Raw genomic sequence first — 70,261 nt, 5'->3', positions numbered from 1 at the left:
CCACTAGACCATGCTCACTACATAGAACTGGGGACAGACAGAACCCAGGCATCCTGCCTCCCAAAGCCCTGTGCTCTGACCACTAGCTCCCGCGCCTGAATTCTGAACCTACCTATGTTCACACAACTCTGAATGGGATTTCTAACATCAAACCAGCTCTGTCTTAACGCTCACAGTCCTGCTGCCCCGACCCTGTGGCTGACATGTGCAGATGAGTTAAAGCAGCCTCAAGGCTGCTTTAACTCCCGCCTGCCACCAACAGCCCCAAGAAGCTGAAGCTGCTGCTGGGGATTGATGTGGCATAGATGCATCCCAGCCATGCTACCTTTCCCCTGCTACACCAGCAGTATGGTTGGCGAGTGGCATAAGAGCTTCCTTGTTGGCTGTAGGCCACTGGAGGGTCCCTCTTGCAATAGGGTGAAGCTCCCCAGAGCAGCTGTACCACAGGGGAGGATCTGGCCTGGAGGCTTTGCACTGTGCCATGGAGAACAACAAAGCCAGGAGTGTCGAGAAAAGCCAGCACCAAATGCCCTCAGATCCACAGATCCCTGGGAGGTCAGGCTTGGGGAAAGAACATGAATGGGAACAGACTAACCTGGACCCCTGCCGACAGCTCCTCAGCTAGCGGGGATTGCTGTTGTTGTGCAGTGGGAGAACAGCGCCCCAGACAGCGAGCATGCCCTCTCTACGCAACCCAAGGGAGCTAGCAGCAGTGGTCCAATCAGCCGATGAACTGGCCGCATTTTCCCTCTTCTGCGTTTGCCAGGAGGAAGGTCATGGTCAAAACAAAGATGAGAGTCTGTTGTTCTGGTGCCCGGCTTTCCAAGAAGTGGGTTGACAGCAAAGAGCAGGGCATTTTGTGGATCCCGGCTTTGGGGATTCCCAGGAGCTGAGATGGCAGCTAAGGTCCCAAAAGCATGACCTCTCTGCAGGTGGGATGAGAGGGTTTGCGTTTAGCCTGCCCCGGTGACTCCAGCAGTATGTTCAGCCAATTGACGAGTCACCCAAAAATCACCAGAGCTGCTGGCTTAGCCCCACGTTGTCAGAAAATCAACTGCTTTTTCTCTGCATCCGCCACATGCTCTGGGACGGCAGAGGGGCAGGGTCACAGCGGCTGTCTTTGAGGACGTGAAAGGTGCAAGCAGCCGCAGTTACCAGCTCTAGCGACCCCGGAACTCAGCCTGAGACAGCCACTTTGGGAACGAGGCCCAGGGCCGAACAAAACAGAGCTTTGCTCTTACCTAGCGCAATGCCACCGGGAGCCAGTAAATGAAGCGGGTGAGACGCCTGGAGGACTCACAGGAAGCGGGTTTAGCAAAAAGGGAGGTTATTTGGCCATCTCTCTTCTGATCCGAACACACTGTTGACAGCTGGGTTATTGTTCCTTGGATGTCGGCCCCTCAGGGCACAAGCTCTCAGAGTGTATTTAATGGCTTATTTCTCTCCAATTACACAATTAATTAATATAATCTGCTCAGTGATCTCAGCGGGAAGCTTTTCAATTTGGCGTGCCCCAGCAGTGACGAGAACTCTGCCACGGCTTTGACAGGCGTGGCCTGAAGAGTGAAGGATTTGAACTCACCACGTCCAGTGAGGAATCATTTATGCTGCCAGTTGACAGAGCCTGCGGAAGCAGCATCCACATTGGCCTCTGTGCCAGGCTGCTCCGACTGGGCATCCTACGAAAACACCTCTGAGCAAAGACTCCGGTGCTCCCTTGCACAGGAGCAATTGTCCGACTTCCTTTTCTTTGGCAAAGGTGTGGCCAAACCCATGCAACCCACTAGTTCAGCGTGTGTTAGGTGGCTGGTCCATACAAGAGGATAAGAGCCTACTACTGCTGCCAGCTAATGGATCATGCAGCTACATCCCGGCCATACCGGATATCCGGGGGATCTTATGGTTCTCACCCAGCCCCGCTCTGCCCTCTGCCTTTATTTAGGACCTTTCTCTTGTTGTGTCATGAACCTTTGGATGGGCCATTAGCAAGGAATGAACCTGGAACCTCTGGATCTAAAAGCACAAGCCCCTCCTCCTTGGGCTTAATTTATTAACGGCTGTGGACCAGCCACTAGAGGGGGACAAAGACCCACCACGGCATTGCTGTGCATTACATCTGGAAGCTCTGCTTGTTCCACATGACATGTGCCCTGTGCACTAGAGCTGCATGGAGAGGGACTACCCCCTCCCTGCTCCAAGACACAATGCCTCATGCAGGGCCCTGCAAGCTGCTATCTACACTGCGGCCTGGCCCTCCCTCCTTTCTCTCTGGGCATCTCCGCTTCGCAGAGGCACAGAGATGTGCGGAGAGCATGCCCGGCCCACCGCTCCCCAGCCTGGGGGCAGAGGAGAAGAGAGGCCCTGGCTGCTGGAGGGCGTTAGGCCTAGATCTCTGGGGTTGAAGCATGTAGTTGCCAGGATGAGCTATGAGACGCATCTGACCCAGGCCTGTAATAAGAGCCCGGCCCCGCTGGTAGGGAGTGGCAGAGAACACTAGCTTCAAGGGCCTCTTTTTAGTTTCCTTCAATATTTGGGGCCTGATCCCAAGCCCAATGAGGTCAGGGTAACCTTGCCCCAGGCTTTGGATCAGGCCTTTGAACATTGGCAGCCCCTTTTGAGCTTGCAGCCCCCATGCTATGGCTCCTAGAGCACAATGCCGTGCTGGAGTACAGCCAGCACCCGCACCACACCAAAGCCCTTGGGACGTGGTGAAGACGTGCTTAGGTCTCAGAATGGAACCGGGTTCAGGACATGTGGTAACAGACCTCATAAGAGTGGCCAGACTGGATCTCGCCCAGTATCCTGTCTGCCAACAGTGGCCAATGGCAGGTGCCCCAGAGGGAATGAACAGAACACATAACCATCAAGTGATCCATCTCGTCGCCCATTCCCAGCTTCTGGCAGACAGAGGCGAGGGACACCATCCATGCCCATCCCAGCCAACAGCCATTGATGGATGTAGCTTCCTTGAGGCAAGTTTTGCTATAATGTGGATGGAGTAAATCTGTGGCACCAGACTCCAAATAGCCTTGATACACCTGATCTCCACTCACCCCACAAAGCACAGTCCATCCAAGGAGCCCAGGGTTCTTTATGGACAGTGGTGAAGCCTCATGCTGTGTTATAGATGGGGACACCAAGAGGTTACCGGCCTGCTCCAGTGTCACACAGGGAGTCTGGATAGAACCCAGGAGTCCTGACTCGCAACCTGCTGTTCAACGACTAGACCCCACTCCCTTCCCAGAGCTGGGAAAAGAACCCAGGAGTCCTGGCTCCCAGTTGCCCCTGTTCACACCCACTAGACCCCACTCCCTTCCCAGAGCTAGGAATAGAACCCAGGAGTCCTGACTCTCAGTCTTCCCTGCTCTAACGCACTAGACCCCACTCCCTCCCCAGAGCTGGGAATAGAACCCAGGAGTCCTGGCTCCCTATTGCTCCTGTTCACACCCACTAGATCCCACTCCCTTCCCAGAGCTCCCTTCCCAGGAGTCCTAATTCACAATCTCTTGCTCTACCCACTGGAACCCACTCCCAGCAAATAGCTGGTCCCGGGCTGGTTTGCTCTGTGTTGGCCCATTCCTTTCTCCAGCGTTGTTTGCATTCAGTTCTGAGCTGCCCAGAGCCAGAACCTCTCCAGGTCCTGTTTGAGATCAGCCCACTGACCTCCTTGGTGTTTTCAATGCTGCCCAATTTAGTGCCTCTGCTAATGCAATTAAAGGGACACTCAGGGCTATTTTTCCAGCTCATTAATTAGCCAGATGAAGCTTGGACCCTGATGTGCACTTTCCCCTCAGAACTCTGAGCTGGTTATGATTAAAATAACCAGCCTGCACAGATGGAAAAGCGAACGGCCTTGGCGCGCTGATTGTGTTTTTATTTTTGGTTTTTAACGACAGCGCCGGCTTGCAAAATGGAGCCCAGCTGGCAGGAATATCAAACGCCCAACTGCAGAGGCTCTCATGCTAAACCATCATCAGTGTGAACTGGCTTGAACCTCTCCTGTAATCATCTTGAGTTTTGCCTTTCCAGTCTCAAGTTCTGTCCTCCCTGCTTTGGTTGGAGGACTCATTGGAGGACCAAAGAGCTGGAATGGGAACTGTCTCAGTTCAAACTGAAGGGGTTTGTGTGTGTGTGTGTGTGTTTTGTTGAATTTTTCACAAAGAACATTTTCCTCCGAGTTGTGTATCAGGCATTTAAGTTGTGTGGATACTAACAAACACACAAAGCAACTCAAAGAGGTTTAAACAATAGGACTAAAAATCCCATCCTTTCTCAATCGGTAAGTGCTCATTTCCATGGTACCTGTGATCCCCAAATCTTACTGCAAGTTTTCCATGAAGTCTTCCAGGAGAAGAAGGGGAGACAAGACCTGAATTTCTAATGTTAACAAGAAGCAGAAGAGACAGCTTGGGCCCCAAGCCTGCAAACACTTTATGACCATGAGCAGTGCAACTACAGGTCCCTGAAGTCATGTAGGACTATTCCTATGTGCATAAATAAGTCTGCAAGATTAGGATCCTAAATGAAAACCCAAATATTTTTAGGCCTTTTCTCCGGGAGGCTGGAGCAGTGTCTCCCACTGGAGATCGGCCTGCTGGGGATAAAACCTGGCAGCAAATAAGCTAGCCTGACTCAAAGCACACCAGCTTCATTACGAAACGATCATTCCCTGGAGCCTGCCTTTGATGGCCTCAGCTGATCCGTGAGTCCTGAATGTCCCCCAGTCTGAATCCCAGGCTCTTTGCTTGCTGTCATTTTCCACATCAAGCTCTGCTCCCTCCCTGGAAGTTTAACATCCCCGCCCGATAATTGCTTCCGTGTTTAATTTTCCCCAGAACCGATGCAGGGTGCTTTTCTGACACCTGTACAATTTTAATGTCCAGATCTGGCTTGTGAAAGCTTGGGAAAAAACATTGAGCCGCCCTGTGCGTAGCTCGTGTATCGCCCCAGGATACCTGCCTGGGAAAGAATCTCCAAAAAGCCACTGGCTTGGACATTATTCCCTAATCAAAGTTAGCCATCAGGGAGTCCCAGAGGTTTCAGTACCTTTTGCGTGGTGAGCTGGCACATACCAGAGCTGTCCTTCTCTCCCAGTGACGGTTTTGCTAGCAAACACTGACCCTCGCTCCATGTATCACAGGGTTTAGGAAATATATAAAACAAGAAAGCCCAGGCCAAGAAATCTGGTATCTTTCAAATAAGGAGCCGTGGCAGGTGCCTGAGAACTCATCTGAGCGAAAGTTGTGGGGGATGCAGTGGAAAGTTACATGTGATGGGAGAACCTGTATAGCAAGACTTAATGCTACCGCTTGGCACGTCCACTGCTTTCCATCTGAGGATCTCAAAGCACATCGCGAGCATTAATTAGAGTGCTCGAATCTGAGCTGTACCCTGCACGCACTCAGTCACCTCTGCTGACTATAAGGACTGAAGGAAGGAAGTTTCTACTCCTGGATAGCCCTGCAGAGCCAAGACAGCCCTGGGAGAGTGAGCTGGATTCTATTCTGACTCATACATCATCAACAGAATTAACTCATGTCTGATCGCAGAGTCTTTTGTCAGAGGTGCTGATGCACCAGCCGGAAAGAGCCTGGCTTGACGCTCAGAACCCAGGCTGAGTTTGCAGGTGCTCCGGGTCCTCATCTTCTCACTTGTAAACGGTGCACATTCAGTCTGGATTTGGTGAGACAATGAATATGGATCCTCACAATGCCACCCCGTGATCAAATTTCACACCACACCTGAGGCCTGCTAACATGCCTACAAATAAGGAATTAGACAGATGGGGAACCTGAGGCCTAGAGAGAGATTTGCACAGGGTGCCACAAGGAGTCAGTGGGAACTGGTAGCAGAACCCAGGAGTCCTGACTGCCAGGCCTGTGCGTTAGCCACAAGAGCATCCCCTTGGACGCTCAGTTTAGATGTGTTTGAAATGTTCTACACGCTTTTCCAATTCTCCCTTAGCTTCTTGGGTCTGGATTCCCCAGTGAATGACGGGAATATAGCAAAGCTGCCTCATTAGTAGAGCTGGGTGAATAATGGATTTGTCAGCCCGAAAACCAATCAAAATCAAAACCATTCTGGGTTGAACTGAAAATGGAATTTTTTCAGAATGGCCAACTGAAAAGTTAAAAAAAAGAATCAGGTCCAACAAAGAGTTTTCTTTCTACTGCAGCCATTTTAAAACAGTTTTGATTTAAAAAGAAATTAAAAGTAAAGGGAAAGTTTTTTGGCCCCTGCTCCCCGAGAAATGATCTCCTCTCTCTGCCAAGCAGCAATTCACTCCCATTTGGGGCCTTGCCTGGAGCCCTGACCCTAGCTAGCGTCTGCGTCAGGCTGACCGTGGGCAGCTCTGCATCTCAGTCGTTTCTAGCCTTTTCCCTGTGCTGGGGATGGCAGAGAAGGGAGAAACAGGTGCCTGGTGGAGGGTCAGATTGTGCTGCCTGCTGGGACTCAGCCATGTCTAGCTAGGTATTTCTGTGGACTCAGTTCCATAGCGTCTGAGATGTTCCCCTGCCCCAGGAGGCCTCACAGGGCGGGATCCTGACCACCGAGCCGTCGTGTGATTTCACCAGGGGTCACTCAGTGAGTCGGTGGCAGGGCTGGGAATAAGACCCCCAGGAGTCCTGTCTCCTCGCCATTAGACGCTCTCCACCCACTGTCACGTCAGACGCAAACCAGGCTCCTTTGCTAAGGGAGATGCCCCCCACCCTGCACCTCACTGTGCTCTGCCTCCTAATGCCTCAATCAGCTGTAATTCGCAGTTCCCTTCTGCGGCCGCCTGCCCTCGAGCTGGCACCTGTCTCCTTAGGGTGCAGCTCGCCCAAGCGTCTGAGCGCAGGTGTGTGGCGCACCTCCCCTCCTGTGGGGCTGGATGGCCCCTCGCTGGCTCAGCTCATGGGCGGTGGGGGGAAGATCTGCTCCCCAGTCTGCTCTCTCCCTGAGCAGCCCTTCCCATGCACGTCTCAAACAACGAGCCCACCGGGCTTCGGAAAAGCCTCTGCCCCTCCCAGCCACAGACTGTGGTTGGAGAGGAGAGGAAACGCAGGGCTGTACACCTGCTCTGTGGAGTCGCAAGCCGGCCTCCGCGCTTTGCTCATCGCATTGCGTCCCTCTCACGGTGACTTTCCAGAGAGCTCCTTCTTCCAGCCTGCCAGGCCTTGAAAAGTTTGGCCCCGCGCAGAGGAGACATCTGTGTTCTGTGCACACTGACAGCCCCGAAAAGGCAGGGCCGGCCTTAGGGAAAATGGTGTCCCAAGTGAACGTGTATTTTGGCCCCCCTGGGCACGGCGCCCTCCTCATTTCCTCTGGCTCCTGTGGGTGGCCCCCACTGCCCGTGACCCCTGTGGGCTCCCCAGGCTCCCCACCCTCCCTTTGCCCCTAATCCCTGCACTGTGCCCCCTTCACCCTTAACCCTGCCACTCCCCTCCTGCACCCCAATCCCTGCACTTTCCCCCTTCACCCTAATCTCTGCACCTCTCTGGATCTCTAAGCTCTGCACTGAGCCCCCTTCACCCCTAATCTCTGCACCTCTCTGGATCTCTAACCCCTGCACTGTGCCCCCTTTGCCTCTAATCCCAGCAGAGATCGGGGCCCCTTTGTGCCGGACACTGCACATGGTGAGAAACAAGCCCTGCCCTTGGTATATTACAAATGAAAGAGATAAGACAGAGAGTGGGATGGGAAATTGAGGCACACGGCGATGCGGCGACTTGTCCAAGCTCGCACAGCAGGTCAGTGGCAGAGCCAGGAACAGAGCTCAGGGCTACACCCCACTCCCCAGCTCCAAGCTATTCCCTCCTCTAACGTCCTGCCCCTATCCAGAATGGTTTTCATAGTGACAGTAGCTGCTTGCAAACAGGATCCACAGCCACTTCCCAACTGCGACTTCAAAGAAAGTGGCGAGATTGTGAGGTACAAAGCTGTTCCCAACCCCCCGTGTAGCTGCAGAGGGAGAGCACATGGCGATCCTGCTGCCACGTGCGCAGAGGAGCTGAGCCGAGGATAGCGAGGAAAAGAAGGTGCAGAAGGAGACACCTTGTTGCTTACTATTTTAATATTACCATGATTTGCATTGCAGTAGCATATAGGAGCCCAACTCCTGGGCCAGGCGCCAGTGTGCTAGGAGCTGCACAAACACAGAAAAGGCAGGCCTCTGCCCCAAGGAGCTCACAGTCTAAATATCAGACAAGAGACAGCAGTGGAGACAGAGAGACAGCCTGGGGAGCACAAGGAAACCACGAGTCAGTGCCTAGCAGATGCTGGGCACTGGTCTTGGTAAGCGTGGAGGCCAGAGCAATGAGGAAGACAGACTGCTTCAACCCGGCCTCTGGACGGAGGAGTGAGCCGATGGAGTTGCTCAGGGAGGGGGTGCCGTGGACTGACGAGGGGGCATGATGGGGTGAACATGCCCCACACGAGGGCAGGGGTGAATATCCTGTGAAAGTAGCTTCTGCCCAGGAGAGCCTGCTCAGCCTGCCAGTGAGAGCTGGGCTCAGCAGGCAGGTGTTTCTGCAAGGAGAGAGCAGCAGGGTTCTCTCTGGATAGTGTTGTGATGAAGTGGGAATGGTCTTAATGTTTTCTCTGATTACTGTAAGGGTGCCTCAGTTTCCCCTATGCATTTCTTAAGTATCTAGGTGGTGAGATAAGGGTGTGTGATTGTTGCTTAGCCCTAGAGGGCAAGGGTGTGCAAGGGTCTGTACAGAGAATGGCCGACACCCTGTCTCCTGGCAACTGATAGTCTGGGCCCCTCCCCTGCAAAGGTGCCAAATGAAGGTGTTGGAGAACAAAGAGATCAGGTGACCTCCTGGCCTGGGAAAGAGACAAAGGGAGAGGAGGGGCTGGAGAGTTTCAGTTGGAGCTGGCTGGGAAAATGGAGGGAGCCCAAACAGGCCCTGTCCCCCCTACCCCAAGATGGACCTGAGGGGGTTCTGTTGTCTGTACCTACAAGCCCTGCTTGGGACTGTGTTCCTGTGGTCTAAATAAACCTTTTGTTTTACTGGCTGGCCGAGAGTCATGGTGAATCACAGAAAGCCGGGGGTGCAGGGCCTTGTCTCCCCCAACTCCGTGACATGTATGTTTTGCAAAGGTTTCCAGGAGGCGTCCTTAAGACACTGATTTCAATGGACATTCGTAAATGCTCCAATGAGGAGCTGGCCCTAAATGCTTCTAAAACACTGAGAAGCCTGTGAGTTAGCCACAAGAGTCAGCACCACCTTATTTCAAAGCAAGCCCTGCTACGCATGAAGCGTCTTCGGCAGCCACCTGCAGTGTTCTTAGCTGCTGAGCCCTCACTGTGGATTTATATTGCCACCCCTTTGCCCCAATATCAGGGCCTTAGGGTGACCAGATGAGATGAAGAAAATATCGGGACACATGAGGGAGACAGGGGGGACTGCACACTGCCAGGTCCCGTTTTTGACCAGACTTCAACCCTAAATGGCACCTGGACACAGAAGCCAATAACCGGACTGTTCAGGTAAAACCCAGACGGATGGCAACCCTAGGCCCACGGGCCGTCAGCTGGCCCTCGCTGGGCTGTGAGTCGGGCACCTGCAGCAGTGGTCCCTCGGTAATGCTAGCAGTGACAGTTTTCTATAGAAAGGGGCTTGATTGCGCCTTCTGTTGAGCCTGAAAGGCTTGGCCCAGCCATTAGCTCTAACAAGGCCTGTGATTGCCTTTGGATCAAAGGCTTCCTTAATGGCAGCCATTAGCACCTATCCGCACAACAAAGCCCGGGCCTGGCAGAGGGGTAGATTCAGTGATCTTTGATCTTTCCATCTCTGTCTCCAGAGGACTTTCTAGCGACTAGTGATTTGGGGTGCCTCCCTGCTTAACCATGAGACTTCTTAAAAAAGCCCTGAGTCTCAGAGAGGTGGGCGGGAGGGCTCAGCACTGTCTGAAAATCAAGCCCCTTTAAGGTGTCTCAAGCTTGGCCCCCAAAATCTGAGGGATTGATCGAGGCAGGTTAATGGATGTAGTTGTTGTGTGGGAATCTTACTGAGATCCAGGGGCCAGGAGGGCGGGGACACTGCAATCAGCTATTAGCTCTGGTAGGGCAGGACTTTTTCTCACACAGCTGGCACAAACACCAAGTGTCTGACCACGCTCCCCTGTCCTTTCCCAGTCTGCCCAGAGAGGGGCCCAACACATCACCACAAAATGGTACCAACCGGTACTAACCATCACCACACTCACACCCCTAACAACACAACTGGTATTCATCACCAACAGCAACAACTACTGGTAATAACCACCAACACCATCAACCATACTAAACAACAACAACTAATACTAATCATCACCACACTCACACCTCTAACAACACAACCGGTATTCACCACCACCAACAACAACTACTGGTAATAACCACCAACACCAACAACCATACTAAACAACAACAACAACTAATACTAATCATCACTACACTCACACCCCTAGCAACACAACCGGTATTCACCACCAACAACAACTACTACTGGTAATAACCACCAACACCAACAACCATACTAAACAGCAACAACAACCAATAGTAATCATCACCACACTCATATCCCCAACAACACAACCGGTACTGAGCACCACCACCAACAACAACCAGTACTAAACACCAACACCAACAACCTATACTAATCATCACCACACTCATACCCCCAACAACACAACTGATACTGAGCATCACCACCAACAACAACCAGTACTAAACACCAACACCAACAACCAGTACTAAACAACAACAATAACCTATACTAATCATCACCACACTCACACCTCCAACAAGACAACCGGTATTCACCACCACAACCAACAACAACTACTGGTAGTAACCACCAACACCAACACCCATACTAAACAACAACAACAACTAATACTAATCATCACCACACTCACACCTCCAACAACACAAGCGGTACTAAGCACCAACATCAACAACAACCAGTACTAAACAACAACAACAACTGATACTAACCATCACCACACTCACACCCCCACCAAAAACTGGTACTAACCATCACCACCTACAGCCCCAGCAACAACAACAACCAGTACTAACCAACAACACCAACAACAAAAACAACCACTACTTACTACCACTGCCATCAGCTGGTACTAACCACCACCAACAACAACTGATACTAACCACCACCACCAACAATAATCGGTACTACTGTCCCCCACCTCCACCACTAACTGGAAGTAACCACCACCACACACCCCCACCACCAACTGGTTCTAACTGGCCCCTGTGTTGGCGGGCTCAGCAGAGGCCATGTAACGAGGGTGCTCTGGAAACTTGCCCCCCTTGAGTGGTGAGAGATGTATAGGGTGAGCTTGAACTCCAGAGCTAGGAGCCTCCCAGGCTGGGCAGTTCAGCAACGTGAAGAGGAAGTGAAAGGACAAACATGGTGTGATTCAAACCAAGGGAATCCCAGACTGATCCTTAAGATTATCCCAGGATCTTACCCTGGCTGGCCCAGCACTGACCGCCCGCTAGCTCTACAGTCTCTCCAGGCTGGTGCAAAGAGCCAGCTTCTTGTGATGAGCGGAAATCTGTGGCTGTGGTTAACAGGCCTTCCCGGCGGCTGGAGTCGATCGATAGCCATCCATCTCAGCTGAGCCGTCACTAACAGTGCTCAGCTCACAGCGGTGCTGGCTGGGGGGAGGAAGGGAGTTTGAACGGGTGAGAACAAACTGCAAGGTCCTCCCAAGAAGAGAACAAACTGCAAGGTCCTCCCATTGCCCATGAGATCCATGGGAGAGGCCTGCATGGGGTACTTCACAGGCGCATGGGTCCGACTGCGGGATTGGGGCCCAGGTGGGCACCTCCCTGTTATATGATGGCTCCCCTTCCCCCGCTCTGGGTCCTGCTGGTCATAGGACCCCAGCTAGCTCAACAGTATAATTCAACATAATGTCTAAGCGCAGTAGAAACTTTCCCACTGTCTTTCTTCTCCAGTTCTTGGATTTTACACACAGTTCAGCCAATGCATCGTGGCGCTACTGATGCCCTTCATTTCTGGCCCCAGGCCTCCCTCCCCCTTCTGCTTTCCCCGCCCTGGCCTCCTCACACATAGCTCTGCTGATGCCCCTCACTCCCCTGCTTTTCCAGTCCTGCCTTTCCCTGCCGGCTCCTCAGCCCACACCTCCTCTCTGCAGTAGCCTTGGCCTTCTCCTGGGCACAGACAGCTGAGAGAGAGCTCAGATTGCGTGGCCCTGCTTTCAAAACATCAGGCACCCAGGCATCTGCTGGGGACCAGACGGAGGCCACCGTGTCCTCAAGTATCAGAGGGGTAGCCGTGTTAGTCTGAATCTGTAAAAGCAGCAGAGAGTCCTGTGGCACCTTATAGACTAACAGACATTTTGGATCATGAGCTTTCGTGGGTGAATACACACTTCGTCAGATGAATGTAGTGGAAATTTCCAGGGGCAGGTATATATATGCTAGCAAGCAAGCTAGAGATAACGAGGTTAGTTCAAGCATGGAGGATGAGGCCCTGTTCTAGCAGTTGAGGTGTGAAAACCAAGGGAGGAGAAACTGGTTCTGTAGTTGGCAAGCCATTCACAGTGTCCTCAGTGATTCAGGGCTGTCCAAACCGAACCTCGCTCCATAGCTATTTTCACTAGCTGAGGCTCTGGCCCTCAGTTTCGAATGCAGCTCTGCCCAGAGAACAAGCAATAGCTGCTTTCAGAAATAACAGAAGCAGGGCTTGGCATTGGCTTGGGGTTGGGTTGGTTTTTGTCCATCAGATCAATTCGGATTGTTATTACAAAAGATCTCGGTGCCTTGGTTGTGAAAGAGCCAGGGGCTCACGGTGCTGGGATCCTGTTGCTGAGGAAAAACAAGGATTTATTCCAAAGGAACAAAGCGCAGGGCCGGTGTAACCACGAGGCCAACTAGGCAGCCACCTAGGGTGCCAAGATTTGGGGACACCAAAAAGCGGTGTCTGGCGTGACAGGAGTCAGCTGGGCGGGGCAGGGTGGGGAGCGAGGCCTCCATAACAAACCTGCCCCTGCAGCGAGGGGCACTGCGCAGGACGGTCAGTGGGATCCTGTGGCGAAGCAAGGAGGAGACAGCCGGCCGGGCATGGTGACCAGCGCGGACGAGGGACGGAGACTTTGGGGGAAGCAGGACACGGTCCTGAGCTCAGGTGAGCTTCGCCCTCCAACGCGCCGCACCTGGGGCCGGGAGCAGCCGCCTCCTGGGGTGAGGGAAATTGAAACTAAACCCCGCAGCGCGACAGAGGGGAAAGGGCTGACGCAGGTGCCGCTTCCAAACATTGACCCCCACCCCTGGTGGCACTGTGCCAATGCAGGGAGCCGGCCCTGATCCTCAAGGAGAGCCTCACTTGCTCCCTGGGTTAGCCCGGCTCTGCCCTCCTTGCCCCTGGGTCCCCCTCGGAGGGTGAAGTACTCAGAGCCTGGGAACGTTTAGAGACCCTGCAAGCTGGGAGCATTCCCAGCCTCCTCCTTGCTCATAGGTTCCACCGGGCCAGAAGGGACCATTGTGATCATCTCCTCTGACCCCCTTGTATTAATTCTAATGACCAATGCCACAACATGCAAGTTTCATTTCTGAAAGTTTAGAATAAGCGATGCTCCGGGTGGAGGGGAGAGGGGGGTGCAAGGTGGAAGCTTCACCTAGGGCGCAAATTGTCCTTGCACCGGCCCTGACAAAGCGCAAAACCCACCAGAGCCTTCTTAGGGCGACAGTGCGGCTCCTGTGTGGATGTCGCCCCACAGGACGGCCATGCTGCGACTGAAGGAGAATTGTCCCAGTGTGGGTTCGGGGGACGGCTGCCGGACACAGGCCGTATGCTCAGCCCTTGGTGGGAACGGCGAGATCGCTTTGCAGTCCAGTGAACTGTCCATAGGCAGCCGTGAGCGAGTTCCCTGAAGTCAGAACAGCACCTAGGAATCTGGGGGGGTGGGGGTGGCCTTTATCTTGGATGGTACTGGAGGGGGGACCCCAAGGGCTGCACCTCCATAATAAAGAACAAAAGCAGCCGCAATCTGCGCCTGCTGGGGCAAATTATCTGCTGCCCTCAGCCAGTGCTGATGTCAGCTGGGTAAAGTTTGGGTAGAGGCTGGGGGGGAACAGGAGATCGGTGGGTGTACGGGAGGGGAGGAATCTCAGGGCAGGAAGGGGCAGAGCCAGGGGACCAGTTGTTTTTCCAAAGTATTTTTTCTTTTCCCTGCCAGGTGAGGGAGCTGCTGAGAGTCAAACTGGAGCCTGGCCGCCACCCCTGCTAGGATGCCTACTTATGGGGCGCACCCCATTGATGCAGGCAAGGCGCTGCAGCTCTGCCTCACAGCCAGCTCCTCCTGCCATCTACAAGGGGACCAGGCCTCCCCGTTGGGGCTCCGGAGGGAGCTCCATGCCCTTTCTGAGGTCCCACTTGGCACGTCTTAAAAGGCTCTGAGTATCTCCGAGAGCCCTGGCATTAAACTCCTGCAGCTGCCCGTGTCACGAGCTAGCAGCCAGCATGACCCAGCAGGCTACCTGTGACAGGGGCAAAGAGCTGCAGGGCCAAAGGCTTTCAGGGGTGGTGAGGACACTGGTGTAGGCTGCAGGAGACCTGGGTTCCCGTCCCAGCTCAGCCACAGATTCGTGGACCAAGTTATTTAATTGCCCACTGCCTCAGTTTCCCTTCTGAGATGCACCAGTAGAGCTGAGGGTGTGCATACTGCACTGCAATAGTGGAGGGAACAGTGGGTCTGGACTGAGCTGCTGGATCCCAAGGATTGGGGTGGTTTTTGGCACCATATGGAGGCAGCTTTCCCACGGTCTGCATTGTGCCCGTCTGGCCAGTACAGATCGCTCTCATTCAGGAATGGTACAGGTACCTTCACTTGCAAGCTGAATAGCCCGGATTAAACACCCTTCCAGCAGGCTGGGAGTCAGCGGGGGCAGGCTGGATACTGGACAAAGTCAGAAAGGCAGAGTGGCATTTTGAATTCTCTTTTAATAGATTTCCCAGTCAGGGAGCTTCGTCATCAAATTTTCAGCAGCCTCTTCGTGTTTGACGGAAAGGACCTTTGCATTGCAGGCTGGCACTCCAGAGAGGGATTAGCCTCCCAAGGCTCCTGCATCCAACCAGCGTGCAGAAATGCCAACAAACAGCCAAAACCCGGCTTTCCGCCTCATGGCACCAACTCAGAATTAAGACACAAATGTCATTTAGCAAGGGTGGGCAGAGCTGCGCTGCCTGCAAACGTCTGTCTGAGCCCCAGCTCTTGAACCAGAAAAGAAATGCTCACGTTGGCTCAAATGAGAGAAGCCTGTGGTTCTGAGGGATGGTGCGAGCAGGAGGGATAGAATGCAGAGACAGGAACAGGATTCGGGGGGATGTGGGGCTCAGGGAAGCAGTCACATGGTCTAGGGGTGATGGGTGACAATATAAGGAATTGGTTAGGCAGGATCCAGGGAGTAGGGTCTAGAAACAAGACAGAGCAATTAACTAAGCCTGTCTTTCTTTTTGTCTCTCTATCTCTCTCTTTTTTTAGGGGAATCCTGATAGCTTCCAACTGTGCTCAAGAAAAAAAAATCTGGGTCCGGTTCTCAGTTACTCCATCCTTGTGCCTGGGATGGGAATGAGGAGGGTGGGACTGTGGTGCTCCGGGGCCATCCCAGATCCTGCCCAGCCCTGGCTGTAAGTTAGAGCAGCCCTGAGGCTGCTCTGACTTACACTTTGCTTCCTATGTCCGCAGGGATGCAGTGAACAGCTGCAGTGCAATGCACTTCACCACCCCAGGGCTGACTCTCCCTGTACCCCAGTGCAGGAGGGCTGGCACAGAACCCTTAAGCTAACTCTACCCCAGTTGGGCAAGGATCCTCAGGAGGCTGCGTAGGCTCCTTTTAAATCCCCTATATGCTGCCTGAGCACAGTCATGGGGCATGCTGAGACTTAGGCCTTCTGGCGTTGGTAGGAGCTGGGCCGGTTTGGAGAGATGGAGGTGGGGGGTGGGGCAGACAGAGGGGTTAGCAGCTCAAAAATAAACCCCCCAGTCCATTGATAGCTGTCAATCCACTGGCGACAGCAGCTGAGGTGCCTTCCTGCAGACTCCTGGCAGAGTCAATTAAAAGGCTTTTTTAAAAAAAGAAGTAGCTTCATTTCATGCCCTGAATCAAATCATGAGAACAAATGTGGCCACACAAAGCTACCGCAAGTGATAAACGGGGGTGGGCTAGTTACCCACCCCAGACAAGACGGCTTCTCTCGGGGGCCTGCAAGCCTGTGCTTCTGGATACCCTGCCAAGTTCCAATTCGAGTACATTATAGTCACAGACCTTTCCTGGAGAGAAGGATTAGGACGCTTGGTAGCTTAGTGCAAACGTGACCCTTGCTAATAGCTTGCGGTTAGAAACGTTGGTGTGAACTGAATGGGAAACTGGGGGTGTCTAGTGGCAGACGCAGCAACACTGAGAGCTGCAAAGGGAAGGAGGAAGCTGCAAAGGGAAGGAGGAAGCTCTTGAGAAGCTGGGCGTGGATGAGCAGGGAAAACCCAAATCAGGAAAAACCCCTAACTCAGAGCGATAGCCAGGCTTTGGAAGGGCTCAGAGGACATTCCTGTTCTAGTGCAGGGGAAAGGGACCTCCGTGGTCCTGTGTGGCCATGAAAGAAAGTATCAGCTAGTGGTTAGAGCACTGGGCGAGGACAGGACTCCTCGGATCTCTTCTTGACTGTGTCATTGCCTCACTGTCACCTCATCTTTCAGTGCCTCAGTTTCCCCATCTGTGAAACAGGCATTACTCTTGCCTCCCTCCCAGGGTGTGAGTCTCCGTTACTGACAGAGAACAAAGGGCTTGGAGATCCTCGACTGTGAGGTGCACCGTGCAAGGACTGTTACTCAGTGGAAGCCCACCTACCCCCAGACTGTAACTCACCATCCAGAGTGTGTGCCTCGGTGCTTGGCAACCCAGCCCATCTGTACTCGGGGAATAAATGGTCCCCTTTTGTTTAGAATAGACACAATCCGCCATATTTTAGAGGAATTAATCACAGGCACAGGCATTCTTTTCCCGCTGGTAGCTGCCTAAGTCATAAAGATGTCAAAGTGGCTACCCGCTTATTGAATATATACAGCTAAGTGCCAGGCGAGCAGGCCCTGCTGGGACCCGCTCCCTCGGCTCAGAGCAGCGTGGCATAAAGGACTCTCTCCACTTGATGTAGTGTCATTATGTGGGCGCAAAAGACAAAGCTTTGGCCCAAAGATGTTACAGGGGTGGAATGAGCTGCAGGCTCCATGAGATGGGCTTATAGGTCAGGCAGTGGGTTAGGGGTTAGGTGCCCTAGGTGCACTTCCTGACTCTGCCACAGACGCCCAGGGTAACCTTAGTCAAGTCACTTAGGGACCAATCCCGCAACTTTTTTTTTCCTGCAAGTGGAGTGCTGGGCCCCTCCTGAAGTCAGTGGGGGTTGGGAGTGAAGCTGCAGGATCGGGGCCTCGTCTCCTAGTTGCTGGCCTCAGACTTTACTGGGCCCTGGAGACTGAACCCTCCCCCTTATGCTAAGGACTGGTCTACACTACAAAGCAGAGGGTGAAAATTTCACCCCCTCAGGGATGTAGCTAAGCCCACCTATGCCCCATGCAGACAGCGCTAGGTCGCCTCTCGAAGAGGCGGCTTTTCTCCAGTGACACAAGACCCCCTCCCGTCACTGTAGTAAGTGTCTGCATGAGCGGGGAGGGGTCCTGGGGAGCTGCACAGCTCTGGGGACACAGACACTATCGGACTCCAGGCCCATCACTGCTGATGTCCCTCTCTGGATCCCTTGCTTGGACCCCGTGTCCTGCAGCCCCCCAGAGGGGGAGGGGTAGCTCAGTGGTTTGAGCGTTGGCCTGCTAAACCCAGGGTTGTGAGGGGGGCACTTAGGGAACTGGGGCAAAAATCTGTCTGGGGATTGGTCCTGCTTTGAGCAGGGGGTTGGACTAGAGACCTTCTGAGTGCCCTTGCAACCCTGATAGTCTATGATTCTTTGTCACATGTGTGGCTCATCCCCTGGCAGAAGGGGGCGGGGCCTTTCATTACTCTGCAGGGCTCCATCTACTGGCCCAGTGCTCAGCTAGGCTGATGCCCAGTGGGTCTGAAGGTGAGTGGGGGGGAGTGTTGCCCCATTGTAGGGCAGAGCCACACTGCTAGCAGAGTGCCCCCAGGACAGACTGAGATCCCAATGGTCTATCGGTGGCCCCTCTCTCAGGGAGCCAAAGGGGAGTCACACCAAGCTGGTCTCAGCTGAGAGTCTCCTTACTCCACTCAGGCTGCTAGAAGCCATGCTGAGCCAGTCTCTACCGGGACTGGCCTCCCTCTGGCTGAGCTGAGCCAGCTCCCAGGCTTCCTCCTGCTGCATCAGTAGACATCACCTTGAACTGGTCTCTGCTGGGAGGCCCCGGAGAGAGGAAGGCTGGCCTGACAGTCTGGCTCAACCACCCCTTTGCTCAGTTTCATCCCATTAGGTCTCCTGATACCCTTTGGATCCCCTGCACCTTCCCTCTCCCACCTGGGGGTTTACACCCTCAAGCTAGCCAGAGCTGTAATCCAGCTCCTCCATTCTTTCACTGATTTTTTGCTATTGAGAGAAATGATCCTGTTTAGCACTAACCTTCCTCCAGCTCCTTTCCCACCATGTGCTTCGCAAAGCTCAGCAGTTGGGCCAGCAGGCCATAGAGGTTTTATAGCCAACAGCATTAAGTATTTAATTGCCCAGTTGGGTGAGTAAATCAGGTTGTTTGTTTGCTGTACAATTAAAAATGAGCATTCTGGGCCTGGTATAAATGTGCTCTGGTCTAACTTTCCGCTACAATTCTCTGGTCCAGGATGGGTGTCGATGGCTTGGGGGGGTGTAGGGGAAGGGGTCTGGAAAATACTTTTTCTCTTAGCAAGCAATGTTCTTCCTTCTCTCTCTCAGGGTCCAAATGGCTGAATAACTTGCTTGTCTCTGGTTAATGGGACACAGCTGCGTAGTTTGTCTCAGGGCTCAGGGATTGTTTTACAACATGGATATTAACAGAGAAGTTTTCTTTGTTTGATTGATCGATTTTTTTTTCCATTTCAACGAGAATAATTTTTTTTTGTTCAGACCTTACCATCCCCCTGCGGAGTTTGCAACTCCTCCTGCAAACTGGGGCTTCTGGGGTGAAAACCAGGAAGTGAAACTGACCCAAAATGACTATGGTTGTTTGCAGTGATGTTGTAGCCCTGCTGGTCCCAGGATACGAAAGAGACATGGTAGGTGAGGCTATTTCTTTTACTGGACCGACTTCTTGAGGTCCGGGGAAGGAAAATGAGTTCTGTGGAGCTTGAAAGCTAGTACCTTCCGCCAATGGTTTTGGTTCAATGAAAGATTATCTCACCTACCCTGTCTCTCTAGAAATGACTAATCTGGGTCCTTGACCTGCCCACGCTGAGTGAAATGAAGAAAGCCAGTGAACAGCATCAGTGCTGGGAAAGTACATTCCATTTACAAAGAAATTCTTTCGATTGTAATAATATACGATATTAGCTGGAACACGCAGATACGGCAGAGCTGGGAAGATAGAAAAGAGCCCAGTTACATAGTGAGTGACTGAAAGGCTGGGCTTATATGGGTCAGGCCCTGGACTGGGACTCAGGAGATCTGGCCTCAGTTCCTAGCTTTGCTACTGACTCGCCCTCTGACTTGGGCAAATCACGTAATCTCTGCTCACCTTAATTCCACATTGGTGAAACGGGGAAAACAATTTTTCTCTTCTCCCCGCACAATCTCCCACTGTGTATCTTATCTGTTTAAATTTTAAACTCTTTAGGGGACAGGCTGCCTCATGCTACCTGTCCGTGCAACACCCGGCACAATGGGGCCCTGATCTCCACTGGGGCTTTTTCATGCTACTATATTGCACATAAAGAGATTTTTTTTAAACCTGACTTTATCTCTTTAACCTCACACAGCGACTGCATGGTTCCCTGACGGCATATCCTGCATTGTGCTGGCATGGGAAGATTGTAACACACACACACAGAATAGGACCCGTGCACCACAAAGACAGCCTGGCTTTCACACCATTGTGCAGGCCCAAGGACTGTCCTGGGGTTGTGTAATATTTTGAAGTGGTGCAGTTGTTTTAGAAAAGACTCTCAGTAATTAAAAAAAAAATGAAATCAATTGACTGTAGTACTCTCCACCGACCCTAAAACACTGTCTGCTAATAAGATCAGCAGTGCTGTGAAGCCAGAACCAAAGCAGCCAGCTGGCTGGGCACATGCCAACCCCAACAAATAGCAAGAAGATGCGATTCAGTTTGCAATGACGAGGTCAGTGCCCAGAAAATCTCCCTTCGCCTGCCCTGTCCAGTTTGCAAGGGCAGCCAAGTTAATGTGGTCAATGGGTGCCCTGCGTTCCCATTCCCACCGATGCACCCAAAGCCACTTGGGTTTGCAGCAAGCTGCTGACCCATGACTTAACACCTGACTCTCAGTGAAACATCTCACATAAGCATAGAAATGCAAGATGAAAACCACTATTCTGAATCGCGTCCAGACGCGCCGGCTGTTAGCAGAGCAGTTAGCAAAGCATTAGAACGCGGCAGGTGGCGTGTTTCAAGGGTTTAGTATGTGCCGCAAGCGATCCGTGGCTTCATGATATACAGGTGCTGGGGCCCTGAGCCAACCATGTACGTGTGACCTTGGAGAGGGAGCTTGCAACCATCACCTTTTGCGTCGCTGGTTTCTACCCAGTGAACGATGCTGACATATTGCACCCAGCAGGAGGCAGTGCTGAGACCAAACTTTCCTGTCAGATCATTGTCTGTATTCAGCAAAGTACATAAGCGCTTGCTTAAAGTCCAAGTGGCTTCAATGGGACGGAAGCCTATTCTTAAAGTTAAGCATGTGCTTAAACACTCTTCTGGATCAGAGATGGTCTTCCTCTTATGAAATGGAAATGATCGCACCCAAGCCAGTAAGCATGAGCGATACAAACTCATGAAATTCTCCCAACAAAAGGTGAAGTTACTTGGAATTAGAATCTGTTGGTGTTTTCAGCCTTGCAAATGGGCGATTTGGCATAAACAAAACATGCTCCGTTTTGCAGACATCTTGCTATACATGGGACACTTTCTCGGAGGAGATGAGTTTAAAGGGGCGTTGGAATCCAACACTGTCAGCTTGAATAATAAATCTTGTTTGTAGCAAAGTAACACTGGAGAGTGCCCAGTACTGACCCCACAGCCGTGGGGTCCTGTTTAGCAGAGGGACAACAGTAAGATCAGGCAGCTGCATAGGTTAGTTACATGCACAACTTGATGGTTCCTAGGCCTGGATGGCTCCAGCCAGAGGAATCTTGCTGTATTGCTGCTTGTGCCTGCCGTGTGGGTGCCCAGAGCTGTTGCTCTCATACCTTTTCCCAGCATGCAGTGCACTAAAACAGCAGCCCACAGATATGTGGGCAGATTCTCTCTCATAGGAATTGCAAGCATGGGTCAGATCCAAGGTCCAGACACCCTGTCCTGTGTCCTGTCTTTGATAATGGCCAGTGCCAGATGCTTCATAGTAGCAGATATGGGATAATCTGCCCCCAACATAGGTCTCAGCCTGAAATCTAACAGAGCTTGGCTTAAGCCCTGAAGCACAAGGTTTCCTATTCATTCCAAAATGTAGTTGTCATTAATGTAATATGAAATATTTTTCATATCCATATAAAAGTCCAATCCCATTTTTGAATCCTAAGGAGTTTTTGGCCTAACTGACTTCATGTGGCAGGGAGTTCCACAGGCCAATTACACACTGTGTGAATGAAATATTTCCTTTGGTCAGTTTTGAATTTCCAACCTTTGTGTTTCATTGACTGGCTCCTCTTTCCTGTGTTGGGAGCCAGGGAGAAAAGAAACTCCCAGTCTCTCTTCTCTACCCCAGTCATTATTTCACACACTTTTATCAAGTCTCCTTTTATCCGTCTCCTTTCTAAGGGAACAATCCCAATCTTGTCAATCTCTCTTCTTTCTCTCACCTGCACCAGTTTGACAGCGGTGTAATCACTCTGGCGGTGACAGAGTTACTTCTGCACCCGCATGAGAGGGGAATTGGGCCCAGGCAGTGTAACCAAAGCAAAAGGGGGTAGGAAATGCAATGTGTTTGCTGGCAGATTCTAAATACAGAGCTGCAGAGTTGTGTTCGGCGCGACAGCCCTCTGGAGAGCTTTGCTATGTCAGGGAAGAACCGCAGCCTGCGCCAACAGAGGCTGCAGAGAGCAGGCTAGCAGAAAAGAGCATTGCTAGGAGCCCTAGGGGGAAAGCAGAAAAGTACGGGCTGGTGCTGAAAGAGGAAGCTCATCCACCGTTAAAATAGCGATGACTGGGCACGTTGATTACAGAGAAGTGACTAAAGTGCAGGAATTTAATTCCAAAGGGGAGAGCAGAGCGTGTGATTCGGAGGGTAGGTTAACAACTGCTCTTTTATTGCTATGACATCAGGCAGAAGGAAGGCATATTTGAACTCAAGACTCTGGTAATGCCGGCTAGAGGTGGGCCCAGTCCAGGTGGGTACAACGTGTGCTGCTGCACCAGAACCCCAGCACATTTCAATCCTGACACACAGTATCCCCTGCTATCCCAGCCCCGGGTTCCCCTCCACCCCAGCTCTGTCAGTGCCCCTCAATCCCAACCCACAGCCCCCTGCTATCCCAGCCCCGGGCTCCCCTCCACTTCAGCTCTGCCGATGCCCCCCAATACCGACCCACAGCCCCCTGCTAATCCAGCCTAGGGCTCCCCTCCAGCCCAGCTCTGCCAATGCCCATCAATTCCAACCCACAGCCCCCTGCTATCCCAGCCCCGGGCTCCCCTCCACCCCAGCTCTGCCGATGCCCCCCAATACCGACCCACAGCCCCCTGCTAATCCAGCTAGGGCTTCCCCTCCAAGCCCAAGCTCCTGCCAAGCCCGTCAGTTCCAAACCCACACCCCCTGCGCTATCCCAGCCCCGTGCTTTCACCCTCCCACCCCAGGCTCTGCTGCATGCCACCTCAATCCACACCCACAGCCCCTGCTATCCAGCCCGGCTCCCCTCCACCCAGCTCTGCATGCTCCTCAATCCAACCCATTGCCCCTTGCTATCTCCCGCCCCGGCTCCCTCCACCCCAGCTCTTGCCATGCCCCCTCAATCCCACCCACACCCCCTGCTATCCCAGCCCCGTCTCGCCTCCCACACCCAGCTCTGCCGTGGCCCCTCAATTCCCAACTCACAGCCCCCTGCTAAACGCCAGCACTGGCTCCCTCCAGCCCAGCTTGCCAATGCCCCTCAATCCAACTCACAGCCCCCTGCTATCCCAGCCCAGGATCCCTCATCTCCACCTACCCATAGCCCCAGCTAACTCACTCTGGCGTGCCACCATCTCCACCCTACCCCATAGCCCCAGCTAACCAATACCTGGGACTCCCACAATCTGCAGGAGAAAAATTGTGTTCGTAACCTCTGAGGATAGGACAAGAAGCATGGGCTAAATTGCAGCAAGAGAGGTTTAGGTTGGACATTAGGAAAAACTTCTTAACTGTCCAGGGTGTTCAGCTTCTGGATAAATTGTGCCTACGGGAGGTTGTGGAATTCCATTCTTTGAGATTTTTCAGAGCGGTTGGACAACCCCTGTCAGGGGATGTCCAAGCAAAATACTCTAGCCTTCTGTGAGTGCAGAGGACGCGACTAAACACCTCTCCATGGTCCTTCAAGCCCCTAGAGTCTATGATTCTCTGACTGGCACGGGCAGACCGCTGCAGGCTAATGGTACCTGAGGCTGAGGATTGCAGCATGCCAAGGAAGTGGAGCATAAACTGAGCTTTACAAAAAGATGTTCACAAATTGAGCTCCCGGCGAGTGATCCCTGGGCACAGGAGCCAGCGTGACCTGACGTGGCCTAAGGGACAGAGCCAGACACCAAAGGCCTGTTAGATTTGCCTCAGGGAGTATCGAGAAGCATTTGAAGGGATCTCGTGGGAAAGGAGCGTGCAGCACTCGGTGAAGCACGCCTGAGCTGTCTGAGTGCCATGAGGGGTGCTGGAGTGAGGAGATGGAGGGCAGGAGGCACTCCGAGGGCAGGCATGGCATCAGAAGGGATCTCATACAGAAGCTGGCATCCCCTTCACGCCTCTATGTAGCTGGGAGACGGCACGGAGCAGGGCTAGGAAGCGGGGGAGTTTGGGACGCTAGCAAAGGGCCCTGGCTGTACAGGGAAAGCAGTCGCTGAGTGGTCCACCTGGCACTCTCGGGTGGGATGGGCCACAAGAGCTTTGGGGGAAGTGAAACCTCCCCATGGCCAAATTCCTGCCCTCGCTCAGAGTGATCTGGGGCTGATACAAAGCCTCTGGAAGTCACAGTCAGAGAGTTTCAGGCCAGCAGTTCATCTAGCCCAACCTCCTGGACATCTCAGCTCACCAACCACTCCTCCCCCTCCCACTCGCACCCTAACCCCAACAACCGAAGTGTTGCAGCCCCCAGGAGACTCGCTATTCCCCATGGGCAGAGATAGGAGGGGCCAAGGTGTGCCAGGGCCCCGCACTAGCAGGGAAATGATAACACGAGATATACCCAGCTAATCCCGGCAAGTGACCCGCACCTACACGCTGCAGAGGAAGGCGAAAAACAAACAAACCCCCAGGCCAATGGGAGCCTTTCCACTGCTGTCATGGCCTGCGTCTGATGCACCCATCCCGAGGGTGCGTGAGCACCACTCCTCCGGGCCAGGCCATGCTGCTGCTCGCGGCACGAGATGCCGATCAGAAGTGCGAGGGCACAGGACTCAAAGGGCAGAAGAGCTCCACAGATGGGTGGGTGTCCTCCTCCGCTCAGCACTGGGAAGGCGGTGCCTGTGTTACCCCTATGCTCGTGTTAGCCAGCATCTCTGCACCCCCCCCACCCCACAGACACAGGGCAGACCTGAGAGCCCGTCGTTAGCAGCGAGGGCAGCAGGGCCTGTCATAAACAGATAGTTAAGGGTTAATGTTTCTTTTACCTGTAAAGGGTTAACAAAGGGAACCAAACACCTGACCAGAGGACCAATCAGGAAACCGGATTTTTCAAAGCTCAAGGGAGGGAATTTGTGGGTGTTCTTTGTCTTGGGTCTTTGTCTCTGTTCTGTTGCTCTCTCAGCTATGAGAGGATCTATCTCCAGCCTTTCTAAATCTTCTGTTTCCCAGTTGTAAGTACAAACACTCCTCCGGGCCAGGCCATGCTGCTGCTCGCGCCACGAGATGCCGATCAGAAGTGCGAGGGCACAGGACTCAAAGGCAGAAGAGCTCCACAGATGGTGGGTGCCTCCTCCCGCTCAGCACTGGGAAGCGGTGCCTGTGTTACCCCTATGCTCGTGTTAGCCAGCATCTCTGCACCCCCCACCCCACAGACACAGGGCAGACCTGAAGAGCCCGTCGTTACAGCGAGGGCAGCAGGGCCTGTCATAAACAGATAGTTAAGGGTTAATGTTCTTTACCTGTAAAGGGTAACAAGGGAACCAAACACCTGACCAGAGGACCAATCAGGAAACCGGATTTTTCAAAGCTCAAGGGAGGGAATTTGTGGGTGTTCTTGTCTTGGGTCTTTGTCTCTGTTCTGTTGCTCTCTCAGCTATGAGAGGATCTATCTCCAGCCTTTCTAAATCTTCTGTTTCCCAGTTGTAAGTACAAAGTAGCAAACAATAGGCTTTTATATGTTTTGTGTTTGTATTTACATGTGTGAGTTTGCTGAAATGTTTTAAAATTGGATACTTTTTGAATAAGGCTGTTTATTCATATTTTTCTTTTAAGTTATGACCCTGTATTGTCAACTAATACAGAGAATATTTTATGTTTTTTTCTTTCTTTTTTATATAAAAGCTTCTTTTAAAACCGTTTGAGTTTTTCTCTGGCTAAGGCTAAGGAACGAAGGGAGGGGAAAATCCTTTGCGTTAGCTTGACTAGGCTGAATGCAGGGGGAAGGTAAATTGCCCTCTCTGTTTTGCATTCAAGGAGTTTAAGTACAGTATCGCCCAGGATAACCCAGGGAGGGGGAGCTGGGGATGAGATAAGAGGAGACAGGGGAGGAGGTTGTTTTCCCTTAGTGTGAGACTCAGGCTTCTGAGTCTTGGGTCCCCAGAGAAGTTTGGGAGACCAGAGAGGGAGCCAAGCCCTGGAAATCATGGCTGGTGGCAGCGATATCAGATCTAAACTGGTAATTAAGCTTAGAAGGTTCATGCTAGGCACCTACATTTTGGACGCTAAGGTTCAGAATTGGGAATTATGCTTATGATAGGGCCGATACAATCTGATATGGGGCACTGTGAATGGCTTCCTCTGACAGCTCTTGGCATCCGCTCTTCACCCCTGCCTCCGTCCAGGTGCCAAGCGGAGGGGGACGCAGACATCTGCAGCTCGTTACTTGGAAGCAAGAAGAGCTTCATCATCCTCTCCGCTGCCTTTTGTTCCATGCACCCTTGCTCCTTTGATCTGCTCTTCAGGACGCTCCCTTGTTCAGCCGCGCATGCCTGCAAGGAAGACAGCACCTAACGTAATGATATAGATAGCTCCAAAGCAGTCAATAGAGTTATGCCAATTCACACCAGCTGGGATCAGATCCTGCCCCTGCTGAACTTCAGGGTTTTGCTGTTGAGTTCCGTGGCGATAGGATCAGACCCATGACAGCCACACTAAGGTTAGAAAACATGTCCCAGGCCGTGTCTTCTCTACAGTAGTGACTGTGTGTGTATTCAGCAGGGACACGTGGCTGTGGGCCAACATGGTTTCTTGTTGCCAGTGTGGAGAGAAAACCACATCAGGCAGCGGCACTTGAGGCCTGTCTCTGCCTGACTCGGGAAATTGGTTCCAGCCTGCTTGTTCTCTGGCCTGATGATACCGGGGTTGAGGTCTGTAGCGCTGACGGACCTTCACCGTGTTCCAAAACCGTGGGCAGCCCAGTTACAGTCCCATTAACACAACCAATCAGAATGGGGGTGTCTCTGGATCCGGGCTAGCCACGCTGTGAGTGGGTCGCCTTTCTCTGTTTGACCTCCTTAAATTCCAGCCCAACATAAATGGGCCCTGATTGGGCAGAGAGTTCAGACGCTGTGTCCCATCAGTCCTTGGCCCCTTGCTGCGGTTGCCAGGTTGCTGCCGGCCGACACCAGTTATAACTGGGTATTTTTAGTGCCGGGGTGGACACCTTCTGCAGAGAACAGTGAGACCCAGCAGGCTTGTTCCATGCAGGCACCGCACAACAGCTGTCAGGTGACTGAGAACAACCTGTCAATCACGGGCAACTTGGCCTGGCAGCGGATCCATGGCAGAGGGAACTCACGTGTGTGACATGACAAAAAGCAGTGCTAGGGTCTCACTCCCAGGATCTTCCCACATCAGAGGCTGGGGTCTTTAATGAACCATTGCATGGTGAGTGGAAGTATCTGATTTCCTTGTGCCTCTTTCCTAGCTGCACTGGGCCCAGGGAATTGCCACAGCCTATCCTCCCTGCAGCCCCCCAGGCTGTTTCTTTGCCCAGGAGTTGCCGGTGCATTCATTCGAGGGCTACGGACCTGGGGAAGAGAAGCTTCGGCTCCTTCTGCTTTTCCCATCTGGGCGGTGGAGTGTGACCGTTCTGCCAGATGCTGATCTGCCGCACGTTGCTCAGCGAGCCAGTGGTCAGCTGCAATCCCCATCCTCTGCACGCCAAGTCCTAGGAGCTGCACTTAGGGCCGGTGGTGCTGGCTGTACCCAGCTCCGGAGTCAGGAAGGACTCAGATCCCTTCTCTGCTTATATCAGCTGTGTCCTGCTCAGCATAAACTAGCGCATGAGTCTCCATCTCCTCTGCCTTCCCTTCTCCCTCCCCCACCTTTCCTTTCTCCCACTTGTGCACCTGATCCAATGGCAGCTTTTGAATGACTTCAGATCAGGCCCTATGTCTAGACCGCAAGGAGCATGCACAAGACTCTGCCTTGGGCATGTGAGGGGCCCTGCTGGAGGGGTTTCAGTCAAACAGGGAGGAGTTTCTGGGAGTGGGGATCCTTAGGGGTGGCAGGGAGCCAGAGAGAAGGGCTGCACCGGTAGCTGTATGAGAATCACATCTAAACACTTGTGTTGCTGTTCAGCTCTGGAGCGTCCAACCAACCGGGGCAAAAGGCAGTGGAAAGGGTGAGATTCCCCTTCCCTCTCACATGCTGCCTCCTGCTCCTTGAAACTAGCTAATGAGGCTGTAGTGCCCCAATCAGGATCAGGGCCCCTTTGGGCTGGGTGTTGCACAAAGACAGGGGTAGACGCTGTCCCTGCCCAAAAGGGCTCATACTCTGATGGAGAGTTCCTCTCCCAGCTCTTGTGATGATTATTGTGTTTTATTTATATGACAGTAGCATTTAAAGACCCCCCAGCTGAGAGCTCCATTGTGCGAGGTGTTTCATAAACACACAGCAAGAGACACTCCCTGCCTTAAAGAGCTCACTGCTGAAGCAGGACAGAAGGACCCTGAGACTAGAACCCAGGTCTGCTGAGCCTAGGACAGCCAAAAGTCCCATGGTGCTATTGGGAGGCCATGCAGAGATACAGCCAAGGAACGTTATGTAGAGTAGGCACTGCAGGATGTCCTGCCCAAGAGACTCAGAGTGACTGTACCTTGTGGCCCTCTGATTGGCCAAGCTCCCTATTTAACCCCAGGGGTTGGCATTGTCTGAGCAGCCACACAGATGTGGGCTTGTTGCCGTATCAGACTTCTGGGCTCTGGCTTATGGAACCTGGCTCTTGTGATTCCTCCAGCTCCTGTCCCTGGTGGGTAGACCTCAGCCCAGCTACGACCGCCTCTGCTCTGGTCTCTTGCACATCTGCTGAATGCGTTGTCTTGCTGACATCTCCTGGCAGGTTCATTCCAACCCACGGGAGTTCCCATCACGTCTGCATTCCTCTTCCACTCAGTGGCATGACTCTTCAGTGCCGGTCAGCTGGCCAAAGACAAGAGGGACAAAAGTCCCATGATGTTAGGCCCATGGGATAACAAAGGGTGTTGCAAGGTGCTGGGGATTGGAGACAGGCTGGTCACAGAGGAGACATGAGTGATGTGCGCTGAGTGTGTCTAATTTGTGTGTATTGTTTGCTGAGGGCCCAAATAGAGGCTCTCTGCAGTTGCAGAGGTGGGCACTGGCAGGGTGGATTCGCTGGCAGATGGGAGGATATTGTTTGGGCTCTGATTGGTAGGCGTTGGGCTGACCTGGGTGAAGCTGAGACAGAACTAAGTGAGGTTCTCCCAAATTGGAACTAGGGGCTCCCTGAAATACTTCCCACCACAGCTGGTGAGACACACAAAGTTCCCTGGATAAAATCTGCTCCCCCAAAGGATAAGCCGTAAACTAGGGGCACTGTCTCACGTCCACCTTGAAAAACATCAGTTCCACAAGAGACTCATCAGTTCCATACTGTCCTTCCCTCCACCTCATCAGTTCTGTACTCATCCACTCCCCAGCCACCAAGAGTCCAGTCAATCCCATGCCATTCTGAGCATCCCTTCCTATCTGCCTTCACTTACCCGCCTGGCCCTGTGGGCTCGCTTCCGCCTCTGATTGCGAAGGCTCTCTGAGATGCTGGCTCTTTCTCTCCTGGTGGTCTCTGACTCCTGGGCTCTCTGTGACGCACTAACTGGCTGCTGGGGTGCTGATTGTGGTGTCACGGAGCAGAGGGCTGTGGCTTGAAATGAGGAATAAGCAGCTGCTGCAAGTGGGGAGCTTCCAGGCTGGAAGCAGCTCGTGTCCCCTGGTGTAATTTGCCTGGCCTGTCCTTTCCGACATTCCCTTTGCTGTTACTGCAGCTCTCCTGCCATCATGATCAGAGACACCACTGTGAAAACAACAGAGTGGGCTCCTGCATATTCCCTCCCAGCAGAGCCACATCAAAATTGCCTGGTGGTTCTTGCTCTCGGCACTTCCAGCTCACTGTGGGATCCGGGCTGTTCTTGCCACTTGGCTCTGCAATCAGCACTTAGCCGACAGTTTTGCTGCTGGTGTGTGAGGGGAACAGATTTCTGGCTCTGTAGCCAGGCCAGCAGGAACGGTGCCTCCTGTGGGTCAGGAGGGTGCGGATCTCACCTGAATACACGGGGAGTGAGAAGGTGACGTTGTTGCCACTGCTCCTCTGCACCTTAGTCAGGGCCTTTGCCTACCTGGCTAATGGTCACAGGCCCCCAGGACTCAGTATGGCCCAGATCACCTGTCTGACTGCATTTGGCAGATCAGACAGATGGATTGTGGCCCAAACGCATTCTATGGGGTACCCACAAAATGGGAAGGGGTTATCAGTGGCCATTTATATTGCGGCAAACAGCCATTGTGCATGTGGAGGGTGCATGTGGTCTAAGTAGTTAAAGCAGGGGGCTGGGAGACAGGGCTCCTGGATGTTATTCCTGTCTCTCGGAGAAGAGAGGGGCCTACCAGTTAGAGTGGGGGAGAGGAGCTGACAGTCAGGACTCCTGGGTTCCATTCTCAGCTATGGGAGGAATGTGGGGTTTAGTGGGTTAGAGAGCAGGGGGCTGGGAGCCAGGACTCCTGGATTCTGTCCCCAGCTCTGGTTGGCTGGACACTGTTCATAGGGGAGATAACTGGCTCCAGCCACCTGGCGCCAGGTATTAGGACAGAGCTCAGTGTCTGGGACCACGCACAAGGCAGGGCAAGGAGGTGGGCTAGTCCCCAAGCCATCCCAGCACTGAGTGTGGGTGTCCTCGGCGGGGAATGGTGTCCCAGCCCTCCGCAGGGCTGCCACAGGAGACCTCGCTCGGGGGAGTGCAGGAGGTGGAGTCAACCGGTGCCGAACGTCCCCATCTGTCCGGCAAGAGGCCATCCTGCTCTAAATCCACAGGAGCTAACCAAGTCGCTCTAAGCAGCAGGCTGTTACAACAGCAGGGCCCAGCCCCTGGAGGGAGATATGGGCACACACTCTAACCTAGTGTATCCCATAGGGTGCTGGGAACCAGAGTGAATCAGCAGGGTTTACATGAGGGGTGGGGTTAGCAGGAGAGCAGCCTGTTCTTGGTGTGTACTGTTATCTGCAACTCCCAGCCACTTGCTTTTCCCTCCCCCCGGAGCTGCTGAAGAGTTACTGGGAAGGGAAACAGCCTGGTATATCCTTGTAACGACCGGCTGGGAGTTCTGATTGGAACCAAGTTTTAAAGAACGCGGGGGGAAAGGGTCTTTAATCACAAAAGGGAAGAGGCCAGAAGTAAGGCTGCCAAGTTTGGTTGGATGTGTTCCCGGAGGCTTCATCACATGACATAATCTTTGGAGCCAGGGTTGGCAACCCTCGCCAAAAGTGCTGCTTGACGTTCACTCTGTGGAACAAAAGGGAAGGTGAGAGTTGATGGCAAAGAGAGCTGAGAGTCCCAGCTGGGGTTAGAGACAATTCAGGCCCCTACTTACCTAGGACATGGCTGCACTTGCAGATGTAGAGCACTTGGAGTTAAACCATCCTTCGGAGAGTGCAGCAGGGAAAGCACTGCAGTCTGTCCACACTGGACGCTGCATGTGACTGGCGTGGCCACATCTGCGGCATTTGCAGTGGCATTGGGAGCTGTGCATTATGGGCAGCTATCCCAGCATGCAAGTGACTGCAACGTGCTTTTCAAATGAAGTGGGGTTGGCTGGAGTGTGACAGGGACCATGTTGTGTGTATGTGTGTGGAGAGAGGGTGGGTTTGGAGGGGCAGAGAGCATGTCAGCATGTTGTCTTGTAAGTTCAGACAGCAGCAGACCTCCCCCCGGCCTCTCACACACACAGCATTCTACGTAATGGTTGATTTGTCTCGGAGCAGATAAGCAGCTGGCTGTCTGAAACGGAGCTTTCAAACGGCATATCCGCATTCCTACAGCGATTCAAAGCAATGACGAGTGACCACTTGACTTAAGGGGATTATGGGACGTTTCCAGAGTTGATCAGAGTGCAGTAATGCAACACCTCGTTCACACCGGCACCACAGCACTCCAGTGGGGGCTCAGCAAACTTTATTCCTCTCGCCGAGGTGGAGTACCAGGAGCGCGCTAGCTGTGGAGTCAGAGCGCTCTCCGTGCTTGCCAGTGTGGACGGGGAGTGAGCTAGGGCGCCCGAGGCTCCTTTATTGTGCTGTAACTTTCAAGTGTAGCAAGCTGTCATAGTATATTCCTCGTTTGAACCTTAGAGTTCAAATATGAGGTACTAGCATGAAGTCCTCTAGCTTAATCTCTAGCTTAGATCTGATAGCTGCCACCAGGTCGGGATTTATAGGGCCTGACCCCCCTTTCCTCTCTCTGGTGTCCCCAACCCTTCCCTGGAGGGCCCCCAGATTCCAATCCCTTGGAGTCTAAAAGCAGGAGAGATAACCCCTTCCCCCCTCCTTCCAGGCTTGCCTCTTGGTCTAGCCTGTGAGTACCAAGAACCTGTTTCTCTGCTTCCCAGAGATAAGCGTTCTATTCCCTCAGGACAATTGAGATGCAAAATACACACAGCTTGGCTTTGCCTTACTAGAAAAAGAATCTTCCACAAGTTTTGAAAAAGAAAGCTTTATATAGAAAGAGAGAAATACAGAATATAACTTGCATAAAAATTAATACAGGCTCCTACTTAAGAAAATATGAATAACCCAGTCTGATTAAAATAGCCAATTTAATAGACCAGCAATCACACACAGTAAGTACAAGCAAAGCATATCATAGCCGATTTTACTTTGTTTCCGTTTTGTATCACTGCTTTTAGTAGAATGAGAAGAGATTGGAGTTAGAAGATAGCTTGTCCTCACAGCCGAGGAAGCAACAAAGACCCAGCAATCCACATCTGTAAATACAACACAAAGCTCCTCATAGCCGAATTACTTTGTTTCCCTTTGTACTCACAGACTTTTAGTAGAATATTTGAGATAATGATGGAGTTAGAAGAAAAGCTTGTTTACTCATAGCCAAGGAAACAACAAAGACCCCGAGTATACAAATTCCCGTCCCTGACTTTTAAACAATCCAGTTCTCTGATTGGTCCTCTGGTCAGGTGTTTGGTTACCCTTTCCAGGTAAAAGAAACTTAACCCTTACCTTACCTATCTACTTATGACACAAGCCCCTAGATATCTCTAGCTGTCTGAGAGACAAGGCGGGTGAAGTAATCTCTTTTATTGGACCAACTTCTGTCAGTGGAAGACACAAGCTTTTGAGCTTACACACAGAGCTCTTCTTCAGGTGTGGGAAAGGTACTCAGAGTGTCCCAGCTAAATAGGAGGTGGAACAGATTGTTAAGAATAAGAAGTTAACATATGTTGCAAGAGACTGTTCACAGTCAAGGGGCCAGTTTACATCCCAGCAAGGAGGGTTAGTGGGTTACAAATTGTTGCAATGAGCCATAAATCCAGTTTCTTTACTGAGTCTGTGATTTTTAGCGTCTATCAGAGATAAGAATTTAAGCTCCCAAGCTCTCGTCTTTTGAAAGTGGCTAAGCTCTCCATCCTCACAGGAAACCCGTGCAGCACTGATCCTGGCCCCCTGCATGGTGGCAGCTGCCTAGGAGAAAGGCTCCTTGTGTTATCTCTCTTCCCCACTTGCTCAGGGACCCTCCCTGGGCCCAGTTGCTCCCACGTTCCTTCCCACCATTTGCATGATGAGAGGGAGTTAATGTGTCTGGGATCTGGCTATTGAATCCAATGAAATATCCCTCAAATGCCAGCTTCTAGGCTACTGTTTTTCCCTGAGAGCATCAGAATGGGACGTGGCTCTGGAGAATTTTTCATCCGCTCTTTGAATTTGGTTTGATGGCTGATGCCCCTCATCAGCTGTAAAGGGCAGGAATTAGAGGAAACCATGGTAACCCCAAGGTGGCCAGCAGCAGGTGCACCATCCAGCCCAGGGTGGGTCTATGCTGGGGATGACAGCTTGTCCATCCGTCTTTCACTTCTCCCTACTCAGAGCCTAATGGATGAGGAGGGACACGAGTGGGACCTGAGTACTGAACAACCTGCCTTTCTACTGCCTCGCCAGGAGCAGAATGGGCATTTGGGCTGGGACTCAGGCTCGCCGCAGGGGAGGTAGGGGCTGCTTCTCAGGCTTGGGTCTCTTGGCAGCATGACAGCTGCGGCTGGGATGTGGGGGAATGAATTGATGGGACCAGTCCAGGCAGGTCCCAGGGGCTATGGTTCTCGGGCCCCTTGCAGTGATGTTCAGATTCACTTAGATTGTCCCACCCCCTGGGGCTTGGACAGGGATAAGGGCACTGAGGCTGGGGGCAGGTCTGGGACCGAGAACAGAGCTGGGGCTGAGGCTGAGGGCAAGGCCGGGGTTGGGACTGAGGCTGGAGCAGGGCTGGATGGCGCTCCTGTCCCACCCCCTGTGTGGGCTGGCTCAGACCCAGCTGCACCCCTCTAGAAGGGCGCACCCCACAGTTTTGGGACCTCTGATCTGGTGTAAAGTGCTGGCTCGATAGCCCTGGAAAGTGATGGCCTCTGTCAACGGCACAAATCTGAATGGCAACTTTCCCAGCCCTCAACCAGCCCGCACTCAACTCAACTGCAGCTCCTGCTTCCAGCTGAGACATCGCCTGTCAGGCTGGCCAACCGGAGTTACAGCTCCCCAGGAAAAGGAGGGAAGTCAGACGTGATCAAAAACAAGCCATAACGATTAAACCTCATATAGGGGCAGTAAAGGATGTTCAGGGACCATGGTGATGAGTGTGTGACAGAGAGAGCTGGGCCTGGATGGGGTTGGATGGATGGTCAGAGGGATCTATATGATACGGATATATAGGTCTGACCCCATGCAGCCACTCTTATGTTCTTATCCATGATGGATAAGGAATGGTGTCCCTAGCCTCTGTTTGTCAGAGGATGGAGATGGATGGCAGGAGAGAGATCGCTTGATCATTACCTGTTAGGTTCACTCCCTCTGGGGCACCTGGCATTGGCCACTGTCAGTAGACAGGATACTGGGCTAGATGGACCTTTGGTCTGACCCCGTATGGCTGTTTTTATGTTCTTATGACTGTGTGGGGAAGGATGGTAGAGGGGCTGTGGAGGGATGGACGGAGGGGCTGTGTGGGGATGGATGGATGGCCAGAGGGATCTATATGATAAGGATATATAGGGCTGTGTGGGGAGGGATGGGTAGATAGATGCAAACCATCTTTACTGTGCTTTGCAGTTCACATATAACTAGCATAAGCCCAGTCCTTTAGCATAAGCAGTCCTTTACGTCCCTATGTCCCATCCTAGCATCTGGGGTCAGAGGCATTGGGACCGCTCTCTGTTGCGCAGCATAATCCCATAGGGATAGGAGGTAGGGCCTTCTACACGACGGGTCCATGAGCTCTAACCCTCTGCATGTGCCAGGATGCGGAACCCAGGCAAGGCTGCTGCTGTTTTGGTTTCTGTGTGAGATTTATGTTGCCTGAGCAGGGGTTGTTTTATTTACTTGAGCATCGGGGGCTGGACTTTGGCAGTTTTTCTCTTTCATTTTCCCCACCTGCTCTGCTGTTTGTTTAGTTCTTGGCCCTCTGGTATGTGGTAAGTTTTTAGTTATTGGGTCCCAGTGGCCCTTAGGTGCAGAGTGCCTGTGGCAGTACAACCGCCTGGTGTTTGATTGCTCCCAGGATAGGGCAGCAGAGCCGCTCAGAGGACTCAGGGGGACAAAGCGGGGGAGCTGCGGTGCTTGTACTCACCCGGCGGCGGTCCAGGTCTTCAGTGGCATTTCAGCGGCAGGGGGCCCTTCAGTCACTCCATGTCTTCGGCAGCACGGAAGGGCCCCCACCACCGAAATGCCGCCAAAGACCCGGACCGCCGCCGGGCCAGGGCTCGTGGGGCCCCTGCAGTACCTGGGGCAAATTGCCCCACTTCCTCCCCTCCCCTGCCCTAGGCTGCCCTGTTGGGCATTGTGTTTTTAGGACCCCAGCTGCTTTTTGATCAAAGGCAGAACTTTGTCGCTTCAGTCATCCCTCTGGTTTCAGGGCCTCCCGCGCTCTCAGGGAGGGAGATTTACCAGGGCAGGTGCCCAGCTGCTCAGATACTCTCTTCTCCACGGGTGACCCTGCGGAGTGTATCACAGGGGAGATCTGCCGTGCGGCTCTGAGAGCACAACTTCCCCTCTCAGTCACTGTGGGGTGCCCACTTGGAAAAACCTAAATGCAGCCCTTTGTCGCCATCTACTGGCAAAACCCAGCCACAGACACACACACAGTTTGGGGGGGAGGATTTTTTTCGCCTGTGGGTGGCATTAATTTGTACCCAATGCCAGCCCCTGTCAGTGTGTTGAGGTAGGTACAGAAAGCCCCCAACTGGAGGCGGTTTTGTTCTAAAGAACCATTTTATTTTAGTTCAGTTTTTGGGCATCATGCCCTGGCCTCAACATCCTGACTGGAGATTGCTCAGTATTTGGACTAATGTCTGAGAATGATGCTAGGGGGAAATGTGCTTCCTGGAGGTGCCTATCTTTCAGATCAGATGCCAAACCAAAGTCCTAATCATCTACAGAAGTTATAGATTGCCTGATGCTTAAGAGGTGGAAGGATGGACCAGTGGTTAGGATGCTGACTTGGGAGACCCAAGTTCAGTTTCCTTCTCTGGCAAAGATTTCCTGTGTGATTAGCCATGCTGGGCCTCAGTTCTCATGGGGATAACAGCACCACCCAACCTCGCAGGGGTGGTGAGGAAATAAATACATTACAGATTGAGAAGTTAGATGCTCTAGTGATGGGGGGCCAATCCAAATACGTACCTAAAACAGATTTGCTCCAAGAATCAGACCGCTTGTCCCACTCCTCTAGCCAAGTTCCAACTGAAGTCATTGTCTTGCATCCCTAAAATTACAGTTGCATGCAGTATTCTTCACTTCCCAGCTTAAACTGTGGCAGAGTTTGGGTCTGTATTTATATTGCGGTAGTGTCTAGGAGACCCATTTAAGAGAACAGGGCAATTATTGAGTGATCCCTCTGTCATAAATAGATAGCTAAGGGTTAATGGTTTTTTTACCTGTAAAGTGTTAACAAAGGGAACCAAACACCTGACCAGAGGACCAATCAGAAAACTGGATTTTTCAAAGTCAGGGAAGGGATTTTTTTGGGGTCTGAGTCTTTTGTTTGTCTCTCAGCTATGAGAAGGGTTTTTCTATCTTCTAATCTTCTGTTTCCAACTTGTAAGTACAGGTAGAAAAACAATATAGGCTTTTATGTTGTTTTGGGTGTATTTACATGTGTGTAACTTGCTGGAATGTTTCAAATTGGATATCTTTTTGAATCAGACTGTTTATTCATATTTTCTTATAAGCAATAGCCCTGTATTTGTCACCGTGATGCAGAGTTTAGTAATTCTTAATGCTTTTTCTTTCTTTTATAAAAAGTTTTCTTTTTAAGACTTGTTTGAGTTTCTCTCTGGGGAGGGTAAGCTTGCAGCACCGGGAATGGTGGGAGGGGGAAAGAGAGAGAGAATCAATTTCTGTTTTCCTTGTATTTGGCGGTTTGTCTCTTTGTGAATAGAGGAGACATGCTTCTTTGGTATTGTGATTGTAAAGAGATTACATCAACTATCACGTTAGCCCAGAGAGGAAAGTCTGGGTGGGAGAGGAGGGGGAAGGGAAGTGGGTTATTTCCCTGCGCGGTCCCGACTCAGAGCTTCTGGTCTTGGGTCCCTCAGGGAAAGTTTGGGGACCAGAGCGAGGCAGGGGCACTGTATTCCTGTTTGTGGCAGCGAGATAAGATACCAAGCTGGTAATTAGCTTAAGGTTCATGGCTAGGACACCCACATTTTGGATGCTAAGGTCCAGATGGGGAGCTTCGGGCTTATGATATTGTGGCAGCTGGAAAACTTTACTATAACAAATAGAAAGCAAAAAGCAGCAAGAATAACTATGCATCAGTACATGCAGGCTATTTGCTTATAGAGAAAATATGCATAAAAACAGTCCTTGATTCAAAAGATATCATTTGAAACATTCCAGCAAGTTACAACTGTAAATAACACCAACAACATAAAAGCCTATATTGTTTTTCTACCTGTACTTACAAGTTGGAAACAGAAGATTAGAAGATAGAAAGAACCTTCTCATAGCTGAGAGACAAACAAAAGACTCAGACCCCAAAAAAATCCCCTCCCTGACTTTGAAAAATCCAGTTTTCTGATTGGTCCTCTGGTCAGGTGTTTGGTTCCCTTTGTTAACACTTTACAGGTAAAAAAAAACATTAACCCTTAGCTATCTATTTATGACACCCTCCCGTTGCCCAGTCCCAGTTTCCAGCAGTCAGAGACTTAGGGACATCCACAACATGGAATTGCATCCCTGACCGTAATCACTAATAGCCATTGATGCCCTTTCCTCCATGAATTTATCTAATTCTTTTTTGAACCCAGTTATAGTTTTGGTCTTCACACCATCCCCTGGCAGTGAGTTCCACAGGTTGACCATGCATGATATGAAGAAGTACTTCCCTTTGTTTGTTTTAAATCTGAACCCTGATTCTTGTGTTATGTGAAGGAGTAAATACGTCCTTATTCACTTCTGCCCACCAGTCACAATTTCATAGATTTCTATCATATCTTAGTCATCACTTTTTCCAAGCTGAACACACCCAGTCTTTTTAATCGCTCCTCATATAGTCCTAACTTATAGACCATGTTGCATTAAATGGGTCTCTAGCTCTAGAGAAACAATGTAACATAATGGACTGAGCACTGGATTGGAAGCCAAGAATTCCTGAGACTAACTGCCACTGACTCCCTCTGTGGCCTTTGGTAAGTCACTTTGCTGCTCTGTGCCTCAGTTTCTCCATCTGTAGGTGGGATTTTGTGGACTGACATTTGTGAGGTTATTACTACTATACCCAGGCAGTCATTGCCACTACAGTAGGATTCCAAAGAACACTTTGCTACAGACCATGACACCTCCTGTGGGGAAATAGCGTGTTTTCAAGACTGAACACTCGGCTGTCCCTGAAGTACATGAAACCCATGTCTGGCAGCCCTCCGTGAGCTGAGGCAAGGAGAGAGAGAGACCACATGTGTCAACCTTCTAGTGCCTTGGCCAGACTGTTTAGAAATGAATTTGGACATCAGATGACTTCTTCCTTGAGCATTAACTTCTGGGCAAACTCTTCCTAAATGTAATAGTGGTTGCTGGGCACCTCAGACAAGTCTGGGTTTGTTCTAAGCAGAATCCAGCATGATCCCATGCATGGGAAATTCCTGACTGGCCACAGTTCAGCTGTTTGGCTGACTCAGCGGCTTCCCTTCCCATGGGAGGGATGCAGCGCTCGGGAGGTAATTGAGCACCACGGGTAGCAGTTTGGTGTGGAGCTAAGCCAGTGCAGGTAGGGTGACAGTACAATGGCAGACAGACAGTAACGTGGTGCTATTGCAGTGCCATAGGGATAACATTCAGCAGAGCTAGAGTAGCCATGGGGTGTAATGCAGTGCCCCAGTGGTACTGCAGCACCTCGGGGGGATAGCAGTGCAAGGAATGGAGGGCAGCACTAGGGGTAATTCAGTACCATGTGGGCAGTGCAGTGCAGTACAGTACACCTGGGGCAATGCAGTGTCACAGAGGTGTCGCAGAGCCTTGAGCAGGAGGGCAGTGCAACACAGTTAATGCAGTGGACACTGGGTCGGGGGTCAGTGAAAACATTCTTCCTTCCCATTTGGGTACTGGGCTCTGTCCCCAAGCAGCACTACATCTCATTGCTGCGATTCACAAGCAGGCTGCATGGAGACGGAAGACAATGTCTTGGTACCTGAAAACAGCCTGCTGCCCTCCCCATTCAGAACACTTGATGAATAACTGATCGAGTAAGAAATATACCAATCTGGTCCCTGCCAACCTGAAGCTCTGGCTGGCTGCCAAAGCTATCCCTTTCATTCTTTGCTGCTGCCTCTGGGAGAGCCACATCAAAAGACAGGCTTGGCTACGCTTAAAAGGTTTGTCAGTGTAACTACATCGGTATAGCCATTCCAGCAAACCCTCATTTGGGAAATCCAGTCTATAGTGGTAAAAAAAGTCCTTTCACCAGCATAGCTTATCCCAGTCCCCTGCATGAAATAGGCTGGCAAAATGACATTTTTGCTGCTATCACTGGACTTATGCTAGAACTTTTATTAGCACAGTTGTGTCAGCAAAAAAAATCACACCCCTAACCGACAGCTATGCCGTCAACCCCACTGAGAGCAGCCCAGCCTCTAGTGATGGCAGGAGCACAGGTTGTAAATCCACTAATGTAAAGGCAATTACAAAGTACAGCACAATAAGCCTCACTCCAATGCCATGCGTCTTAAGAACACTGAATGGTACCATGGGACAGCCAGGTCCCTGGCTCCAGCAATCGTAGCACAGTGAAGAGACGCCATGGGGAACTTGAGAAATACTTCAGGGTTTCCAACACCTGCATCAGCAAGAGTGACGTTTTCTCTAAAAAAAGAAAAAGAGTTTCAGTGGCAAAAGTTGGGGAGGATTGAAATGATCCTCTGCAGAGCTGTGAACCTAAACGCCAGTGAGCTACTCAGGAGCCAGAAATGAAAGTGATTAGAAACCCAAAATGAAACCAGGAATGAATGAAAAATTCATTTCATTGCTCTAACTGCGTGAAGTGCAGAAAAGTAAACAAACAGCATGGACTGTGAAAAGTGAATGAGTTATTACAGATGATTTGTGTGTGAACCGTCTCCAGCATTGCCACATACAGAGAAAAGCGCAGGATAACTATTGACAAGACAGGGAAGGGGGGAAATGAATGCACACTTTTGATCGTATTTGCTGTCTGGACTTTTAGAGGTATACAATGCTGGTAAAATGTGATTAAAGTTATCCAGAAGAGGGAGATGGGAGGGGGCAATTTTAGGAGCATAAATACAGCTTGGGAGCTGAGCGGTGACTATAAAGACCAGCAAGAAGGTGTGCTACTGGAACAACAATGGAAGGTTTTAAGCTAGAGAGACACTAGGGTTGCCAGCTCTGACTGAAGCTATTCTGGGAGATTTTTTCCCCCCCCCCAACATGTCATAATGTCATTTTCTTAAAATATCCTATTCAAATCTCCTGGATTGCTTTCAGTAGTCACTTGGAGATGGATGCTGATTCCAGGAAACTCCAAGCCAATCCTGGAGGGCTGGCAACCCTAAGAGACACAGAGAACAGCCCAAACTCCTCCTGGACATCCACTGTGCTAGAGGATCTAGTTACATCTTGGTAGTAGTCGATATGGTTAAAACACTGTCCAGCCTTGCAGTGAGATGGGACCAAACTCTCTTATCAGATGATGATAAAATTTCCAACTTCGCGACCAGCTCCGGCAATGTGTTTTTGTACTGTGGACAGACCTATGCGCATAAGCACAAGCTGTCATAGAATCACAGACTTTAAGGTCAGAAGGGACCATTATGATCATCTCACCAAAAATTCCCTGTGTACCATGGAGCCAAACACCTGGTCGTGTTGCCATATGAAACCCAGCTTGCCCAAGGCTAAAGGGTGAAATCAGTGAGTATGGCCCGGAGAGTGAGCTAATCCAGGGATGTCTTTCTCCACTTCTGCAACTATCTAGCTCAGTGGTATTCAGACTTCAGGAGCTCAGGAGCCAAAGGAGAGATCAACATTACCCAAAAGAGCCACAAACGTGTGAATTTTTTCATTTCCTATTTTATATGTATATAATGTACATATTATTCTCACAGCAAAATGACTGACCAAATATTTTATCAACTACAATTCGTTAATAACATAGTAAAAGCATCCTGATTGGCTAATAACTTAAATTGGCTAATAATTAAATCACACAGAGACACATTAAAGAGCCACTTGAAGTCCATAAGCCTCAGTGTGAATATCAGTGATCTAGTTGATTGATAGTGATTAGTCAGTATAGACAAGGGCAAATTATATTCGGCATTGTGTCAGTTAGTTGTGGGCAGGGGCGGGGAGTTTTATGGGCCTGTGGTGCCCATGCTCCAGCAAATTCAGGGCCCTGGATCCACTAATGTTCAGGGCTGGGTTTCTCCCCCGGCCCCGCATGCTGCCCCCGAGCGTCCCTGCCTCACCTATGCACTGGGCTGCGGGTTGCTGCCCCCTGCAGCTCCGTGCTGCTCTCCCTCACCAGCCGCTGCTGAGTAAGGGAGCAGTGCTGATGGCTGGCTGACTGCTGCGCCTGCGGAGCGAGGAGGGGAGGAGGCGCAGCGGCATGGCAGTCCCCCTGCCCCCTGGCAGGCAACTCCAAGAGGGCTTATCTTGTCTGGACCTCCTGAGCCACAGCCTGGGGCTTGGGTGAGTGTCATGTCAGGGGGGAGGGAGCTCGCTGTTACCAGTGAGGAGAGGGCTGGGGGGAGTCATCCTCTCTGGCCCCAGCCCCGGAACAGCCTGTCTGCTGCACCCCAAAATTTGAACTTCTCAACCCTGGCCCAGCCCCACCCCAGAGCCCACACCCCCAGCCAGAGCCCTGACCCCCCCAACCCTCTGCCCCAGCCCTGACTCCCCTCCTGCCCCATGAACCTCTCATCCTCGGCCCCACTCAGCAGCCCTCACCCCAGAACCTCAACCCTCTGCCCTACCCTGAACCTGCTCCCACACTCCAAACCCCTCAGCCCCATCCCATTAATTTTGTGTAATAATAATCAACAGTGGGTAAATTTTTAATAAAGTTACCCAGAAAAAAGGAACAAAAGGGCAATTCATCAAGTGACGGACTGAGTTCGACCCCCAGCTTGCAAACTGAAGTGCTACAAAAGAAAGATGTGGCAAATCTAACAGATAAGAGAATGAGTTTTCATCAATCTTGGCTATCAAGATTTACGTAGTTGGAGTCCAATAGCGAATTAGAGCTTTTTGCTTTTAAGGGTTATTGATCCAAGAATGCTGGGTTGTTTCCGTATTCAACAGAGTATTACTGAAGTTGATATTCTTAGTTAAATAATTTTTTCTTAGGACAGTGATATTGTTCAATATAGGGAAACTATTACATACTTACTGTTTCCAATCCATTTTTACATTATTTTAAAAAATATATATTAGCTTACAAGGCAGGTGTGGCAGTGGGAGAAGACTTGGACCCATTCTGGGCACCACCAAAAATTATACAAACCTGCCGCCACTAGTTGTGGGTAAAGTCTACTGCATCCGAGTTTACCCACCACTTGCTAACATGATCCTGACCACAACTTGTCCTTGTCTGCACATGAGTCAGACCTGGCCAGCATCATGCCCCCAAACACAATGGTTAAAAAACGTGGTTAAATACAGTTTAGTTTCCTAGTAAAGACAAGCCTACGTTGAATTACAGTTTTGCCCTTTTCCCCCAGCCTGTAACTCCCCAGAAAGAACAAAATAATAGTGGCAAAGAAAAGTTTGAACTACTTTCCCCTTCATCTTAAGGGAATGTTAACTACGATTACATTAACTTGATCTGCAAAGCTTTTCTGCGTTTGTCAGCTCACGTGACTCGTGGTTCATGAAGATCGACTCCTGCTTTATTATTTTTTGGTCAAAAAACCTGTTTTAATGATTTTAAAATTAGAGGCTCTGATGCCCCATCCTGGATAAATCCCAGTGAGAGCGATTTAAACCCCAGCCTCTTGCTGATTTAACTGATTAGCATGGTAAGCAGATGCAAAGAGCCTTCCCTTCTCTATCACACTCCCTGCTTACACATTGGTTTGGTTAAGTTGTTACATTGCAGCCTTCCAGTACAGAGTGGGAGGGGAACTAATGTTACAGACGCTGGTTAGTTAGTGACTAAGATGTCGGAGGGGGTTGTGACATCACTCTTTCACAGAAAATGAAGTTATAGGAGCTACTGACACAGCAGATATTTTAAGGGTATGCCTACACTTCGAGATGGCACAAGCTCTTTGAGGCAGGGATTGCCTCTTACTCTGTCTTTGAACAGTGCCTAACATAGTGGGGTCGGGACCTTGATTGGTCTCTAGACACTATTGTAATAAACATGATTGATAATGGTAGAGTTGTCAGCTACAATGTGCTGGATTTGTACTGGTCGAGATGTGACATTTTGGGTGGTTTGTACAAAATAGAGTCCAAACAAAATAGGGTCTGATGGAATCTGTCATCTGCATATTTTCATGGCTCTTACATTTTGTGCTATTTAAACTCTGCCATTGGAAGCGAGCAGAACTCATGCTCTGGCCTGTGCTCGGCAGGGATGTCTACACTGCAAGTGAAGGTGTGATTGTAGTAAGGGTAGGCATAGATTGTAATGCAGACAGGTATCACCACAGACTCGGGGTGCCAGGGTATGCATTTTGGTTGCTAACCCATGCCACACCAGCTATTGTTACTTGAGCTAGATTAAAACTAGCACCAGTATGCCTGGCTGTGCTACTGCACCTTCACTAGCACTAGCACAGAACAGCAAGTGGAATGAGGTAGAAACAAAGTGCAGAGGGTAAAGATGGAAGGAAAAGAGATCATGATGAAGAGAGACTGGGAAAGAGAGGTGAAAAGCGGGTATTCTTAAACACTCACAAACCAAAAGAAAGGGGAAAAGCCTTATCCAAAGTAAACATTTGACCCTGACAAGGGATCCATGCTTGAGGCACTATGAAGTCTGTGAGGGTCTTTGCTATGGACTTTATGTGTAAGGAACTTAGATGCCATGGTGATGGGCAGCAGGATAAAAGAGATCGTAGATCAGAGAAGAAACTACCCTCAGGAAACCATCCTCTCCAACCCATCACCAGCCCAAGCCCCCCTGGCATAATGCCACCTATCCCAGTCCTATCCCCAGGGCTGGGTGGTCCCATTGCCAGACCCCCGGGGTAGGCTGCCTCCAGCCCCAGGCTGGTCCCGGCTCCCGACCCCCAGCCAAGCCATGGGGTAACGTACCGACCCCTCTGACTCCCTCTCCCCTGAGGACCCAGGTGCACGTGGTTTTCCTGGAGCCACGTGCTGCTGCTCCTTTACCAGCCCCCTTCCCCCCATCCGGGCGCAGCCACCTATTGGTTACATTGCGCCTTCTCCCCAGCGGGCGCGACCTCTCGCTGTAACGCGCGCTCCAATTGGTCAGTGGCAGCCCCGCGCGGATTGGTGCGCAGTCCGCCCTCGGAGACCGGCGATTGGGCGGCATTTGGGAGGGTGGGCGGAGCTAACCGCGACGCGGGCAGGGGTTGGTCCGGAGAGGCGAAGAGGGGCGGGACAAAGCATAAGCTGAGGGAGGTTGGGGGGAGGGGCGGCGCTCTCACTCTTTCGCTTCAGCCCAGGCCACAGTCGAGTCGCTGCTCCCGGCGCTGCCTGTCGCACTCGGACCCAACCGACCCGGACCGCGCGCCGGCCCGTGACGCCCCCACCGCCATCATGGTGAAGATCGCCAAGGTGAGGCCCGCGGAGAGCGCGAGGCCCGGAGGGGAGGGGCGCGCGCTTGCCGTGGCCAGGCCCCGGCCCGGGGAACGGAGGGCCCGAGGCGGACCCTTGCGGGCCCCATCCTTGAGAGGGGCGAGCGGCGGCCAGGCCCCCGTCGGGGGGCGGTTTCCCGGCTCCCTGAGGAGAGGGGGTTTCTAATTCCCTCCTGCCGCAACCCCGAAGCCAGCAGGTTTCAAGCGGCCTCTCCCAGCCCCCGAGGCCGGGTGCCGCATCCCGGCTCCGCGACGGGCCGCAGGGCTCGGGGCAGTTTCTAGGCCTCTTTCCGGCCTTTGGGGGGAGGGGGAAGGAGGGTTTCTAGGCTCCCCTCGGGGCTCGCGACGGAAGTTAGGGGTCGGGGCGCGCGCGCGGGAGAGGAGGCGGGGCCGGGGGCTCGCGCTGCCGGATGGGAAGGCCTCAGGCTGCGTGCGCCGCGTGGGGGGGGGGGCGGCCACGTGGTGTTCCCAGCGCACAGGCGCGCGGCTCGGGCCTGCCTGTCCCACATGGTGCAAGGCCCTTTGTCGAGCCCTCCCGGGGCTCGGGCGGGCAGGGGAAGCGCTTGGACTCTCCGCGGCCTGGGCTCGGCGCTGACGGCTCCTCCACGAGGCGTGTGGGCGGCAGGAGAGTCGGGTTTTAGCCGTGACTTCACATAGGAGAGGGATGCCCGCCCCCACTTCTCCATCGCTCGGCTTTATGCGTGGTCTGCGCGTGTGTTAACCTTACAAACTGAGCAGGTTCAGGGAGAGCTCCGCGTGGCTCCAAACCTTGTTCCTCCCACGGGCAGACATTGGTCCAATAAAAGGATAATGCCTCACTCACCTTGTGTCTCAGGTTCATGCGCAGGCATTTTAGAGGATCTGAAAATGATGCATGGTACAGGGTGACGAAGGCCAGCAGATTTCAGAATTTGATATGAAAGTAATGGTGCCATGCAGTTGTAACAATTGTGTGTGCAAGCACAATTTGGAAACAGTTTTGCTAAAATGGGATTTGGCTTAAATGTTTTACGGCTTTGGTGTATTTTACACCATAGACATTTATATTTGTAAATTGGAAGATTTACAAATTTATAGATATTTTTGTAAATTGGAAGATTAAATGTGTGAACTTTAATGTATGTTCATATTTTACATTTTGTCTTTAAGACTCCGAAGAATCAAGCTAAACAGAAAAAAGTGGCTCCTCCTCCCCCAAAGGATGTTGAAGATAGTGAGGAGGAGGACTCCTTAGAGGAAGAGGACAGCAGCGAGGAAGAGGTGATCATTTTACATTTGGACTTTATTTTGCTCCATGTTACTTTGGGAATAAACTATTCCTTTGGGAAACACAACCCAGAAGGCTTCGGTGAATGAAATAGGGGAATAAATACAATAAGTGATGAGACGATACCATCAGTGATGAGACAAGGAACTAGCATTAGCAAATGGATATTTTGAGTGTAGTTAAATAAATTTTCAAATCTGGCACTGTAAAGGTTTGAGTCTGTTGCGGAAAGACTGGCTTCTTGAGCGCTAAACTAATTGTATTCTCTTTTCTATTCCTCTCCCATAAAGATAAGGAAGAAAACACAAATCAGCTAACTGGGCATTTCATCAGAAGCTAAGCAGTTCTGTCAAAAAGGGCACCTATTAATACTCAGCTCTTACCAAGGGTTCTTAATATTGGTTTCTTTTTATACTTGGTAAACCCACTCCCTTCATATGTCCTAGATGTGAAGGCAGAGAGGGGCCAGAAATAGGCATAGAGGTGGCACAAGTTCACATGTAGCAGGGAGACTTATTATATATGTAAATGGGGGACAGTCCTTTGGTTCCCAGTGAGCTGCCAGCGTGGCTTTACAGTTTGGTCATGTGGTCTTTTTAGGCACTGCAGCAAAGAGGCTAGTTGGATGAATGGTTGTGGTGGATTTAATTTGATTTAATTAGAGAGTTGTGTACACTCATTTGACTTGTCTGTTTCTCTAAGGTTGTTCCTCAGAAGAAAGTGGCAACACCAAAAGCAGCAGTTACACCTGGCAAAAAGGCTGCCACTCCAGCCAAGAAGGAAGTTGCCACTCCAGCCAAGAAGGCAGTTGCCACTCCAGCCAAAGGAGCTAAAAATGGAAAAAATGCGAAGAAAAAAGACATGGAGGAGGAGGAGGAGGAGGAAGACGACAGTGAGGAGGATGAAGATGACTCTGGCAAGTCAAAATTCACTTTTCTGTTAAATGCTTTGCCATAATTGAACAAAATTACCTCAAACTGAATAGCTCCTCTTTGTCCTTATAACAACCAGTGCGCAGTTCAGCACAACTGGCAGCTTTTAGTCCAATGAGGCACAGGGTTTGTATAGCAAAGGAATAGGGTAGAGAGGTCAGCACTAAGTTAAAGTAGCAGAGCTGTTTGGGGGAAGCTTCATGGGCTCCCTGTCGTGCATGGTTCAAGCCAATGATTGATTGTTTGTTTGTTTTTCACAGCTTTGTTTAGCAACATCTCATAGAGTACATTTCTTGAGCAAACCTGAATTAACCATATAAATCAGGGATGGGCAAACTTTTTGGCCCGAGAGCCACATCTGGGAGGGGAAATTGTATGCAGGACCATGAATGTAGGGCTGGGGCAGGGGATTGGAGCGCAGTGTATGGGAAGGGGGTGCAGTGTGCAGGAGGGGGCTCAGGGCAAGGGCTTGGGGCGCAGGAGGGGTGCGGGCTCCGGCCCTGTGCCGCTTACCTTGAGTGACTCTGGGGTGGCAGTGGGGCTAAGGCAGGCTCTCTGCCTGCCCTTGCCCTGCACCACTCTCAGAAGTGGCCAGCATGCCTGGGGGTGGGGTGGGACAGGCAGCTCTGCTGCGTGCCACCCTTGCCTGTGGGTGCCACCCCTGAAGCGCCCATTGGCCACAGTTCCCCGTTTCCGGCCAACGGGAGCTGCGGGTGGGCAGTGCCTCCAGGTGAGGGCAGCACACAGAGCCCGCAGTTCTCCTCCCCCGGGGCCACAGGGTTGTGGTGCTGACCCTCTCTGGGAGTGGGGCCAGGGCAGGCCTTAGCCCTGCTGAGCCACGGGGCTGGCAATCCCACGGGCCGAATCCTGCCCACAGGCTGTAGTTTGCTCTCCCCTGGTATAAGTGCTCGTTTATAGCAAACAGACTAGTGAGTGGTAAACTCTTGTTACAGATGAGTCTGAGGAGGAAGTAGCAATGCCTGTGACGCCTGCAGTCAAAAAGCCTGTACTGGCAAAACCTGTGGCAGTATCTGCAAAACAAGAATCTGATGACGATGAGGATGACGACGATGAGGAAGATGATGAGGAAGACGATGGTGTGTAGACTACGCTGGTTATGGGAAGGCTTAGAGTATATAATTCTGATCATTTATAAAATGCACAAGTTTTTAGTTGGCGTGAACCTACAGAGGCTGACATGGCACTAATAATGTACTCAGCTCTTTGTATTATTGAAAATAGTTTTATAAGGCCACTGATGCCTACAAATAAAACTAAGGAGTGTGTTAGAGCTTAACAATTATTTCCTATTGCTGCTTTCTGTGGTGCTTGTTACTACCTACTGGACATTACTAATGGTAGAATACATCTACACTGCAATAAAATGTCCACAGCTGGCCTGTGTCAACTGACTCAGGCCAGCCACAGGTGTTTCACTGCAGTATGGACATAAGCTAAGAGACCTCAGTCATGTCCAGGACCCAGTTGTGTTAAGCACTGTAAAACACACATTGAGTCTCTGCCCCAAAGAGCTCGCAAACTGAAATGGATAAGATGAAAGAGGGAGAAGCGTGGCCCGTTTTATCAGAGTGGAAATGAGGGTGGTGAAGATTCCTTGCTCAGTTGCACAGGAATTGAACCATTCCCAAGAAAGATGGTTTGTTTTGATGCTTCAGACTCTGAAGTTGAGGCAATGGACGTAACTCCAGCAAAAGGAAAGAAAGCTGTTCCAGTGAAAGCTGTTCCAGTGAAAGCAAAGGCAGACTCTGACGACGATGATGATGATGATGAAGATGAGGACGATGACGACGATGAAGACGAGGATGATGAGGATGATGAAGAGGAAGGTAGGCTGAATGTTCTATGCTTCTGTAAACCCCTGCTGCTTAGTAATACACAGAACTGATATACAGCAGCAGTAGGCAAGAAGTATGTCCAACCCTGTCTTCCAAAGCTGGAACTGATGAACACTGCTTGAAATGATGTGAGGAAAAATCACAATGAAAGTTTCTCAAGATAGTCAAGTACTGATCCAGCATGATGGGGTGGGGGGAGAGGGATGCCTTGTTTCTTTTTATTCTAAGATCCTTCTAATATATTTTCCTGTACCACAGAGTCTGTGAAGGAAGTTCCTGGAAAACGAAAGAAGGAAATGCCCAAGCAAAAAAGTGTCCCAGAAGCCAAGAAAAAGAAAACTGAAGGTATGTTAGCATGATGCGTCCTGAAATGTGAGTGCAGCTAAAGTCAAGGCTCCCCTTGCTGCAGTGCTCCAGAGAGAATGTTCAAAATTTCTTCATTTAATGTGGGAAGGTACTAGCTGGGGAACTTGCACTTATGGGGTTTGAATCTTTGGCTTTTATATGGTGCTTCCAGCACAAATGATGAATACTAGGGACTTAATACTGAAGTCTGATGTGACTTTGATATAAACTGATGTGCCGTAGTCCTCTAGAGTAAGATGCCTCCAATTTGATCATACTTTTAATTTGCCTGACTTCATTTTTTCTTAAAGAAACTGCTTCAGCTTTCTCCCTGTTTATGGGAAACTTGAACGCCAACAAGGACTATGAGGAACTGAAGACTGCCATCAAGGAGTTCTTTGGCAAAAAAGACCTTCCAGTTCTGCAAGTCAGAATCGGTGGTTCCAAGTAAGCTCTTCACTATAATTCTGCTGCCACTGTGTCTTCATACTAAGCTGTTATCGACTGGCACAGTTAGGAGGCATAACTGAGACAAACAAAATGTTTAAGTGATCACTGGATACTATATGGAACTGTTTAGCCCAAGTTCAGCCTTATGCAGTTCTGAACAAGGTAGAGCACTTCCTCTCAGGACTGGTAGCTGCTTCAGGCAGCATGGCCATAGCAAAGAGGAAGGCTGCAGCCTTCATTTTATGCAATTTACGTATAGCCCTTGTTTGGGCAGCTGAATCTAAGCTGTTCTGCTTTCTAAAGAGCTATTTTTTGAGTGTCTTGGGGGCAATTTGGTTTCATTTTTCTGAAAATATTTAGTACTGAACAACTATTCTTACTAGTTCTGTGAGTTGGGTAAGTGTGTCCATTTGGCAGATGTTGAAAGCGGTTAAGGGACTTTCCTGGGAAGGCACAGGAAATCCTGAATTTGAATTCAGGACTGCTTTAAAGACAGCTACAAGGGGTGCTGGTTTGAGATGTAACTTGTCTTCATGCATTTGGATCTCTAAATTTGAGTTCTAGTCTGAAAACTTGCTATCTTAGGAGAGCAATCAACATGACAGATTCCGTGTCAAGGGGCACAGCTCTTCTGTCTACCGTTAGTTGGGTAAGGTTTATATTTTGTTGGCTTGCACTGTAAAGCTGCTTCAATCATTAACTCTTTTTTTTCTTGAAGGCAGCTCTCAGAGTGCAGCGTACACATACCCTAAGGTTTTCTCTGCGTTGGATTTTCGTCAGCAACACACTTGTTGTTCAGTGGTGTGGAAAAAAACACCACCCACCCCCAATGATAAATTTTTTTTGCCAGTCAAAAGTACAGGTGTGAACAGCTACCGCTGCTTGGGAGTGGGAGTTTGTTTGTTTTGTTTGTTTTTGTCATCGGGAGAACTGTCTCCTGCTGACAAACAGCGGCTACGCTGCATGCCTCTTAGTGGCACAGCTGTGTCACTAAAAGGTGAGTAGGGTGAACATAACCGAAGTCCAGTCCTGATTCAGTTTTGAGCTCAAGTCCTCTTTCCATCCACACACACACCAGTCTGACTTGTATCAGCAAGCAAGCAGGACTTGATCCTAAGAGGGCCCCACTGTGATTCTGGTCTAAACCCTTGTCATTTTGCAGTGTGGATGCAGCTCAAGCCGCAGGCCCAAGTCAAGAGGTCTGAAATGCAGGGTGGGTGCAGTAGCATGGCTGTGAGACCTGAGTCCAGCAGTCATAAGCTCAGGCTGACAGTACAGTGTGGATGCTTAAGCGTGGGTTTGGAAACATCAGCTCCGTGAGTTTGGGTTGCACAGACCATGGTTTATAATGCAGCGTAGACATATCCGTATAGACCACACTTCCACAATGTGTTCTGATACTAACTTCAAAGTTCAGTGTAGATATTAAGATCTTCCTTCTTTCAGGCGGTTTGGCTATGTAGACTTCTCATCAGCCGAGGATCTGGATAAATCCCTTGAATTTAATGGGAAGAAATTCATGGGTTTGGAAATCAAACTGGAGAAAGCAAGGAGTAAAGAAATCCTTAAAGAATCAAAGAAAGGTATGAAAAAGAACAAAAGTTAGTTATCTGCTAGATTTCTGGGTAATGCGTCTTGTCGTGTTAAGCAAGCCTGTGACTGACTGACTCTGCTACTGGCCTGTTTGGTTTGGTTTAGTAATACCTGCAGAAATGGTTAATGGCTTTTTTAAAACCATATTTTTGTTGTATCTTCATATTGGTCAAGAAGGAAATTGCACCTCTAGTATAAGCACTTTGTTGTTAATCAGAAACCATTAAACTAATCTAATGTAACAACTTTTGGTTGTATTAGTTCACTGCTTTCTTATCAAAGCCTTGTTATATAGGTTGAGATTTTTCAAAGTATGTCTCAAATATGGAGACAGAATTCAGTGTGATCTGGATTGTATTTTGGGGAATGTTCATATTACCAGCAAAACAGCAGGTGGGAAAGAGATTTCTACTTTTGGATGTAGAGTCCTTAATGTGTAAAATTCTGGCTGTTCCTGGCACAAATATAAAATATCAACTTTACTTGTGTTTTGGTGATATAACTGAATTACTTCAGCTTTCCTGTTGCTGGCATTTTGTTCACTGTGGTACAGTGTACTAGGGAATCATAATTTTTTTGTCTTTTTCGTAGAGAGAGATGCCAGAACACTCTTTGTTAAGAATCTACCTTACCGTATAACTCAGGATGAATTGAGAGAAGTATTTGAAGAAGCGCTAGAAATCAGGCTAGTGGCTGGCAAGGATGGGAGCAGTAAAGGGTATGTAGTTGTGATAGATTTTAATTTTTTTCCAGGCATGCGTTGCCTTTTTAATGTAGACTGATGTCTTTTTGCTGTCTTCAGCTGCTCATTAGAAAAGTGAAATTCAATACTTGCCCTGAAAGCATTATTTCGGTTTTAGCGCTTTGTGCATATTCAATGCTCCCCAAAGAAACAGCTTGTTCATCTGCTGTCTTTACTGTTCTAGGATTGCCTATGTAGAGTTTAAAACAGAAGCTGAGGCAGACAAGGCACTAGAGGAGAAGCAGGGCACTGAAATCGAGGGTCGTGCCATCATCTTAGACTACACAGGAGAAAAGAGCCATCAAGAGACACAGAAAGGTATTTATACAGCGCTGTAATGTGCTAAAGGTACATGAGAGCCAATACACAGATCAGCTTTACCAAGACGGGCTAGGTAGGCTGTGATGCTATCACAAGCAAATCAGAGCAGTTCACAGGAAATCCTTTGGGTAAGGTAACACGGAGGGAATTGTAAAAGCAGCAGAGAGTCCTGTGGCACCTTATAGACTAACAGACGTTTTGGAGCGTGAGCTTTCGTAGGTGAATACCCACTTCGTCAGATGCAGGGGATTCTTTGTATTTCTTCCTCTTTTCTTTCTACTTTCAATCCCATACACTTCATGCCATCTTAAATAGTTCTAAAAAATCACAGTGGCTACCATTATAATTTGCATATTAGTGAGAGAGAGTTCCATCAGTTCAGACTTGAGTCAACCTGCCCCTATCATGCTGGGCAGTGTGAAACAGGTACCTTCATTCTCTAGACTTTGACCGAGAGAGGGAGGGTGTGGTACATGGGTGAATATTCTTGGATTTGAGGATTTGTTTTGAAGGCTGTTAATCCAGCAGCACCTTGCACAAAGGAGCACTTAAACCATTCTTAAATCCTTTGGAGTTTTAAGTTACACAGCAATTCTCCAGTTCTGAACAATCTTGCTAGTCCAGATACCAATTACCCTGACATACAATACACTAGATGCCAGTTAAGTGCATGAAGGTTATTAGTTTGTGCTTGAGAGTCCACCTTGTGCATGGTGACTGAGGCAGATCCTGTAGTGGAGCAAAGATACATAATCCTGAAAATACCCCATTTCCTCTTGCTCCTAAAAGCTCTGTTTAGTTCAGAAAAGTCTGTCTGTCTGTAAATGTGCAGCTCTAAGTTGTCTTTCTCTTTCCTGATAGGTGGAGAGTCAAAGACCCTAATTGTGAACAACCTCTCATACAGTGCAACAGAAGAATCTCTTCAAGAACTATTTGAAAAAGCTTCTGCTATCAGGATGCCACAAAATAACCAGGGCAAGCCTAAAGGGTGTGTAAGAGTGGAGTTATTTCCTCCCCTTCTTCCCCCCCCCGGGCCCCCCCCCCCAAAAAACATCGAAACCTAAGCGATCGAGCCCTGTAGTAAAGATTTGAATATTGGCAGCAGGGCTTGTTTCATGCTATTTAAGACCCATATGGGAACAAGTCTCCAGTCTGATCAGAATTTCTCTCCACCTAGATATGCGTTCATCGAATTTTCCACAGCTGAAGATGCTAAGGAAGCTTTGAATTCCTGTAACAACACAGAAATTGAAGGCAGAACAATCAGACTGGAATTCAGCGCACCAGCTGGACAGAAAGGCAGTGGTAACTCCAGAGGAGGATTTAGTCGTAAGTGTCCTGTGCTTTATCCTGACCTACAGAGGTTTTGAGACTTTGGTTCAGCTAGAATTCATGTACACTTAATTCTCTTCCCCAAAAATCATTTCATGTGGACAAATGGTGTGGAAAAGACCTGCTTGTCAGATGCTAGGAACAACGAACAGCAGCAAGAGTTAACTTTTAAGAGGTGGATATGATGACTGAGATACTGATGAAATAATCTCAAAATTCCTCTGGATAGTAAAGTACTGATCAGGCTGTGTTATTGGAGTTACGATTATACCTTCACAACTGAACGTGTTTTTTGTGAGCGTGCGTTTGTAAATGCTTCAAGTCTAACAGGACAGGTTTTTGTTTGTTTGTTTGTTTGTTTTTTTCCCCCAGGTCAGAAACAAAGGCGGGGGAATGTCTTGGCATAAGCTGCTAATATTTTTTACCTCTTTTAAAATCTCGAAAGAAAAACACTTTAGCTGTTTGTATGTCAGTCACATAAATGTTTTTGGCCTTTCTGTTTTAGTAGTTGTGGTCCAGGAAAGTGCACTTGTAATGTTGATATAGATAATGGTTTTTATTGGATATTTCAAATTAGTCCACAGTGTTCAACTGGCTAACGTCTCCTTTTTGAATGTAAAAGGGCTTGATGTATGCGTGGCTGGGAACCCGGCTCACATATCTTACTTAAGGCAGAAACTTTACCAAAGTGTTTGATCTGAAAATGGATTCTCTTTTTTTAGAACAAACCAAAACGCTGTTTGTCAGAGGCCTTTCCGAGGACACCACAGAGGAGACATTGAGGGATTCATTTGAGGGTTCTGTCAATGCCAGAATAGTCATGGACAGAGACACTGGCTCATCCAAAGGGTATGTTAAATTCTGATCTGGAGATGGTATCGTTGGAACCTGGAAGAGGTCTGGATTTAATCGATTGAAATCTCAACTGATCTCAAATTGGTGGTGGTAACATTGGCACGCCTGTTTCCTCTTGGCAACTAGTTGCCATCTTGGATATTCTATTACACCCAGGAATAGTAAAGGTGTAACAGCCTCCCTTCTCAATGAGCTCCTTCCTGCCGTAAAATCAGTGGCAGCCTGTGGATTCGCACGAGAAGAAAATTAAGTGCTCAGTGCTGGCATATTCACCTTCTGGCTTCAGATGGGTGATTAGCCACGGCTGTGCAACACTGTTGATGTGTTGTGTAACAAGCTGTGCTTAGTCCCATGGACGGTCATGAAAAATGATGGTGTAGAACTTCTGCTCTGACTGCCAGTGGGCCAATATTAATAGTGCAAACAGATCCTTCATGATGAGGTTTTACACTCTGCTGCTCCCTCCTCTCCCCCCCCCCCACCTCCTGTAGCTCATACCAGTTCATTAAATTGAGCCTCTTATGGGATATTTAAATGTCAGAGCTTTGATCTCTGGGCCGACATTAGACACAGTAATTTGGACTTGAAGGTATTGTGAAGAAGCAGCATAGTCTAGGGTTCAGTATGGAACTTGCCTCCTTTACATTTAGCATGCTTGCTGCAGGGAGCAGGTTACACGAACAAGGCACGTTTAAAATTGGCATGGTGTTAACAAGCTAGAACTTTGAAAGACTAAAGCTTATAGGATGGTAGGAATCCAAATACAGTGGAAACTCCACCACTCTTCGCCCCTCCTCCAGCACGTTATCTTTTTAAATGCATAGGTTACAGTGTAGCTCTTCAGTATGCATGGTGTTCTGGTGAAGAGTGGAACTGCTGCGTGGCTCACTTTGATGGAAGGTGAACTCTTGTCTTTTCACTATTTTACATAGATTTGGGTTTGTGGACTTCAGCTGCCCAGAAGATGCCAAAGCAGCTAAAGAAGCAATGGAGGATGGAGAGATTGATGGAAACAAAGTGATTCTTGACTATGCCAAGCCCAAGGGTGACGGTCAGCGTGGCGGTGGATTTGGTGGTGGATTTGGTGGACGTGGAGGAAGAGGAGGACGGGGTGGCCGAGGTGGATTCGGTGGACGAGGTGGCGGCAGAGGATTTGGAGGTACGAAGGAAGTATAACCAAAGCTTGGCATGTTACCAGCTTCAGTCTTTGACTTATCTAAAATGTTGCCTGACTAATCCCAGGCCAGGCACATACTTTCAGATTCTCTGAAGTGGCACATTGGGATACTAACATGCTTTCCCTTCCATGTGTTGTCCATGTACTAACTTCTTGCAACGTTTGGTTCCTGATCTGTTCAATTTCTTTCCAGGTAGAGGAGGTGGCTTCCGGGGAGGCAGAGGAGGAGGAGGAGATCACAAGCCACAAGGGAAGAAGATAAAATTTGATGACTAAGCAGTCCCTTTTCCGTCCTTCCCCTGCTATCTGAAAGGACTCTGGGGTTTTTATTCTGTCACCTTGTTTTGACACGGAGCCTTCTGAGGACATTCCAAGAAGCAAAGCAGTACTGTGAGCCACTTGGGAAAAGTATCATTTCAAAGAGTGCAGCTTGACTGCCTGGCTATTCAAGTGAACTTTTTAAAGAAATGAGTGCTAGATGTGGGAGTTTCCCCTTGTCTGTGAGTTGTCTTGAATTTATAATGTTTTACCCCATGTACAAAAATATTTTTTTCCCTATAAACTTCCGTAGGTTTTTTGCTGTAAAAATGCAGACCGTTTTATCATTTTTTGTGCTTCGGCACTCTGTCTCAGACAGATTAAAGGGCCTGAACTGGTGCACGTCGTCCTGCCATTCTTCATCAGGTGCTGAGGAGTTAGCAGTCTGGGACAGGAAAGCAAGCGAGCTCTAGACTAGAGCCCTGCATGGGATCAGTGTAGGGTCCCTGCAGCGGGACTGGGATCCTGCAGGACCCACTGTCGTCATAACAGGAGTGGGTGGGACCAGGATTAGAAGCAGTCCCATGCAGGGCTCCACTCGGGATGGACATTTGAACCTGTTTATATGTAGCAGTACCAGTTTGTCTAAGATCTCTGCTGTGCCACCTCTTGATGCTCAGAGTGCGCGCTCTAACTCACCGCAGAACGGCTGTTCCAAATCCCATTCCTATGCTCACAAGCCTCTAAAATCGCAAGTTGCTGTTTGGAAGGCATGTAGCCACTCAGTATATAGGATCACTCTGATGGGAGGGTGGACAGGTCTAAGATTTAAAAACTACTGCCTGTGAAAGAGGGTGGAGGGAAATACAATATTATGGCTTGGGCAAATCATACATACATTCCTGATGATGTGAAAGGGCCCAGTGGTGTTAAATGCCCAGAACACTTGCTTTAGCTCTGTGCCCCATATGATCAGAGTTACAGAATCTAAACTCATAAGTGAAAGTTTCTTGCCCTCTTGGTTAGGAATAAAACCTAAATATACACTGAGGGAACTTCATCTTCCCAGAACGTTAACCAGCTTCATTGCTAACAACTAATGCCTGAAATGCATGTCTGTTTCATTGCTACCTGATGTATTTGGGGCTGGGAATTAGGACTTCCTGCCTGGAGGAAAGGAATATGTGGAGGAAAGGAAACCTGTCTCTGCTCCTGTGACTCAAGTAATAGAGGTTAAACTAAACATTTCACTAAATAAAACTTGGCCAGCTAGACAGCACATCAGTTGCACAAATCAGACTGTTCCAAGTTTAGATGTCATAAGTTAACTGTCTAATGGAATATCTCAAACCAGACAAGTCAGGGAGAATTTTAGAGGCTTCCTGAAAGATGCTATTCTCTAATGTAACAAAACTCCAAACAGTGTGAGCCTGCCACTTCTGTCAGTAAGTCTAATTCCTGTCATAGAAGCTTATTGGAACATCTGCACACCATCTGGAGAAGGTAAGAGATCCATGACAGAACAAGTCATCTTGTACATTCCTTTGCATGCAAAGCTGATAGAGCTGAAATGCATGTGCCTTACACTAGACAGTGGTGAAATGACTGGTGTAATTTTGTAGTATGGCAGTGTGTAGAGGCCCCATCAGGCAGGGTGGAGCCATTGTCTTGGAGTAAAACTACAGCTGTTCTGAAGTGTTTAACATCTGCATAGATAAAGACAAGCTGGGAGAAGGAACTCCTCCCCATTCAGAGCTGCAGGCCTGGTACGTAAGCATTTTGCCTCTTGTAACAGGAGCTCTGAAACAGTTCCATGTGAACACCAAAAGGCATCATATTTCAGGTGTGAGCACGATTGTTAGCTGTAATTACATGTACATTTCCTGTGTAGCCTGGGATATCATTAACCTGTATGGATTTTCTCTCCTAGAACATGAACAAATGCCTTTTAGTAATGTCAGATTACTGGGTACAGTACTAATTTTTTTGTAAGGGATGTTTTTCCACACTTTTGTCTCTAAAAGCGTGTAAGTATCAGCTCTTAACTCTCCCACAAAAGAGAACTAGATGTTACATGTGTATCTCAAGAGAGCATTAGAGACTAAATGTAGCATAGATTCTGTGCCCTATGAATTGGGTAGAACATCACATACCACAAGAATTTGCTGTATTCTACACAATCAAAAGTTTTAAAAAGTGGCTTCTGTGTGTGTTTGGCAACCTCCTGTTCTCTGCAGCACTTTACACCTAAAACCCACTGCAAGGTATCTTCATTCTGGGACAGCTTGCAATGCCTAGACATTCTATTTACTTGAAAGCTCTTTATGAGGCTCATTCCTGGTATCTGCAGATCTGTCCATCTGTTAGTGAACTTATTCCTAGTGATGTGGGGAAGTGTTAATTATTTACATGGGGGAAACTGAGGCACATGCACACACTGATGAGAAGCAGGCCCTTTGTCACTACTCCAGATGGAAGACTTAAGAGGAGCCAGAATCAAAATCCCCATAACTCCAGTGGTGCTGTTTTAACTGCTGTTTAATAGAAGAGGCTGTTTTAAGTATTAAGATGAATTGTATAACATGCTACTGTCAAAATACTCAACTACACTAGGTAAAAGCTTCCTTGATGTGTGAAATCTTCAGTGTACTGGCCTAGAATGGGTTCCTTTCTGCAGCAGTTGGTACCCAAGGATGCTTCCTTTCTAAAGCCTTAGTGCAGCTGAGGGATGTGGTATAGGGTGGCATACGGGCCTTGCAAGCAGTTTAGTGGGCCTTCCTTCCCATCTTATGTTGCGTGTGTATGGCACAAAGTCCTTTGAGTAATAGGTGAAAACTTGCTGGGGTGGGGTGATCCATGAGCTTGCGGGCCAGCTATGTAAAAGGGCAGAGCATTTCTAGGGGCAGGTCTATACTACACACTGGTAGAACGACATCACTCAGGGATGTGAAAATCCCCACCCGAGTGATGTGCTGACATTGCTCCTACCTCTCCCAGAGGTGGAGTTATTAAGCTGATGGAGACCATTTCACCAGACATGCACAGCTGCACTGATGTGAATTTCACCTGTTGACCTCTAAGATCTTACCCTCTTCGGAGTCGGCAGCTTTGAGGGGCCAGAGGGTTGTGCACAAGCCAAGCTGTTGGAGCAAAGGGCCTTGCTGAACACTTGTGCCTAATGTTGTGTATGTGCCCCCTGCACAGAGGGTGCATCTTGGAGCATGGAACAGATGACAGCCTGTCTCTTCAGCCTTGCAGCTATCCAAGCCAGGAATACATCCATTTACCTTTATGAGATGAGTGACAGTAACACATGGATCTGTACAACCACAGTCAAGGCAGCGGCTGCTAAACTTCTGTATCCTGCGACTGGGCAATGGTGGTAGAAACTTCCCCTAGTAACTAAGCTGTAAAACAAAAGCACGTGAGAAATTCCCAGACTATAACCTTAGTGCCATTCTGAGTGCATGATGTTGGCGTTTTACACCGTGGTTTGAGTATGTAGTTTTACTTGTTCAAGAAGAGTCTCTTCTGTAAGTAAGCTGGAGTGCTATGCATGTCCTTGGAGAGCTGGTGGGAATTGTTGTACTGTTAGATCAAACGCTGGCCGCTTAGAATGGAGTGAAGGTGTCTTTTCCCTCAAACTGCATCTCAGTGTGAAGGTTAGTGTAGGATCATGGCAACTTTGGCAAAAGTACATGTCCGCCTTTCATAAAGACGTTCTCTAGAATGCTCTGGAGCACTCCTGGGGTGGCTATCCTTGCTAGACGTACTGCTCTTGAAGTGTACTAGAGGAGCAGGGCAGATCGCTCCTTGCCTGGTGCTCCCCTGCTTAAAGCTGATGCAGCTGTCTTGCTTGTAGCCCCTTGTGCGGCAATGCCTCTGTGAGAGGGGGCACGGGCTGCGAGTTATCCTGCATTTATTCTGAATAGCTAACGCCACGATCCCTACTAATAAGCATTATGGGACCTTATACAAGAGGAGCTGCAGATGGTCACATGGAAGCTGCCTCTCCTTTGTTGCTTATGGTGCCCATAGGTCCCAATTAAAATTGGGCTCATTGGACAGGGTGCTGTGCAAACAGCAACACTCGCCCCAAAGAGTTTAGTTCCTTTCCAAAGCTGCCCCCCCTTCCTCCCCCGGGCACGATGAAGTGCTGACTTACTTTCCTGTCTTCTACCTCACCCGTGCACAGAACAGTTCACAAAATTAAAGCTGCCACTTTGTAAACGTTCCACGTCCTAGAACAGGGGTTCTCAGACTTTTGTACTGGTGACCCCTTTCCTACAGCAAGACTCTGAGTGCACCCCCCCCCCATGCATTTAAAAACACTTTTTGATATATTTAACACCATTGTAAATGCTGGTGCCAAAGCGGGGTTTGGGGTGGAGGCTGACAGCTCGTGACCCCCTGAGCGGTCCCGACCCCCAGGTTGAGAACCACTGTCCTAGAAGGAAAGCAGAGACTAGAAAGCACAGGAGTCGTGACAACAATAAGAAATATTTTAAAGTCGTTCAACCAGTACTCCCCAGGGCGGCTAGGAGGATTTGGTGAATATGATTTAATTTGGGCTTCAGCCATTTTAGAAGATGTGTGGCTGCTTAGGAGCAATCCCAGCAAATGGTCGAAAAGGCTCTGCTGCTATTCTCTGTAGGAGCACTAGATGGCAGCATTTGCTTTTAGCGAGGCAGGAAAAAGCTGTTTAGGGGATTTTTGCACGTGAGATTATTAGAACCTATAATAAACCCACTTCCTTCCCCGAGCAACCAAGGGACGCATCCCACCCATGTACCTATCTGCTCCACCGATACTGACTTGGACTCCTCAATCATTCCACGGGTGGCGAACCCAAGCCTACTTATTCACTGACACTTTAAAAACTCTTGCACCCCAATCTGGGTCTATGCCGGTTATGCAATATGTATGTATTTTTTTTTTCATCCTTGCAAACGATATCTGTAACCCCCCATAACCCAAGCCTGACTCCAGATGTACAGTACCTTCCCTCGCAACCTGTGTATATTTCATTTCAAACATTTATTTTAATAAAATTTTTAAATCTCTTACAACTCAGCCTGAGCCTGTTACTGAGCTTTAAGAGGTGGTGGGCTGCAGGTAGAGAGCCTGGGGGAGCTGTGTGGAAGCAAGGTTGGAGCACTTGTTTTGTTTTCTTATTTGCTGAAAGGCAGGAGAGAAATCACTTGTTTTTTGCAGGAGTGAAAGGGGTTGAAAAATCCAATCTCGTTAAAGAGATACCAGGATTACTAACCCCACATGCTCAGAAATCATGTCAATGTCCCTTAAAATCACCAGCTTGATTTAAAATCATGAGATTAAAAAAATGAATTTTAGATTCTGTTTAAGAACATGAGAACAGCCATACTGGGTCAGACCAATAGGTCCTTTTAGCTCTTCCAACAGCGGCCAATGCCAGATACTTCCGAGCAGGCAATCGCTGAGTGATCCATCCCCTTTCTTTGCCTTCTGGTGTTTGAGCCTTTAAGGGGCTATATTTTCCAGCTTTTCTGGGCAATCCAGCTGCCTACTATTTTGATTAAATGAAAGCTGAAATTCTCAGGTACTTATCGAACTCCGGGAGCTGATGCTTTAAAAAACCCACCAAATACTACAAGCCAAGAAACAGAATCACGAGAGATGGGAAACGCTGGCCATCATCAGAGCAGACAGCAGGAAGGAACCAGCTCGGGCTACAGGCCTCTGCTCTGTTTGTCCAGAAACTGAATTAAGGGACTGAGTTTAAAACATGGCTACAAGCCATAGGATGTGTCTGGGCACTTAGCTAGGGTGGAGGCTTGGCAGAATGGAGTGTGAAAGCAGTGCTGTATCTAAGAATCCACAGACTAAGCTTGTGTCTATGCCATAGCTGCACTTCTCTGGCAGTGCAGCTGTGCTGTGGTAGCAGCACCATGATATAACCGCTTCTTACATTGAGGGAAAGGGGGGGGGGTTCGCCAATGTACTTAATAAATCTCTCTGAGAGGTAGGATCTAGGTGGACAGACAAATTCTTCCATCAATGTAGCCACGGCTGCACCAGGAGCTGGGTTGACCCAACTATAGTGCTCAGGAAGAGAAATTTTTTCATAATCCTCAGCAATGGAGCTAGGGCGAGCAAATTTTTACGTGTAGTCCAGGCCTACTTAATACAAAGGGGTAAGCGTGGGGCTATTTCCCAGTGGCTGAATCTGGTCCCTTGACACTGCTGGAATGGCATCAAGGAGCCCCAAGGCAATGGTGAACCAGGCTTGTAGTATGTAACGATTCTATCTCAAACCGGCATGGCTCTGGCCACCGTGCCCTTGTTCTAGTATTCCCAGAGTGGGTGCAGTGGCCAGGTGAAAGGAGGTTTCTAAACCACCATCCACTCTGAGGGGTGGAGCGTGGGATTGTGGGAGAGCTGCTGCCTCCAGAAAGGCCAGTGCCTCCTCCAGAAGCGGAGCTCAAGGATGAAATAAAGGGTGTGGCTAAGGACTGGGACACGTTCTAGTCTCTGGGCCACCGTAGACTGGGTGCGTGATTGTGGACTAGTGAGTTAACAGCCTTGGCCCTCAAGACCATGTGAACAAAGGAGCCGATGTGACCGCTGCTGTTATGGCCATGTATGTTGTTTTACACACCCGGTGACATCTCTGGGCCTCTGTTCTCAGGGGTGGCTCTAAGCATTTTGCCGCCCCAAGCACAGCAGGCAGGCTGCCTGGGGGAGGTCCGCCGAAGCCGCGGGACCAGCGAACCCTCCGCAGGCAAGCCGCCGAAGGCAGCCTGCCTGCCACCCTCGCCGTGACCAGCAGAGCGCCCCTCCGCGGCTTGCTGCCCCAAGCATGCGCTTGGTGTGCTGGGGCCTGGAGCCACCCCTGTCTGTTCTTCATTAGTAAAATGGGGACAGCTTTGGGCAGGGGACTGTGTCTCACTGTGTGTGCAGCGCCTGGCACAATGGGGACCAGATTTAATCAAACTAATGATACACACTCATGCCAGTTTGGGGCTCGATGAGGTTGTTCCTGGTGCAGCGACTGCTACTCACAAGCCCGAGGTTTTGGTTCATAGATTTTAGCTACAGAAGGGACCAAGCTGAGCCTCCAGTCTGGCCTCCTGTGTAACAGGCCAGAGAACCTCACTGACCAATTTCTGCAGCAAGCCCATAATGCGTCTGAGCGAGCACAGAAAGAGACAGCCAGTGTTGACTTAAAGTGCCAGAGATGCCACTGCCACATAAGTGGCATTTAAGGCGGGTCTCTCTCCAGCGCCTTTCAGCTCTTGCTTTATAACCCCTGCTCGCTGCACAGGGGTCGTGCAGGCTGAAGTTCAGTGCAAGGTAGGGATTCTACATTAACCACCTGCCTCGTCCGTGCCTTCCAAGGACACCCAACCACTGAGCATTCACAGCTGCCTTTGCAGGCGGGAAACGACCTTAAGGCGTGATGTGTGCAAACCAGGCTGGCACTGCCAGGTTTGAGCCAAAGAGCAGCTGTACCTGGCTAAACTGCCCACATCATGATGGGGTCTGAGCTGCCCTGGACCCAAAGTGCATCAGGGAGCTGAATCAGCTGCAATGTAGACACTGATTCATATAGTTCTCCTTAATGGATCACCTGAGTGCAGCAAATGGGCAGCATAACCATGTTGGGCCCAGGATAGTAAAGAGACAAGAGCTTTTACTAGCCCAGTTTCTGCTGGTGAGAGAAACAACCTTTTGCGCTTACACAGGGCTTGTCTTCAGGTCAGGGAAAGGTACCCAGAGTACCACGGCTAAATACAATGGTGTAATGCAAGGTGTTAATGTGTGCAAGAGACAAGGTGTAGAGGGCAGTGAACACCTCTAGGTATAGGACAATGAGGGGATTCATGGGCAGGGCTGCCCAGACGATTCCGGGGGCCTGGGGTCTTCGGCGGTGGGAGCCCCCCCCCCCACCCCCCGCTTTGGCGGTAATTCGGCGGTGAGGGGTCCTTCCGCTCCGGGACCTGCTGCCGAAATGCCCCAAAGACCTGTGGCAGGGGGCCACCACCGCCAAATTGCTGCCAAACACCTGGCACTTCGGTGGGTCCCAGGGCAGAAGGACCCCCCCACCGCGGGTCTTTGGGGCACTTCAGTGGTGGGTCCCGGAGAGGAAGGCCCCCCCCCCCCCACCACCAAATTGCCGCCGAAGACCCGGAGCAGAAGAAGCTCCGGGGGCATGGGCCCTGCAAGAGTTTTCCGAGGCCCCTGGAGTGAGTGAAGGACCCTGCTCCACAGGCCCCAAAAAACTCTTGTGGGGGCCCCTGTGGAGCCCGGGGCAAACTGCCCCACTTCCGCCTCCGGGCAGCCCTGTTCGTGGGTAAACAATTGTTGTAATGAGCCCGACATCTAGTGTCTTCACTGAGGCCAAGATTTGTGGTCTTTAGCAGCATTATGATGTGAAGTCCAAGGCCCCTCTTCTAACGCTGTGATGCAGGTCCCTGGAGGCCGAGGTGTGAGCACTTAGAGCTGGAGTGGTTGTTTTGCGATAGCAACGTTTTTCTGTGTGAGCTTGTTCGAGAGCGCAGTGATTGTCGCCTTTCACCCACCTAGTTGTTCCTGGGGCTGTTAGTGCTCTGGGTGAGGTACACAACGTACTGCGATAGGCACACGTCGGACCCCCTGGATCTTGATGGGTGTGTGTGGGGGGGGGAAGGGGTAATTGATCATTGTAGCAATGGAGATGTGTCTGCAGGTTTTGCAGCTGTTAGGGACCACCTGGTGCTACGTCGAAACTTTTCCCCAAACAATCACTGCTTAGAACAGCTCCTACCTCCTGCACTTTGGCTCTCGCATGACTTGGAGTGGCAGATCACAGACGACTAAGGCCCAGCTCCTGCAATCAGATTCTGCCACCAGGTGCCCGAGAGAAGTCAGTGGGCTACATGGCTCTGCTCAGCCAGCTATGGTTGCAGGGCAGGGGCTCCAGAGGGTGATAGCAGCCAGAAGATGAGCATGCACACCATTAGGGGGCTGGCCTGGGACAGCTTTCCCGCGTGACCTTGGCCAAGTTACTTAGCCCCAGATCCTCCAACGTATGGAGGCGCCTAACTCCCATTGAGATGATCTATGGGAATTAGGTGCCTAAATACTTTGAGGAGCCAGGGCGTAGTCTTTCTGTGCCTCAGTGCCCTGTCTCTAAAAGGGAGACACTAGCACTGCCCTGCCTCCCAGGGGCATTGTGAGGATATACAGGGAAAAGGGTCCTAGGCAGCTGGGCCTTTGGCTCAAGGAGGCATCCGCTTGCTGATGAGCGGAAGCTGTTGCTGTCTGATGGGTGTTTGCTGACCTGTGTGAACCGGGTGGAGTCAGGGAACACACACAGAGCACTGAGTGCCTGTGGGCTGGCAGGCTAGGAATGCACTTGGCTCTCTTATGAGGCGGCCTGCCAGTAACTTCAGGACCCTTATGAGGTGTGAGGGGACAAACGATGCCAGAGAATGACGCCAAAAAAATGTGACTCCAACCAGGCCAGTGGGATTCACCTGTGCTCCGGTACAAGGAGCAAGAGGCTTTGGCTAGCTGCCCTCGAGGGGCGGGTGAAGCTTCTCCTGCCCACCTCGTCTGGCTGAGGCCCTGCCCCCAGTTGCTGCTCTCAGCAGTCCCTGGGGTGGGGGGGTTCAATGCTCAGTCAGGGCCCCAGGGGCTGGAGCCCTCAGCTCCTTCCTAATTCCGCCCCTTCCCCTGTGGCTCCACCCCATTCCATCCATGGCCCCGCCCCCATTCTACCATTCCATCCATGGCCCCGCCCCCATTCTACCCCCGCTCTGGCTCTTTCCCCCAAGACCCTGCCCCCCCCGCTCGCTCCTTCCCTCCCCCGTCCCACCCTGAGCCCACAAAAGCTCTGTGCCCCCCACGGCTGTTCAGAGCCATGGCAGGGAAGGAGAGCTCCTCCAGTCCTGGGGCAGTGGCAGGGGGGAAGATTTGGGGGGGGGGCCCAAATCTACCACTGCTCCTCCCCTACTCCAGCGGCACAAGGTTTGGGGAGGCTTAGCCTCCCCTGGCCTCCATTACTCGCTGTGTACGTCCATCAGGGTTTGTGGCGTATGTATGATCCCTGGTATAAGATGCTGCAGTGGACCCATGCTCTGCGATTTTCCCGATGCCTCAGCCAGCGAGAGGCCGGTATCTGATGCTTCTGAATAAGACCTAAAGAAACCACAGAGGAAAATCCAGCGTGTGCTTAACCGATTATGCCCTTCTACTCTGGGCACAGGTGACCTGTCTACAGCTGGGAGCATGGGGGTGCCCCTGCCTTCATCTGGGTCATTAGAGGCTCTGCACTGGCGCACTGCAACCCTTTACGATACCAGTCAGGTGCTAGGTATTCCATGGTTCAGACCCACATACTGCTAGGCCTGTCTGGCTCAGTGGGCCCCCTCTGCCCTGGCTGCTTGCCCCATCGCTGCTGTGCCCCATAAGTCCCACACAGACCTAGTCCCGGCTGTGGGTCTGACATCACACCCTGCTCCACCGTGTTCCCAGGCTTCTGCTGCAACCCACCCTGCGCAATTCCCTCGAGGGTTCCTCCTGCTTCCCTGCAGCAGCTGGCTTGCCACCCCATGGCTGCTTCCCTTCCTGGGTCTTTCCACGGAGTTTCTGCCCCCTCCTCCTACCCAGGGCTGGCTCCAGGTACCAGCTGACCAAGCATGTGCTTGGGGTGGAACCTTGGGGCGGGGCGGCGCTCGGGTTGTTTTGTTTGGGTATTTTGGTTCGGCGGGGCGATGCTAGAGGGTTTTTTTTTTTGGTTTGTTTTTGTTTCAGCCAGGCAGCGCTGGGGGGCAGGGGAGAGGGGAGGAGGGGCTAGGGCAGTGCGACGCTTGGGGGGGGGCGAGGGACTTGGGCGGAACGGCGTGGTGCGTGGGCGGGGCTTGGCGGCATGGCATCGGGCGGGGCAGGGACTTGGCCAGCATAGCATGGTGCTCAGGGCCAGGCGTGGGCTTGGCGGCATGGCGCTCGGGAGGGCCGGAGGTTCGGTGGCACTGCACTCGGGCAGGGCAGGGACTTGGGCGGGGGCTTGGCAGCGGCGGCATTTGGGGGGTCAGCAGGCGCAGCGGCAAGGGGCAGGGACAGGGGGGTTACAGCAGGGTGGCGCTCTTTTTTTTTTGCTTGGGAGCCAAAAAGTTGAGCCGGCCTGCTCCTACCTGGCCGCAAGGAGCGGGATCGATGGAATCATGGTTCTGCTTGGCAGCTCCAGCATTTAGTCTGCTGAGCCACCTTCCCCCACCCCGGGGGGATGCTACGGCTGCTCTTCGCGCATCTCTGCAGTTTTAGCGTAGTAGGGGGGCCCACACCCTAGTTCTGGAGGCAGATATCTGTGTTCTGGTTGGGAGCGGGGACGAGTTCCTGGGGAACACTTGGCTCAGGTCTGCGCTGTGATCCACTGGGGTTGCAACCCATGAGTGCCTCCAGCCATGCCCTGCTTCTTTGAGGAGCAGCCGCTGGGGAGCTGCCAGGAAAGCATAGGCCCAAACCTGATCTCTCCTAGGAGAAAGGTCTCTCCCTCTCTTCAACAGGCCTCTGAAAACAGGCCAAGGTTTTTTCCTGCCACCCCACAGTTGCATGAGAAGACGCTGGATGCTGGCTTCGTGTAAGGCAGGCATGCAAACTCGTAAAGCAGCGAGGGCCACATTACTCCAAAGAAAACAGCTGAGGGCCGAAACCCCCCAGCCCGTGGAAACACCTTGCCCCACACCGTCCAGCCCTGCAGAAACAAACCCTCCTTCCCAGGTCGTCCCCCCCATCAAAACAGCTGTGGGCCAAAAGGAAGCTGGGGGTGGGAAGGTGATACTTGATTTTAAATCAACCAGGGGCTCCTAGCTCGAAGAGGTGGTAGGCTGGAACCCTCAGGGCAAAGTAAAGGGCCGGGGCTCCGGCGACTTGGGGAACCCGGAGCTTTGCGGGGCTGGGGCAGGGATTTAAAGGCCCAGAGCTTCTGCACTGAGGGGAGCCCGAGCCTTTAAAATCGCCCCAACCATCCGCTGAGCCACTGCGGGATTCAAAGGCTCTGGGATGCCTGCCGCGGGGGAGCCCTGAGCCCTTTAAATCTCAGCCACCGCCGGAATCAAAGGGCTCTGGGATGCCCGTGGCAGCGGTGAGCCCTGAGCCCTTTAAATCTCAGCCGCGGCCGGGAAATCTGTGCGGCAGCCGACAGCCCTTTAGAATGCCGGCCATGGCTGAGTTTAAGGGGCTCAGGGCCCCGCCGCTGCCAGCAGGTCCAGGAGCCCTTTGAATCCTAGCAGCGGCTGCAATTTAAAGGGCTCTGGGCTCCCTGCAGATGCAGGGAGCCCAGAGCCCTATGAATCCCGGCCGCGGCTCAGATTTAAAGAGTTCTGGGCTCCCCGCCACTGCAAGCAGCTCAGAGCCTTTTGAATCCTGGCCGCGGCTGAGATTTAAAGGGCTCTGGGCTCCCTGCGGCTGCGGGCAGCCCAGAGCCCTATGAATCCTGGCCGCGGCTGAGATTTAAAGAGCTCTGGGCTCCCTGTCGCTGTGGGCAGCCCTTTTATTCCCCGCCGCGGGCCGCACAGTGAGCCTCCGCGGGCCACATGCGGCCTGCGGGCCATATGTTGTGCAGGCCTGGTGTAAGGGGTTGCCCTAGAGATTCCTGGGCTGCACTCAGTGCTCTGGCCTGCAGCAGCAGGAATGACCTGACATGAGGGGGAGAATAGGATGGGGCAGGGACAGCAACGGCCAACAAGATGGGCCTTGGCAGGGAGGGCATGTCCACCAAACAGCCTGGCTCCGGGGCCAGCCAAGGAGATAAGGAGCTCTTTGCCCCGCTATGCTGTGGGTTCGAGTTGGTTCTGCCTGCTAGTGCAAGGTGGGGTTTGCTTGGCTTATGAGCACTGAGGAGACGGGCGCTCAGGCTGGTTTGTGCCACTCAGGCGTCCAAACTGTAGCACAAGAGCCACCTTTGCCTTTGGCACCAATTTGCTACCTTGTATCTGCACTTGGCCAAGGGCTGAATGGCCAATGGGGACTAAAAGCTTCACAGCTGGGGCACACGGGTCAGGGATGGGCCATGGGCCCAGCTGAGTGTTGCTCGCTTCAGCAGGGTGACCCAAGCAGGGGTTAATCACAGGCCTCTGTGCCCCTTTCACCAGTTTCACAATCTCAATAAAGGCAATTTCAGGGCAAAACCAGATTTTCATTCATTTCTGCTGGAAACCCTGGGAGAAAACCAGCACCTCCAACCATTTTGCCTCTTATAGGTGTGGTTTCCACCCCCATCCCCCACACCCTCCACAGTGCTGGGGGCTTGGCAAGCGCACGCCAAGGCCGAATTCCTTCAGGACAGCGCCCTTGTGCCAGCTGGTGGGGCATGTAGCGCTGAGTACGTCCCTTCTGGTGCCAGGGCTCACACCGCGAGGACTGGGCTGGGACACTGAATGTCACACAGCTTGCAGAGCACCAGCTTCAACATGGGCTTGTCCTCTTTGTTTGCTGAAGAGCAGCCCTTTTGTTAGCTCAGGTGCAGGGAATAGGTGCCAGCGGCAGGTCTGGCAGACAAAGATCTTTCATGAGCCCTGCATGCGATACGGCAGGGGCAGGGCCCCTGACCTCCACACTGTGCCTCCAGATCACCTCAAGGGCCCCTTTCGGCTGAGGTTGCTAAGTGATGTGGCCACATGTCCCTCAGGAACCAGAGTGACACCCCCCCCGCAAAGCTCCTTTCATACAACTCTGGCCTGAGGTGCACTCACAGCACCCACGCGCTGCACTAGCTGCCCATCCCTTTCCAGGCACTGCTCCAAGGGCTGCTCGTGGTCACAAAGCCAGAATACTATTGAGATCGATTGTGGTTATAATCTCAGTAGAAGGTTCAAATAACATCTGCTAGAGGCAAATCTGATGGC

At 50.8% G+C, this 70,261-nt stretch overlaps 1 protein-coding gene and 4 non-coding genes across 6 annotated transcripts; all 5 read left to right on the top strand.

Moving 5' to 3' along the window:
• Nucleotides 1-45,065: 45,065 nt before the first annotated feature.
• Nucleotides 45,066-56,792, top strand: NCL (nucleolin). 2 transcript variants are annotated; one of them, XM_032777243.2, is made up of 15 exons: nucleotides 45,066-45,245; nucleotides 46,415-46,525; nucleotides 47,235-47,448; nucleotides 48,418-48,561; nucleotides 49,141-49,311; nucleotides 49,579-49,665; nucleotides 49,977-50,112; nucleotides 51,562-51,698; nucleotides 52,300-52,426; nucleotides 52,635-52,768; nucleotides 53,633-53,759; nucleotides 53,949-54,100; nucleotides 54,826-54,952; nucleotides 55,891-56,117; nucleotides 56,329-56,792. In XM_032777243.2, exons 1-15 carry the CDS (start codon nucleotides 45,228-45,230, stop codon nucleotides 56,409-56,411), a joined length of 1,995 nt encoding a protein of 664 aa, XP_032633134.1. In that variant the 5' UTR covers nucleotides 45,066-45,227; the 3' UTR covers nucleotides 56,412-56,792. The 2 variants fall into 2 exon arrangements, with proteins under 2 accessions (XP_032633134.1, XP_074924445.1); XM_075068344.1 differs by having other exon boundaries at nucleotides 45,077-45,245; nucleotides 48,418-48,563; nucleotides 49,155-49,311.
• Nucleotides 49,420-49,500, top strand: LOC116823058 (small nucleolar RNA SNORD20). The gene has a single exon (XR_004373317.1). It is a non-coding gene; the product is annotated as a small nucleolar RNA SNORD20 (small nucleolar RNA).
• On the top strand, nucleotides 49,836-49,903 carry LOC116823056 (small nucleolar RNA SNORD82). The gene has a single exon (XR_004373315.1). It is a non-coding gene; the product is annotated as a small nucleolar RNA SNORD82 (small nucleolar RNA).
• LOC116823057 (small nucleolar RNA SNORD20) lies at nucleotides 54,280-54,348 on the top strand. The gene has a single exon (XR_004373316.1). It is a non-coding gene; the product is annotated as a small nucleolar RNA SNORD20 (small nucleolar RNA).
• On the top strand, nucleotides 55,138-55,275 carry LOC116823055 (small nucleolar RNA SNORA75). Its single transcript, XR_004373314.1, has one exon. It is a non-coding gene; the product is annotated as a small nucleolar RNA SNORA75 (small nucleolar RNA).
• Nucleotides 56,793-70,261: the final 13,469 nt, after the last annotated feature.

Source organism: Chelonoidis abingdonii, chromosome 8 (genome assembly GCF_003597395.2).
Source record: "Chelonoidis abingdonii isolate Lonesome George chromosome 8, CheloAbing_2.0, whole genome shotgun sequence".
Taxonomy (NCBI): Eukaryota; Metazoa; Chordata; order Testudines; family Testudinidae; genus Chelonoidis; species Chelonoidis abingdonii.
This window is presented reverse-complemented; position numbering and strand designations above follow the sequence as displayed.

Excerpts from the sequence above, each read along its gene's own strand:
- NCL (XM_032777243.2), top strand. Across the intron at positions 50,113-51,561 it reads GTCAGAATCGGTGGTTCCAA|GCGGTTTGGCTATGTAGACT; the intron begins GTAAGCTCTTCA and ends TCCTTCTTTCAG. Across the intron at positions 54,101-54,825 it reads CTCCAGAGGAGGATTTAGTC|AACAAACCAAAACGCTGTTT; the intron begins GTAAGTGTCCTG and ends CTCTTTTTTTAG.